Here is a 61,665-nt window from a genome sequence, read left to right as displayed (position 1 = left end):
ATATATATATATATACAGTCACGAAACTAATTGTCTGGACAACCGCCATTTGCCAAATTTCAGCACGTAACAAAAAGAAAAGATTGAAATTTGCAAAGAAATACGTAAACTATCCTCAATCATTTTGGAATCATGTTCTCTGGACAGAGTCAAAGATTAAACTGTTCGAATCTGATGGCAATCTTATGCTGGCAATATATGAAAAAGATAACATCATATGATGAATGAAATACACCAATCTATACAATTTCCAGTAATGACGTGTATACTTGTCCCTATCCTTGGGATCTTTTCCCTATAAAAAAATGTCACTTTTCCCTACAAAAATGAACAACGGAGGAAGAAATGAAACGACGTATTCGTATCGAAGCAATATATAAGCAAGAAATCTGATGTATCCTAATTGGCATTTATAGTACCTGAGGGTACGATGTATCAGCTGATATACGTTATCCACATAATGAGTTACAAGATACCAAGGAGACTTCATTATAGACTAAGGAGATGGTCCTAAACCGTATGTCATAAGATTAGTATACCTCTATATTTTATATGGTTTCTCAATATAATAAATTAAGTTTGTATTATAAACCATTGAAGACCGTTATAAAATAATGTCACTGTATTTATTAATAATCCATCAAATCACAGCATGTAACTTTGATGTAGACGTAAAATTACATAAGTGTCAGGAATGTTACATGTAATATTATTTATACAGAAAGATATATAATGTACTGGCACGTCTATGTTAGTAATTTTGAACTATCATTTCCATATTAGTAACATATCAATAACATAATAAAAATAATAAAAATAAAATAATAAAAATTAATCGGACTCTCGAAATTGGAACAAATAAATATTTAATAAGAGCGAGTGAGAATATAAAATTCTACACAATAATTCTAAAAATTAGATTATAAAATATAAGATTTAATATATTATATAATTCTGGACTCTCGAAATTTAAAACGGAATGCTCAACAAAAAAGCTAACGATAATAGTAGCACGTTAGAGTGCAAATAAAATGTATTTCAATCTAATCCTCGTATTTTTTGGTGGTTGCAATTTGAGTTATCTTCAGCAATACTTCGATAAAACGAACTCTTCTAAACAATTTTATAGCAATATACTTCTAGCGATATAATTCTTAAACAATAAAACCAGAAATCTCATACTTATGCAAGGTCATCATCTCCTTCTCCCTTAAAACCATAAAACTTTTGTCTGAAATATTTTTTGCAAAAATTTCTCCTTTTCGAAATATTTGCGTATATTGATTAAAATGAATGTCAACCCTTCGTATAATATAAGTTTATATGTAAATATTTAAACGTACGTAAATAAATTATTTATATATTTAATTTTTGCGTTGTAAAAAATTATAATGCAGATATTATTTTAGTAATTATAATATATAAATTATATATATATTTATATATCATATGTTACTATATGTATATATATAATAATGTTATTATATTTTTTTTTATTATTATATTATATTTTTATGTTTATTTATTTATTTAAGATATTGTTATTCAAAATAATCTTAAAATATATCAGAGCAACTCCATCGAATAATCAACAATCATAATGCAGAGATATCTAAAGACAGAATGCGTTCTGAATATGTCTCGGTATATTAAGGAATTTGTGACTTCGTGTGTATTGGTGTGTATATACGTACATTCAGCAAAACAATTAAGGCAATTATTGTTTTGCAGTATTTGACACATGAAGCAAATTCGTCGAAACACAAGCTAATAACCAAACACATTAGACTGCTGCTTGCATCAGCAATTGCAGTATATACCATTATTATGTTTGCTGGATACTGCAAATAATTCTCCTCACACATTTACAAATTTCTATAAAGAAAACATTTTTACAAACTTTAGAAAATAATTGCTCGAATTCACGTAATGGAAATTGAAGATATTGATGACTTACGAGATTTTGTGACGATTTACAAGAAAGATTATCTTGGAAAGACAAGTAAAAGAACGACAAAGCGCAAATTATTAGCAAAATATTTGCCATCCTTGAACATCTTGAATAGACCGTACAAACAATATTTGCACACACGACTGGAAAATCGGTTACTATCTGAGAACGAACGAAGCGAAGATCCAGTCGACAATTTAAACAGAGTAAAAATGCAAATATTTTTATAGTCGTGATTGTATGCTATCATAATTGTACATCATTGAAAATAGATACGAGACAAATTTCCCCACTTAAGAAATGCTTTACCGGAAATCGTGCCAAATGAGATCGTGATAAAAAACAACAAGGAGAAATCAATGAAGACTATATATCAACAGGATTATTCAAAGGAATTTCGTAAAGGTATATTGCAAATAATCATTATATCTGTATACGTGTAAACGTATATGACACACGCACACATGCATATTACAAACAGATAAAAGGATCATTAAGTCGGAAACGGTGGCAGATAAGATGCCACAAATATGCTGCAAAATATCACAACTATTTTGTTTTCTCTTGATAAAACCTACAAATAGTTTGGAAGCGTTTGATTGATTAGTTGGAAAAAAGAATTTTACTGACCAAAAATATTTCGAAGCGTTTGTAACATCGAGTAGACCATAGGCCCGTATCTTATTGGAAAAACAAACTCAACATCTACATCCGTGCATAAATCCTTTTGTCAAAGTGTGTGTGTATGTGTGCGCGCGCGGCCGCACGCGTATGATACAGTTGATCATAAATCTTATGAACATGAATACGCCTTGTGACTGTAATCAGGGGATCGATTGAAATGAGATAAAAATTACAAAAGTGAGCAAATTCACTAATTAGTACTTATAAGTGTTGACCAATTAAATTATGGACGGTATTCGTAGGCCATTCTTATCAATCTGTTCAAGACTGTCTTAAGTAATATCTTAAGACACTAATACGGCCCTCTGGCTAATATTCATAGTCGAATCTTATATTTAAGATCGTCTTAAGTCTTAAGATGTCATGAATCAATCAGAGGGCCGCATTAGCGACTTAAAACATTATTTAAGACGGTCTTAAAATAAGAATAAACTATGAATACTGGCCCTGATTGGTTCGTGACTTCTTAAGATTGTACTTAAGACGGTCTTGAATATAAGATTCGATTATGAATATCAGCCTATAAATATTCTAGTAATTTGTTCACTTTTATTAACAAATATGGATGGGGTCCCAGGGACCCGAGGGTACATATCAAGGGTAGAAAAAAGTGTGTATAGCTAGGGTTAATATTTGTATCTTTGGAAAAAAGCGGACATTACATGAGCAATACTGTTTAGTTTTACTTATTTATTATTTATCATATCAATACAAATGAATATTTCATCACAATCAGATCATCGTCGCAGGGAAATAACATTGCCGCAAAACTGGATTATACCCGAAACAATTCAAAAACGTGCATATCGAAATCCATGGATAATCGCAACGAAAGAATTAATAAAACCATCAAAAATTTTTAAATCCCGAAATAATTTGGATCCTAATCCGAAAGAAAGAGAAATTCTTCGAGTGACGTATGTAAATTACGCAATATCTATATTAATTCGAGATACAATTTTAAAATAGTTTCCCCTGTTTCCTTTCCCGGCAGAACCGGAAATTCCGAATATACGGGCACAATCGGGATTGCAGGAGAAAACATCATGTTACGAAGCCGGCCATCAAATACGAGAAATCACGCATCTGGGTTGTAAAATTCAAACATGAAATCTTGAATATCTGAATTGGAATGTTCACTGATACTGAAACAAAATTTAACTCTTTTTGAAAAAATATTCTGAATCATTTTTAAATTACGATTTTACAAGTGAGCTCAGGATTTACATGGCAAGGGAGGTTACATGTAAAATAATGAAAGTACAAATAAAACAAAATCACATATGCAAATTGTTGGAAAACAGAATTCATATTATATATTCATAATTACATTTTCAATTTCAATTTCATGTGATTTTGGGATAAATCAATTACTTCGTACATCATTTATATAACTATATACATATACATATATATATAATCTATATATATATATATATGTGTATATGTACACGCACGTATGCACGCACGCACGCAGGCACATTCATATCAATACACAAGAATGCTAGATCGTAATATTACTTGTATAATTCACAAAACTCGTTTCTCTCTCTCACATAGTTATTTACATATTCAAATCTAATATCATTTTACAAAATATTTTCCAACAAATATGAATACTTGATATTTCATATGTAACAGATTCGCTGAACACTTTCACATGTGTAACTTATATTCCACAATTATATCAAAATTGTTTCAGCAAACTAATTAGCAAGCAATTAATCATCAAATTACTCAAACAATCAATTAATGATCAATTAATGTTCACTTACCATAATTTAATTTGAGATTAATTTAAAGCTCAAAATTTTAAGATAAATAAAATTATACAAGTAACAAACATTACAGATACTTAAATGTCTTAAATTTTAGTACTATAATTAATATGGAAAATCGAGTTAAATGATTATGCTTGCGATAAAAAATTGTATGTAAAGAACATAGTATAGAAAAGGCCCGTTTTTTGCCCACTAATGGAAAAGTGTAAAACATAGTGAATCTTAGATTTTGACCTACTAAACACGATGGTGCTATTAGTTTTCATTGAAAATGCGGGGAACATCATCATTTTTCGGATGCCATTTGGCCATTTTTTTTGCTGTCACCAACTGCTTTCTATAAACCGCTCTCAGCCGGGCCCAGGAACAACGAGCGTGGAGACGTGGCGGTTTTCTGTTCCCTCTTTTATGTGTTTTATGTATTTTTTGTTTTTTTTATGATTTGTATTTTTTTATATGTTTCAGTATTTTTTCTAGGGCTCAGACGAAAGATTCAAACATGTCGAATATTCGATCTATTCGAATAGTTCAAAGGGGAAAAAAACGAGCATCTAATTCGAACAGTTCGAACAGTTCGAGCTTAAGCAGTGATCAGTATGAAATGTCAATTCGTTATTCTAAAATTCGGACGGTTCGGACAGTAAACAAATATATTTAGTATGTCTTGGAAACAAAAGAGCTGTTTTTCACGAGACTTGAATATACAAATATTATAAAAATGTCAAAAAAAACCGATTAAATGGACACATAAAAAATACTAAAACATAAAAAAATACAAATCACAAAAAAAATATAGAACACAAAAAAGAGGGGACAGAAAACCGCTACGTCCACGCTCGTTGTCCCTGGACCCGGCTGGCAACGGTTTATAGAAAACAGTTGGCGACAGCAAAAAAAAATGGCCAAATGGCATCCGCCATTTTGGATCCTTTATTTCGAATTTATCTTATTTATTAGATTTCCGTTTAACAATATTAGGAACCTCCGCATACTAAGTTTCACATAAAATAATCCACTCGTATTGAAAATCATGTATTACAGAGAGGGTAAAATATAGGACTTTAACTCGAAAAATGACGATGTTCCCCGCATTTTCAATAAAAACTAATAGCACCATCGTGTTCAGCAGGTCAAAATCTGTAAGATTTAATATTTTACACTTTTCCGTTAGTAGGTAAAAAACGGCCTTTTCTGTACTATGTTTTTTTATAGCACGGAACTTATCTTTTTTATATCCTTTAGTCATAGCACAAATTAGATATATATATTTGTATGTAAGATATACATATGTTTTATAACTCGCGGATTATCTCTCATGAGTATGTAGCAGGAATTAAATTGAAAAATTCTGTAAATTGTTATTTTGCAATTTTTACAATGAAAAATTAATATCAGCAAATCATCATATATGATTCCGCGACAATAGATAGCTCAGCATTTCTAATTTCTAGGAACACGAAAATAGAATGCTCTATAAACAGATTATTTTTTTACAAAGCCCTCTTTTGTTGATTTACGGATTTTCAATAAATTTCTTATCTATAGCAAAAATCGCAATATTCGAATTTTTCGATTCAATTCGTTCTACCTGTTTACAAGAGATGATTCACGAATTATGAGACACTTTGTATATATATGCATGCGCGCACGTATGCAGGCATGTAAAAAAGAAATGCCTTAATCAAATCTAAAAAAATACCCAGCACATAATATATACAATTTATGATTTCAGTCCCTCACTTCACAATATCGATAACTATATTAAGACTTCATGAAATTTGATGAAGTTATTAACTTTAAAATAATGCATTCTCATTCTAATAGAATTACATTACCAACTTATAGTTTATTGTGCCTACAAATTAACTTCCTATACATAAAATTCATTCATATTACAAACAAAAACTCATATCTATTTCGATACAATAAAATTATTATAAAAATGAAAATACTGCCTAATTATGTATGTACGTATATATAGAATTAAAAATTATGTGTGCGTGTGTGTATGCGTATACATATATATACATATGTATACATACTCAAAGTGCTCCAGAACGTTAGAAAACAAATTTTTTTGCTAATTTAGAAATTAATTAATTTTCTTTAACAAAATTGAATGTCAAAATTATTTATTTTCACTTTCTTTAACGCTATATATTTTTGTAATATGTTATATATTAGAGATCATTAAATATTCGATTGTTTTTCGTATTCTGCAACTGATTTCAAATAAATCTCCTTAATTTTTAATTATTGAAATATAATAAAAAATGTAGGCATTTTTTAATGAAATTGTAATATAATATTGATATTTAATGTGATAAGAATATTCTTGTTTTCTATTTTTATTTTTATAAATACGAATAGAATTTATTAGAATAAATTGTTTTCGATCATTAATTATTAAAAAATATTTAAATCCGTTGCGAAATTTAAAGTAAAAAGTTATCTGGAATACTTTATGTACAGTTTCATATCGAAAAATTACATTCTTTGTATGAATTACACTTATATTATACATCGCACCAAGAATATTTACACATACAAAAAATGTAGATGTTCAATATAATCACTGACACATGATTCTTGTTCCTTTTTTCAATCCAACTATTATCCAAATATTATCTACATCAAGCGATTGTTTGTAGTAATAATGTCGTCATCAGAGATCATATCTTGCAGAGGAATATTTGGCTTCTGCAACAAACAATTAGAAACGACAAATGTAATTCGCATTCTGCGAAATCACAAGCGACTCTGAGAGAATAGAAACTATTATCTTACTTCAAGTACAATCGTGGATACCATATTGTCTGTGTCGTGATATTGTACACCTACATTTGCAGCTGCTATTGCTACAGTATGAACGTTATCGGTGCTGGTTGAGGTTGTGATGTGCTGGGTAATCGTGGAGCGATTTGCATTTTGTCTACTGGAACCATTATACTCTTATATGCGTAAAATTACCAAGATGAGACACTGTTTCTTATTCTTTTACAAGAAAAACGCGTATTAAAAAATATATATGTATGTACAAAGTAATCACTTACTTTCGTTTCTTCACTTGACCTGAATGGAAACGGCCACCTTCACCACGAATTCTATTCATCGCATGTCGATGACGAGATTCGTGGAGATATTTCTGAAATTAATTTTTTCGTTATTTTTATCTCTTTCAAATATATATGTTACAAATAAATATGACGGCATGTAACATAAAAAATAAATGCATTTATATTAATTTGCAACATATAAATATAATTTTATATTTCATACAAATTAGTATTCAAAATAAACTAAAATGTATTCAAATAAATATGAAAATCTCAGTTTTAAATATATATTTAAAAAAGTTCATTTTTTGAAGTCCAAAAATTGAAGGATACTTACTGGCCTTTCCTTGGGTATCTTCCCTTCAGCTTCCAATTTAGCACGAGCTTGACGACGTTTCAATATCCGTCTGTACTGTTTTGCATTGACATACAGTGGTTCTTCTTCGAGAAGTTCAGCATTAGGTAATGCCACTCTTTGGAACTGTGTTTGTCCGCTATTACCTGGTACCATCTAATTACAAAATATAACATGGTGAATTAATGATTATAGCGATGATATTAATTGTTCCTAATTCTCGGAAAGTTCATATGTCAATAGAAATCTAATACAAGGTTCTCACAAATTCTTCATCTTAAAATTCTATCTCTGATTTTCAGATTTTCAAATTTTCATGATTTTTCCTGACTTTCAATAATATTTTGAAATGTTTTGTGTTTTCGTCCTAATTTGGAAACCGTTAAATATTTTGTTGAGAAATTAATTTAACGTAACAATATAAATTATTACTAATATCGTTGACACTGCTCGCAATTTTAATTGTTAAGTTAGTAGTATTTCAAAACTGCGTAGGTATAACATACGTTATACAGGGTGTCTGGAAATTACCGCCAAATGTTTCGTGCGTGGGTAGAACAAACTATACTGAGTCGAAAAGTCCTGTACCATTTTGCGGTGTCAGCAATAGTTAACGAGATATTAATTACTAAAAATTGCAAAATAATAGTCTTGAACAATTTTTTACTCAAATACTATCAACTTTACAGAAAAAGTGCAAGAAACAAAAATCATTAATTTTCTTCTCATATAGTTCCGAAAATTTTTTCAGAATTTTTTATTAACTTTTTAGTACTGCATTTTTTATTAACTTTTTAGTACTGCATTTTCTTATTTTTACCAACATGAGAAAATACGGTATTAAAAAATTCTAAAAAAATTCTCAGAACTTTATGAGAAGAAAATAAATGATTTTTGTCTCTCGCAGTTTTTCTGTAAAGTTGATAGTATTTGAGTAAAAAATTATTCAAGACCAATATTTTGCAATTTTTAGTAATTAATATCTCGGTAAATATTGCTGACACTGCAAAATGGTACAGGACTTTCCGACTCAGTATAGTCTATTCTACCCACGCACAAAACATTTGGCGGTAATTTCCAGACACCCTGTATATTAGACCAATATTACATGCGTCCGTTTTTTGTCAGACGACAAATTTTTCAAGCCTGTCGATTGGCTGTGGGACAAAGAGATCAGAGATCCTCTCTATCTTGCAGCCAATTAACACGCTTGAAAAATTCGTCGTCCGACAAAAAACGGACGCATGTAATATTGGCTTTAGGATAATATTTTATTTGTGCGTTTTTGTCATACGATAAATTTTTCAAGCCTGTTGATTAGCTATAGAATAAAGAGATCCGACCTCTTTGTTCTGTACACATTTGTCGTACGATAAAAATACACAAATGAAATAGCACTCTAAGGGGAACGAGTCCATCGTAATTGATTGAAATAGAACTGGGCAACCGTTAATCGTAATCGTCAATCTGTAATCTGATGCGGGCATTAGGCTAATATTACATCGTACAACAAAACATTTTGAGCCTATTGATTGGCTGCAGGAAAGAGAAGTTGTCGGATCTCTCTATCCTATAGTCAATTAATCAACTTAAAATCTTTTGATACGGTCCACGTGATGCTACAAATGCTTCGAGCATTTTTTGATTGGTCAGTTAGTATAATTCTTTCTTCCGAGTGGTCAATCAAAAATTTCGAAGCGTTTGTAGCATCAAATGGACCATATCCTTTGTCGTACAATAAATGTAATACTAGCTTTAAACACTTCTTTAAAGTCAAGAATTTTAATTTCCCAGAAAATTTTATAAAATTCTCTAACTTTTTCCTGATTTCTTCAACTGTCTTTTAATTTCCCACAATTTTCTGATCTCCAGTTTTGTGGCAACCTTGTAATGACGATCCAAGAATTTTCGAAACAAAAAAAATACAATAACAAAAACAAAATAAACGATAGGTTGAGGAGAAAAAAACAATAACATATGTTTAAGCATTGATTTAAGCCTTCAGTAAAGACTTAGAGCCGAAACGTACATTAGTATTCTTTATCTTTCCGACTTTATGCAGCTGCCGTTAATATTAAATTTATTTATTAAGGTAAATACGTATCGTCTTCTGTGTAGATTCCTATCACCTATTTTGTTTTTGTTATAATATAAAACATATAATATATTATTCAATGGTTATTACAGGAATCAATATGACATTTATAAACATTAATGTAAACTACATACATAAATAAAAATTTTCTAAATTATTACCATAACAACGTTCCCTCCTTGTGACACTGTTGACGTAGGACTACCTAAAGGTTGTACTGGGGTTGTACTAGCAGCAGTAGTTGCAGTCTGTGATGTTGTACCAGCAATTTGCATGAGATTACCATTAAGATTTATAACTGTAAACAAAAGATGTTGAGAATTATTTATACAAAGATGTTAAGATGCATGAAATAGATATGTTTTTAACTTACCTGTTGGTTGGGCTTGTTGTACTTGACCTTCTAATTGCACAGGTTGATAGATATAGGTCTGTCCATCAGGAGTTTGAATAATTTGTGGCGTTTGTGGTTGCTGAATAACTATCTGTTGACCGGTACTGGTCAGGCTAGAAACTGGAACAACTTGGATCTGTCCATTAGGCGCTACTTGTGTCGCTGCTACTTGTATCGCTTGCGGAAGCATCATTGTTTGGCCACCTTGGCCCATTTGAACAACTTGTACAGCTCCACCGGTGCTACCGACCACAACCGCCTGTCCTTCGCTGAGTTGCTCCATAATAAATCTTTGCTACAATAAAGTAAAAAAAAAAACTAACGAAATACTTTAGAAATATATACATATCGCAAATAGGGCTAAAATAGGGCTAAAATAGATACCAAGAGATATTATTGATACAATCGTGTATCATCATTCAATTTGCATCATCGCTATTAGGTTAACGGTGCGTGGAGTTTACGAGGCAATTATAGAAATGCAACGCAGCCCGCCGACGTGGCGGCCGCGCCAAGCGGGTTTGGAGTGTTTGGAGCAGGCCATCTCGCTTAACGTGAACCACGTGTGTGTGATTTCGCGCGCGCGGGACGTGCGACCTCCAAGCCATGTTTCGCAAATCGCGAGCGGATGAGACGAATAGTGTGAGTGCCTAGAAGAGAGCGTTGCCCGACGAGTGAATGCACCAGAATGCACACGCATGTACATGAAAGAAGGGATGCGCGTCGTCTCGTGGGATTCGCGCCGTTTTGTGGCAACGTTCCGAGACGTCTCAGAGGCGATTCGCGTGAGCGACGCCGAGCGACGCCGAACGACGCCAGGCGACGCAGCCGCCGATGCCGCGGTCCGCGAACATATCGTTCGCGAGGATACGCGACGTTCAACCGCGACGAGGAAACCTGGGTCGATCGCCATCGTACGTCCGTGGAAAGAGAGCAAGATATCGCCTCGGCAAACATGGCCGTGTGGCAATGGCTTTTTTGGCGTCGCGAAGGCGCTGGCTCGCGCGGAGAAACACACGACGCGGCCGCGAAATCGACGTTAAATCGCGAACGTGGGCGCACGACCATGCCGCGTATCGGGCTGATGTTTGATAATTTGTGAACTTACATTGGATATTTTCGTGGGCACTTTCCCAATTGGTCGACGAATTGAGGACCAATGGTCGGCGAAAGACCGTTCTCAGCTCTTGTGTATTGGTGGCACTGAAAGATGTGAACTGCCAGTCCGATGGCAGTCCGATCCAAGACCGGTCGATGCCCCTCCGCGCCTCTATGCGGACCGCCAATCGAGTTACGCGTCTCATCCCTCTCCCTTCAGGCGCGCGATTTAAACTACATTATACATTGTATCACTTTTCGATAATTCTTCTTATTAATTTGTCTTAAAGGATAAATTCTCTCCTGTTTCTTTCTGATAACTCATTATTTACAAATTTGTTTATACCATAGTATTACAGAACTAATATTGTACAATTTTTCATAGTTTGTTAATATTACTTAGAATATTTAAAACAATTTTAAGTTCAAATCTTACATTCGGATTTGGAGATATAGCAGGATACTTTGACTTAAATTTAGGAAAATAATTCAGTGAAAGAAAAACAATAAACAAAGAACTGTTTACAATAAATACAATACGGTGTTTTTATTCGACTTTCTTTTCTTCCTATTTGGACTATTATAACGATTGAATATTTCTCATAAGATTAACAATAAAATCGAGACCAATGTAAAACCAACACACAATTTCATAGTTTTTATTGCTCAAATTTTCAATCGAACAATTTTAAATTCAAATTTTTAAAAAATTCGGATCTGATGAGAAAGATGTGTAACAAAATATTTTAATTCTGAATTTAAAGGAATAGTAAAGAAAAATTAAACTACGTACCTATTGTGAAAGTAATTAAAGAATTTTCTGTTTACAATTAATTACAGTACTGTTTCCCTACAGCACGAAGTTGCACAAAAGTTGTAGCAATATTACAAAGATTTTGTATCGATATTGCAGTAAATTTTGTGCTGTTGGATTTTTTATTTTCTTTTCTATTTAAACAATAAATCGAACAAAAAAAATATATATATATATCTATATTTGAATTTTCCTTAATAAAAACAATACAATTTTATCTGTTTAAAAATACATACACTCACACAAACACCTGCGTGCGTGCATATACAAAGTAAAAATGTTTTCTAGCAGTAACTTATCGTCTTGGACTACAATTAGAGTTAAAAGTTCTAAAGAGGCTTGAAAAAGTACAAAAGAATTTCAGAGGCTTGAAAAAATACAAAAGAATAATATATCGAAAGAAATGTTTCTCATTCTTCTTAATTTTGTATTAATTATACATCTATTTCTATATAAATATTTATATTAATACTAATTACAAGTTAGTTGATATTTGTCACACTTATATTTATCACTGCAAAATAGAAAAATTTTTATTATTTATAAATAATTATAAGTTACATTATGAAATACCTTACATAATTTAATATTGTCATTCAAAATCCTTTATAAATTCCTTGCAATTTTTGAAGGCAATAAATTTGTATTAAATCTTTCTTTACAATAGTAAAAGAATTATAATAATAATTACAAAATCATAGTTATATAAGATTCGATTGAATTTATTGAACAATGATAAAATAGTATTCTTTTTCTTACTTTTATCTGAAGATATGTATATACGAAGCGTCCTGCTATTATTGCATAAATTAGCACATTCTTTGGTCACTTTGAAATCGATTTTTCTTTTGAAAAATGTTCAGATAGTGATAGTCGAAAAATTATAATTAACAGCTAATAATTAACAATTTAAAAGCAAAAATCTCATTTTATAAATTAAATTTCAAGGGTGCAAATAAATAGCAAAATTATATTTATCAATTCATTTTGAATAAACTTTATTTTCATAAAATTTGTATTTAATATCATATTTTATTAAAGATATAATGTGGAAGAGAGGCAAGTTGAAAAATCTCACTCGATATTTTTCCTAGAAAAACAACAGATTCACAATTGGCCAAAAAATATGCTATTAAGGCCCAGTTTTACAACTCACGATTAACTCTTAACCGAGGTTCAACTTATTTCTCATCTTTCTCCAATTCTAGAATTGAAAAGAGATAATGAATAAATTGAACCCCTCGCGCGGTTAAGAGTTAACCATCAGTTGTGTGAAACTGGGCCTAAGTGTTTGCGTGGGATAGTGACAGGATACTCTGTGTGTGTGTGCGCGTGCGCGCGCGCGTGTGTGTGTACTTATCGATAAATATTACAATAACAAATTAATTTTTTACATAAAAATTTCACATAGATAAAAGATAATGGCGCACATCTTAATAATACTAAACTTTAAAATAAAAGAGAGAACTGTATATCTATTTAACAATCGTGAAACTATTAGTACATAGCAAGCATAAACAGCAGTAATAATTCAACATTCTGTATAATACATTACAATTGATCTTTTGTTTCAACATAAGCTAGAATTGTAACTCGGACTTAGGTCGATATATTTCCGACGTATCCTTTTTTACAATGTTAAAATTCCAGTCAAATGAGATGAAATTATAAATTAATTTGACGAATATTCAACGATCACGATAGAAACGGAACCACCAAATCCTCCTTGTGTTCGACTTTTACATCGCCTAATGCTGTCACAGCCTTGTTGAGCATTTCTGTAATCTGTACGTTTAATATATGTATTACTTTCATTGTCGACAAACTTAGTGCTCTCATAATGAAGAAAATACGAGAAAGATGAAGCAAAGTATTTACCAATTCTTGGTCTTCAGCAGCAAGTGGATCAGCAGCTAATGTTCGTTCTGGAGCAGGTATATCCTTAAGTAGGCAAGATGCATCCTCAGGAAATTTAATTCGACCCGATTCTATTCTCTTTGAGTACGCACGAGATCTGTCCATATATTCATGTTGTTCTAGATTATGAGTGTCTAACGCACCCACGTCAATAACATTGCTGAAAAAAAAAAAACCTTAATATTAACTTACAATTTTTAGAGTAATTTATTTTATAATATTTTCTACTGGGAAAACTAATAAAATTGTATTATACCATGAAGGTTATTTATAATGGAGTCAAAACTACTTTTTTCTCACTAACTGCAGTTTAACTTCTTTCCTTCTGAATATTGTATATTCACTTTTATGTGATATTTTTTTTTAATATTCAGTGTAAATTTATGACGAAATATAAAAACAGCGTTAAAAGATTAAAAACGAAATTTTTATAGACAAAATTATATCTTCAAAGCACAAATTAATATGTAATACGAATCATATAAAAGAAATCAAAGTACAAGAAAAAATTTACTCACGCTGCAGTTTCATGTAAAATTCTGTTCAACGCACTCTGTTCATCTGTCTTCTTAGGCACGGAACTTGCATATTGGTTAACGTAATCGTCACTGAAAAGAAGAAGACAAAAGATATATTATCATCTTACTTAAGAGAGCTCGAAATATTATGTCGAACACAAAAATGTCTGTGCTTGATAAACACATAAAATAACTCACCTATGAACTCTCGGTACGTTTGTATTATTACTGACAGGATCTACCAGCAAATGTGTTCTTTCATTCGCTTCTCCACCCTGCAAATAACAAGCATTGTAATAGATATTTAAAATATACAAAAATTTTTAAATTTTTGTTACTCTCTTTCTATTATTATAACTTCTTTATCATTACAACACAAATATATGTGATGTGTTCATCAAGCGTTATCACTATCGTCGAGTAGGCGTATTAACTGCGACAATTGTCACGTATCGGTGATAAGGAAGAAAATGTTGAAAGTGCAGTAAAACCGTTTTCGCAGTCATTTTACCTGCGGCCCGCTGTCCTCTTTACAAAAGCTGTAGCAGCATCCCATGTTTAAACGGAATCCCACCAATGTGACCTTTCTCTACGAGCAAAGTATATCCGTTATTGCAAACGATCGTTCATTTTTCCGTTCCGGTAAACAATCAGGTGAATCAGCTGTGTCGCCGCAAAATTCTACGTATATACATACACAAACATAACTTTATAAATAAACGCTGTTTCAGCAAGGCGCATGCAATTAACTGACACGAAAACGACGAAAACTCGGGAACGAGATGAAACCGGGTACATGCAACGTCTCTAGTGGAACTCGCCCTGTACTATTTGAAAACATAACCTTGTTCCTGTTGACATCATAGCACTCGCGACTCATTGCAACGATATACAAGAATCGATATTAAATTTCCTTCAGCGGAATTAACTGAGAAAGCTGATATTTATGTCGGTATCAATTTTTTTAATTTCGCTACTTTGATAGATACACATATTACAGTCGCTATCATGTCAGGTACAAAGGTAAGTTCAAGATCGATAATAATATATTTACGTATAATCATGTCTACATGATAAATAAAGTTTACCAGTTTACTGTAGATGTTTTCTTTTTGTTTTAGGAAGTAACAGAGCTGCAAGCGTTTAAAACAGTCTTTTTTCACAGTGTGGTGATACTCGCGCTACCTGTGGTCGCTTTCTTTACAAGCAAAATTTTTCTCTTTGATGGTACGAAACATATATATATATATATATATATATATATAAGAAAATTGCAATGAACGCCGTAGCAAGTTTACAAAGAAATAACTATCAAAAAGAATCATTTTTCCATATATTTCTTTTTTGTGGAATCTGGATTATATTTTAGAATATTTTGTTTTCTTCAATGGCTTAACTAATGAAAATTTTGTTTTATTTATGTTATAGGTATATTAGGTCTCAACACAGTATCAAGTAATGTGTATTCGGCTGGCATTGCAGTAATAGTGTTACACATTGCCTTAGGAATTTTTATATATAGAGCATACTTTGATGATCGATCAAGAACACCAGCAGTTAAGAGAGATTAGTTTTTTATTATTAAGTACACCTTGGTGATCATACACTTATGACATAATCACAATCAACACATTTGTCTCGGATAATATTAAGTGGCATTGTAAAGTAAAACTTTTATGTGTTGTCACAAGAGTCAACGATACTTTTTTCTTTAATTTTACTCTAGTCAGTAATCGGTTGAAAGCCATTTGCAATTTGCCAAAATTAACAATTAATGCTATCTGTGCAATGTAATTTATATAAAAATGAAATTTTACAAAGCAACTTACATTCCACAACTTCAAACGTTACATATATGCATTACATATTCCCAGTATACTGTTTGATGTCCGTACAAACGTTAAAATATTTTGAATTTTCACGTACAAATAAATGTACGGTGAATTAGAATGAATTTATAGTGTATAAAATTTTTTAGTAAAACAGATTTTTTCTTGAAACAGATATTTTTATCTATACAATTTTCTTTTATAAAACGTAAGTAACAATGGCAACATAAAATTTTAGTGATTTTTATTTGTTTATTGAAGATAGACGCCCATATTCCCTTCTTTATATGTAAAGGTTTTTAAATTTATGATGATTGCATACTATTTATTTTAAATTTTATTCAAAGGTATTCCAAAACTCAACTGTCAACTCCCTTTATCCTTGTTCAACATTCAGTGAACAACAAAAGAATAAAATTATACTTGAGTTAACAGAGTCAAGTTTTGGAACGCATCCCATATTTATAAAAAGAGAGAAACATTTTTCGAAACCTTTTAGCTTACCACAAATAGACTAAACAAACACGTAATTATTAATATAGAACAAATATTAATTCATACAACTCAACTAATTGCATTGTGGCAAAAAAAAAACGTTATTTGATTCTTTTATTTGGAACAACAAAATTTGGAATAGCAAACAATTTTTTTTCAAACATGAATTGTCGAATAAAAATGTGACAATATACGTTTCTACAGAAAGTTGAATGAAGCTTGTTAAATGATATCTGATTCATATCTCAATAAGACAATATTCAACATCAACTAATTGCAGATATATAGACGAAAAATAAATGTGACGATTCATCTGTTATAAACATAAAAGTGTATATAAATATAATGTGACGGTGTGAAATGTATAAATAAAAGAAAAGAAAACGCATTACATACATGGTGAAAATTTTTATCATTCAAAAAAAGGAAAATATTTTTAACACTCATTTTTTACATCTTGCTAATAGTAACTATTATATATATATATATATGTAATAATTTGCGATTCTTAAGTGCTAGCGATGTGGGAACGACGTTAGGCATAAGAATGAAATATGGACCACCTATCTTGCTTATTCTAGGAACAACTTAATAATTTTTGTGAATCTTCTGTCCTGCAAATATAGCAATATAAATATCGTGAGAGATAAACATATTATGTCATTGTGTAGATGCCTACAAGTTATGTACAATGATATATCTAGTTGAATTAGAATTCTTTAGGAAATGAAATTTTTGCACCAAAAACGATTCAAGTCCAATTAAAAAAGAAATTGCAATAAATTCTTGTAACATCTTTGTAGATGTGTTAATCCAAAAATTAAAGCAAACTTAGCACAATTTCAATTAGCGAAATATTAATTTATTTAAATATCATAAATGCAGCAAAAAATGTGACAGAGTATTTACTGTCGACTATGCTGGAATGAACAATTGTATTATCAAATACGCAAGATCGCCAGCGAAATTATCTAGTTCATAATTTAATTTAGTCAATTATATCTAACTTAATTTTGTGCAAATTAATGTGAACAAGAAGTAATTGTTAGGTTCAGAAACATTTATTACATAAAAATAATTTACAGTATTTATTACAATATTTTTTTATAAATACTAAAATATTACAATAAATACTGTAAATCCTTTTTATGTAATAGATGTTACGTAATAAATTTAAAAATTACCTGTTGTTCACATTAATTTATACAAAATTGCAACACTCGCTCTATACATTAAAAGTCACAATTTTTTCTACTGGCAATAGTTTTCAAAATCCTTTTGAAATATTTATTCTGTATAGTTCAATTATGTGCACTTAGAAACATATTAAAAACTTAAAAAGGAAAAACAATTTTCTTCTTTATAAAAAAGCTTCAATAATTCGCGATTATGTTTCTCCAAAATTTATTCAGATTATAATTATTTTTATAATAATATATATTACGAATGCCAACGAGCTGCTTTTAAGCAAAAGAATATTTTTTTCACATGTTACATGAATTCACAAATTTACATCATCTCTTTAGTTTCTGCGTAACACGCTTATGCTGATGATAGTATGTATATATGTCATTAAATAGCTTAATTTGAGATTAATAAATGTTACGAAGAAAAAAGATAAACAATGAAACAGAAAAAAATTGTATGTGCAAGACTACAACATGTCAAGCGTTTTCGAGACATGATTTATCCAAATGAAATACTTCCTATTTCAATTATAGTAGATTTAACATTAATAAAAACACATAAGTTGCGGCGACCGTTACTCAACATCCATTTTTTCTTCTTCTGTTCGTTGCTGCTGCTGTTGATTAGACTGACTGTGATTATTACCTTGGGCATTTTGATTTTGATTATTTTTCTGTTCATCAGCAGATTTATCTTTTGGTTTTTCTTCCTTTGGCGGTTCTACTTTAGGTTTAGGCTTATTGAGAATAGGTAGTACCACACTATCCATTGCCTAAATAACGAAAAAATAAATACAATAAAAGAAAATTGTTTATGATTACAGCTGATTTTTTTTCAATACTTACTTGTTTCTCGGCCCGAATCTGTGCTACAGTAACTGGTGGCTGTTGCGTGCGAAGTGTACTCGCAAGTAGAATACGTTTCTCCTCTAACCATGTCCATTTCTCTTGCACAGTTTTCTCAACTGTTTTCACTTCTTCCTCCGTTAAATGAGAATACTTGTCATCCTTTCCATTCAACATTTTTATTTGATCCAGACTTTTCTTAGCCAGTTGTAATGCCACTCCCAATTCTTCTAATGCGTACGACCTCCCTTCAAATTCGAATCTCCTTTCCTTTATTGGTTCTCCCTGAGACTAATAAAATGAAAACGGGGGCGTTTAGAAATTCTATTTCATAAAGGCAAGAATTATTAAAAAATAAAAAACTTGGAAAACTTGTATAAGATATTATTATGACCGAGCGAAGATCCTCTCGTTATTGTCCGTATATGAAGTATGAAGTAAAAACCGATTCCTAATGACGCGCTGTTCTTTGAGTAACAGCGATTCCATGACAAAATTCGTGCGAGTCATTTCAGGCATTAAACTCGCGCCTGTGTATCTCTTTTAATTATTGTATAATAAATCTAAGCGTTGCGTTTTCTAAACGGAGTTATTTATTGCACGTAAATCTCCCGTCAGCGCGAGTGTCCGCAAGAGCTCACAAAACGTACGAGCGGATCCAATGGACATAAGATTATAAATTGATGATTAATATTTTATCAAATAATACCTTCAAACGCGTCAATCGCTCTGAATAAATTTGTCGTTGACAATCTTCTCCTTCTTCATAAAGCCAATTTTCAGTATCGTCTAATGTACGACACAATGTTTCTTTATCTATTTCTGTAATGAATGTAGCTAATTGATCCTCTTCGGACAATTTAGCACGCAGATCATAAACATATTCTTCCAAGGCATTACGCGCGTCAACTCGTTCTTTTTCCTGTTTATCTTCAGCAATCATTTTGCCCTGTTCATGAACAAAATGCATGTAATTATATAATGATTCGATGTTACACCGACAAATTTTTTTCGCTATAATTGTAGATAAAATTATGCAACGTTCATAAAAGTTACGTAATGCTTGAGATATATCTTGAACGATACATACTTCTTTTTCTACTGCAGCATCAAGATCTCGAAGGGATAATCCGCAAACATTAGCTTCAATAGGTAAATCAATTGTACGAATGGGAATCTTTTTTTTACCTTTATCGTCGTTTTTATCGTCTCCCTAAAACAAAAAAAATTTGCTAAATATTTATCAATATATTTTGTTCGGTACTGTATTTTTTGCATGAACCCATAAAAAAATCGTTTACAAGAAAGTTTATTACTTGATATTTTTCACAATTTCTTATTTAATAAGATTTAAAAAATAGACGCACAATGTGAAAACAGATATGCTTACATAAATTGAGAAATTTCATCTGCATAAACACTTACCTTATTTTACAATACTTTCTTGAAACGCTTTTTTGTTTTTAATGTGATTTTACATCTTTGTGTGTATGTGTTTCTAATGTAAGAATGCGAAATCAAGTAAATTAAAAATTTTAGAAAAACTAAAATGGAATTCAGGTGATGATAAAGATGAGACAAGGATAATGGGGTATACACTTTCGTGTGTAGTTTAGAATCCGTATAGTATCGTTTCACATAACAAAAATATAGTATAAAGTAAGTTTATATAATCTATACATTTCGTACCCATATAATGTATTAAATTGCTTTTTTTTTCTTTCTATACGAATTGAAAACTAATCAGTGTTGCCTGCCTTTATACTTTACAAATATTTGTATGCTTTTATTAGATATCACTGTCTCTTCCTTCTGCGACCCAGTGTATAGAATAGCAGAGTAAAGACAGACAGCACAGCTGTAACACAGCTGTTCTTGGACCCATATGCATTACAAAAAAAAATGAATTGTTAAAGGCTATTATATACTGTGATTAATAAAAGAGCAAGCTCAATTTTTTTCTAGATTTTTATAGTGCCGTTGAATAGTCGAGTTTGCAGAAGAAATCGACACAGGATCTAAAACATGAGCTTAAGCCAAACGCGTCATGCATTTAATATCAATCTACAGGTTTAGCTTATAAAATACAATACATAAAACTGTTTGTTATCTATGCATATACTAATAGAAAAAGTTAAGATGCATAAAAAACAATACAAAAATAACAAACATTTCTAAATCCTAAGATATAAATGCATTATAAATTAAAGATATCAAGGATATTTTGATAAATTTCTCTCAAAATTATTTTATAGAAAAAATAAGGAATTACTCAATCAAAGCAATTGATCAAAAAATAAAATGTGCGAGAATGCGTTTAATGTTGTCAAATTAATGACAAGTATATCGCTTGCATTATATAAGGCGATTATTGCAATTGTTGTGCATTCATTGTTATGGTGACGGGGTTAGTCTAATTTCTGTTTCAAAATAAGCGATAAAGCTAGCATGATGGAAAGAATACTCAAGTTAATTGGCCCTAAATACAAAAAAATGCTCGTAAAAACTCACAACAAAGCAACGATTAAGAGATTAGAGAATTTATCGCACACATGTCTCAATATAGATGTATGCGTATGGGTCCAAGTAAGAGATAGTATGCCCCGTACCGAGCCGAACCAAGAGAGAATCCTGGAGGAGTAGGAAGGGGCAGAACCCCCAGCACCTTTTCCACCATCATCAGCATCTGAGTTCCGTCGTGTCTTATCCATGCTCACCTAAACCACAATAAACTCACATAGTCATGCACCTGAAAGCTGGCAACGCACAAGATCGCACACCAGCATAGAATGATTCCAAACTTTACATAGTCCATATACCGTAACATATTTATTGACAAATCAAAATCACGATATTCTATTCTAAGACCGCTATCCCTTTTCATAAGCTTTAAAATATTACGACGAAATTACAAACCTCTGGAGCTGGTGGTTCGTTAGCCTGTGCATCTTGATCAGATTTATCTTTTTTATCTGTCGCTTGTGAGTCGACATCCATGTTATTTTGTCGTTGTTGCTGTTGCTGTTGAGCTTCCTCTTCTTCCTTCTCTTGTTGAGTTGGCTCACGTTTTTCGATAAGCGAAGCCGACGCAATGGTTAAAATACCGTTCAAATTCACTCTTACCTTTACCTTGACCTTTGCCGATTCACCCTCTGGCGTAGCCTTTATGTTCCTTATTGTAAACGTTCCTGTGTAAAATGTAAGATATAAGATAAGTGTGAATAAAGTACATATGCCCTTCTATTTTAAAGATTTCTTTAAGAAATAAAATCATCTTAAGAGGTAAATAAAATTAAATTCATACCAATATATGATTGGGGATAACATGAAGGTGTTACACTGTAACTAGCTGATAGCGTAAATGGACTCAAACGATAAAACGTCAACATTTTTGAGAATGGCACGGGATGATTATGCCCGAATACTTCCATTTCGCTAAAAAAATAAAGTTAGAAAAAATTATTTAATTCAATTTAATTTTTATTAGTGAGATAGCAAGATAACAGGTAATTATAATTGTACGTACCCTTCTTCACCTTGATTAGCATCCCACGTCAATTTCAAAGGATATGGCTGTAAATCCGTAACAGAAAATTCACGGACACGCACGGCAGGGCTCAGCATAGCACATTGTAACGCGCAACCACGAGCAACTGCTTCGTCTTGATTCAATGTTGTCGATATCGGTCGACCGAAAATTTCCTCTACTAAACGTTTAATAGCAGGAACGCGGCTCGATCCTCCTGCCAACTCGACTGCATGAATTTCCTCTAGCTTCAATTCTGCCAAATTATACATTCTTAATAGTACAAAACGGAATACTGAATATACATGGACCATTTTTATATTCCTACGTCAATATTTTTGCTCTTATGTTTCACAAAAAAATATTTTAAACAAAAGTTGTACGAAGGGAGATGAATAATGATTAAATCAATTTTTGGAAAAAAGTTTTTTGAGGTTGCATAAGTCAGTATTATTTTTCAAAATAAAATTACATTTACTTTCTTCATAAAAATTGCAAGTGTAACGAATAATCTAGAGGTTTTGGTCCATCTAGGACAGATGAATTTACACCAATGGAACGAATATTAATACAAGAGCAATGTGATTAGGTTTGTAGAAAATATTAACTATTTGCGAACTTACTCGAATCTGACAAACATTGCTTAAGAGTTTTTTCAACACGGTCAAACAGATGAGCACATAGTGCTTCCATATCATTACGCTTCATCTCAGCGTGTACATCCTTCTCGTCCATAAAACATTCAATATTTACGGGAAGGGTAGTTGAATTAGCTGACATTTGTTTCTTCAGTTTCTCCGCTTCTGCTAATAGTCTTAAGTACGCTCGCGGATTGGTGTGTGCGTCAATGTTATATCGTGTTTTGAATTCATTACAGAAATGTTCCGTCAAAATAACATCGATATCTCTTCCACCCAATTGATTATCGGCGGTACTTGCTAACATCTTTAACATAATGAAATAAAAATAATGTAATCTCTCTCAAGCGTTTTTGAATGGCATAATTTTAATCTTGTAACGTTCGTGTTGATTTTATAGTACTAACCTTAAGTTTGCCTTTATGAAAGGCACAAACGCTCACTTGCAAACTGGCATTACCACAATCCACAAAAACAATGTTTCTAGGAGACGCTTCTGCCGCTGGCAAATCTTGCTTATAAATACCATAACAAAGAGCAGTAGCAGTGGTCTCATTAAATAACCTCAGAACATTAAGGCCTGCAATCTTAGCAGCGTCAAGTAGAGCTTGACGTTCAGCTTGAGTAAAATATGAAGGAACTGATATGACACAATCATTAACAGCAGTTTGTAGCGCTGTTTCAGAAATATCTTTCAATTTTGTGAAGAGCATAGCAGTAATTTGCTCTGGTGAAAAAACATGCTCTTCTCCCAAATATTGTACCTAAAATATACAATAAAGAAAATATAATAAAAATAATTTTTAACAATTATAAAACATGTAATTTTGGATAATGTGTATATTTATATTCATGAAATCTATATAAGCAACATAATGCAATTCAATGAATCATCATAGTATCCTTAAAAGATATAAATAAAATATGAGTCTCTCGAGAGAATCTTGGCAAAATGCCTAAATTACTTTCGATTCGTAGTCACAGAATTATATGAAAAGAAAGTAAGACCATTGAAATTTGTTGCTCTCATTCTTCTTTTTTTCCTTCTCGTTTACATAAGTATATTTTATTTATAAAAGTACAAATGAAAACTTTATGGTTATTTTAAATAATCTTATTTTTGTTTTTATAATTACAATTTATGTTGTTCTCAAACAGCAGTTAAATAATAGAAATTAACTAAATTATTCTTTTCTGTACTGATGCAATACTTACGTGTATATTGATACTTCCATCAGCTTGCGGGGTTATTTTATATGGAAGAAATCGTAACTCGCATTGAACTTGAGGATCATTATATTTTCTACCTAATAATCTTTTAAAACCATGAATAGTATTCTTCACATTGGTCACCATTTGGTTCTTAGCTGCAACTCCAAGTATTCGGTTTTTCCCACTAAACGCCACACATGACCTAGAAACCAGTATCATTTTTTTGTCTGTTACTGACATCATATACCAGTCATACATAATTGTATATAAATAAATATAAAATCGAATAAATTTACATTTTACTCTTGATATTTCATATGTACAAAACCATATATTAGAGATGAATTTTTTATATTTTTATTATCAATACAAAGTGTTGTATAAACAAAGAAAAAAAGCGATATTCGTAAAGCGATAAATTAAAAAAAATAATTTTTTGCAGATACACGAGGTGTAGAACATTAATCGCATCGGCCGCATCCAGATTTATAGATGATTTATGGAGGATAAATATAAACGTAGTGACAACTCCAAAAGGAAAGCAAGGAAAGCTCCTACGCAGGCGAAGCAGGACTTTTTGGGATACACCAAAACACATGAACGTGTGACGCTATGCCTGTAAATGGTATTATGGTAACGCGATGTTCCGGAGAGTGCGATAATCCACACGCGCGTAAAACTTCGGCCTGCAATTTTTTTTTATCCTAATTTTTTTTATCGGTAATTTATCTGGCACGAAATTTAGAAAAAAAAAAGGAAAGCAATTTTCGTGTCTCGACACGTAAAAAAAGCTTTGGGTTTCTGTCCAATTTTGGAAACAATCGAAATTCGATAAATTCCAAATTTTAGGTTTACTGAGCGCAAAAAACCGGGAAACTGCTCCTGTTGAAGTCGCAACGGTATCGGATGGAAGTGAGGTTGCGGGACCAGCAATATATTTCCAAATGGTATTTAGGGACAAAAAATCCGAGAAAAGGGGGGAATAAATGAAATTCAGACTGGAGGAAAGAGATACCGAGTGTCAGGATTGTGTGCGGCGCGGCGCGGCGCGGCGACGTGACAACAAGGCCGGTATCCCTCCCAATCCTAAAAGTGACTTACGGAGTACTGCGAAGACTGTAGTCATTCGCTATGGTTTCAATGCCGCCGGCGCGGGCGACAGCTACGTAACAGCTCTCATTACCAAAGTCGATCCCGATCACGGACATCGCGGCCATGGCTGATTCGGCGGAATCGACAATTTCTTCTGTGACACGAGATACGTGAGGAACGTTCGGCGACGTTCAGCACTCCGTTGGTACTCGTGTGTCCTCACCTCCGTGAGAATCGGGACTCGACGAGATTCACGGTGATTCACCGATCACGGCGTTCACCACTAGACGCGCACGATGTTCCGTAGGAAACGCTTTCCAACGCACGGCACAAGCGGTCACAGGCGGTATGATACGGCACGGCACGGCACACCACAGCCACTGCCTTCTGCTAAGTTCACTTCAAAATTGGCCAATCATGGCAGCGCTGTGGCGTGCACCGATTGGCGCGCCATCCGCTCTGGCGCTTCTGGAATATTCTGGAAGCCCTGCGAGATTGGACGGCTTTGAACATCGTCGCGAATGCGACATTTCTTCGAAAATTCTCGAAAAAGGTCAAACGCGCCGGTTCGCCGCTACGTTCATAGAGCGGCCGGCGCAGCGAGTGTCACCGAATACAGCGGATGGCTGAATGGCGCATCAAGTGACAAATGGTAAATCTAACAAACGGTACCGAGTAACCGTCACGCGATCACTTGCGCGAAAAATATACTTGGTCGATAATTCGCAAAAATTATTATATCTCATATTTTCTCGAATTCTTTTAATTTATAAAGGTTTGTCAAAAATACTTTAAATTTTTTTCAAAATTTTCAAATTTTATTAATTTAATTTTCTTTGCAAATTGTAAGAAATTGTAGGAATTATAAAATGAAAATATTTCTTTCAGTTTATAATTTTAAGAGAAAAATAAAATTAATTAATTAAGTATGTGTATGATTTTGTGATTTACCTGATATAGTAATTAATTAAAAATAATATAAAACAAAAAAACAAATTCATACTTACCTATCCTTATCCTTTTGCCCCATGAGCTCGAAAGGTTATTACGTTATAATATTTCAGAAATATTGCAGATATATCTTTTTCATAATATATTCTGTCTAGAACTAAATTAATATAGCGACTATTTGTTGTTATAAAAGCTCTTTTAGGAAAATATCTTTTATAAAATATTTTAATCCCGCAAAATAATATTCTGCAATATTATAATATTTTGTGCTATAAAAATTATACTTTTAATTATCTTTTCTTAATCCTAATTAAGAATTAGTAGAAATAAGATATACAACAAGTAAACGTGTAATAAATTGAAATTAATAGATATTGATATCTCTTTATAAAGAAATGAGGAAGGGGAGGGGAAGGCATTTAAAAAGAAAATCGTCCCTGAAATATAATATAAAATAAGTATAACGATTATTTATATATATATATGTGTGTGTTATTTATCATATATTTAACAATTTAAATAACATCCAAGAATTAAGAATTTATTGAAGTTATGTCGCTTTTAAATCTCCTATGTGAATATTAATTGTATTTCAATAAACAATTAGCAATATCTCGCTATAGATAAAATTATATTGGTAGACTCAGTTGCGTTGATACAAACCACAAAGATAAACAATCGTGTCACTTTGTTGCACAATCGTCTGGAGTAATAATAATAGTAACAACCGTCTATAGGAAACGGAAATCGATTCATGGTACATACAGACACACATATTATGCATTATAGGCTTATTCTTTTTAACTGAACTTTTGCATCAGTTCATCTTTCTTCCTTTTCTTTTCAAGAGGAAAAAAGAAGAAGAAAAATGAACTGGTGCAAAAGTTCAGCTAAAAAGACAGGCCTTATATGTATGTATATATATATATATATATATATATGTGTGTGTGTGTGTACATATAACGCTTGTGGCGACTCCAGACTCCATCTGTAATTTTTGGTCTGTTTTCTGTTCCTGCACTATACTGTTCTAGAACTCTTCTTTCTCGTTTTATACAAATATATCTATCTCACTTTAAGTTCCAAAAGTGTACACTAGTTCAGTCACAGAAAACAGACCTCTTGAGATTCTTGAGCGGCGTTTTTAAATGAGCTTTATTCTGTTTTTGTCTGCCGACGTGATCGGACGTGTTATTGCGTTATCATTTTTGGAAAGTGTAACCGGCTTCAAACTTTCAAACGCGCAATTGAGTTCGTTACTCTTTTAGACTTTTGTTACTCACCGCATAAGCGGCATTTTCGATACTGACCGTATCGATGCTGTACGTGATCGAGGCCATTCACTTCAAGAATTAGAATTAGAATTTAAATAAGCTTCGATTGTTCCGAGCATACGTGACACATGTTTGTAAATCCAATGAAAAATTGACGAATCACTATGTTACGATTGTGTATCTTAAAATTATGTCACGCGATGAAAGGTACCGGAAGGTCGGAAAGATTTTTGAGTCAAATATATTTTAAAAACGACAATCGTTTTAACGTACGCTGGTGCTATCGAAGAGGTTATGCTCAACGTTCCTCATCGCTAGCACCTCCCATTTATACACTGAATGAATTACTGGATAGAATTTCTTTTGATTTTCCTGCAACACTTACGAAAGGAAAATATGATGAATATGGCAACAAACGTGGCAGGAGGCGATACAAGTACTTAGGAATGCTCTTTGGTAGTCTTGGATTTGTAACGGCTTTTTGTGACACTTCACATTTTAAAGGTATACACTGTGATTAGATAGAGATGCAAAATATATCTTACATAAAATTGAGTCGCATACGAATAAATAGATAATTCTTAATATTCTTTACAGAAAAAAGATTCTTTCGCGCTGTCCAATACAGTAATATTTCAGAATTGAAAAGGGTAAGAGTTTTCTTGTATTAAGATTTTGTCTGATATTGTACTATAAATAAAAAATAATTCTCAATTGTAATTTCCATTGACATTAAATGTTTTATACATTGTATTACAAAACTGTATATATATCATAGTATGAAAAGGAGAAGAATAAAAAATATTGTATATATGATAATAATAGAAATTACTATGTATATATAATATTTTTTTTAGTCTATAGCAGATGGCATTGATGTAAATATCAGACATCCATTGGGTTGGACAGCATTGCAAACTGCTGCTATAAATCAAAGGGAAGATATTATAAAAATTTTATTGGACAGTGGTGCTGATGTAAATGCGGGAGATAACTTTGTCAATGTTTATAGAACTGCTATGGAAAAGGGTTTACATTCTTTAGATGGTATTTTTTTATTTTTGTTTTATATATAAATATTATTAATGTTAAAAGAGCTAACAAACAAGAATACAATCTCTTGTAAATATTAAAATTTAAGAATCTTTCGATATTAATGATTAAATAATAATAGTATTGACTTGACACACACGCACACAATATTTGGATATTTTAGTTCTTACCAAAAGAGAAGAGGAATTTTCTGATCGATTAAATAATCAAGCTACTTTCCAAGGCTTTACTGCATTACACTATGCTGTGTTAGCTGATTCAGAAACTTGTGTGAAAGCATTATTAGACAGAGGAGCAAATCCAACAATAGAAAATGAAGCAGGGCACAGAGCAGTTGAATATGCTAAAGAAGGAGAAATAAAAGAGATGCTCATTAAACATGCTATTAAATATGATGAAATAGTAAAAGAAAAGGTATGTATTAAAACTATCTTATATTTTACTTAAACTGCCTTTTCTATTTTTTTTTTACACAAAAGTTGCATGTATAACATTATGTAAAAACAAAATTTTATTCCTGAATGTCCTGATGCGTCATAGCAACATCATGTTTAGATTGAAGTTGTATGATCTGAAAGAGAATAAATAATGTAAAATAAATTCTTGCGTTTTTAAATGTATTTTTATCTTTATTATTTACTAAGTTATGATCATTTGAAATTTCGTTAATTTTTCTCAAATTTTTAATGTAACGCTTTTTTTTAGGAATGGATGTATAAATATTTAAAGTTAGACTAATCATAAGCGTTGGTTTAAAAGTCATCTGTCCATGTGATGTGCGTGCAATAGTATTAGATACTGAACTAAACATTGTCGCTGTAGCCATACTGGACAAATGACTTTTTAATCAACGTTTACAATTGACTTCAAAATTTTAACGTTCATATTTAAAAACTATATAATAAGAAAAAAGTGGCTTATACTTTTATTATTTAAATTTCACGTTGCAATAATGTTACCCTCGAATTTCCGGAGAGAGAGAGAGAGAGAGAGAGAGAGAGAGAGAGAGAGAGAGAGACCCTAATATATATATAAATAAACGAAAATTTTCTACTTAGGAAGCAGAGGAACGTCGCAAATTTCCATTAGAACAACGTTTGAAACAACATATTGTAGGACAAGAGGGTTCAATTTCCATTGTTGCTTCCAGTAAGAATTCTATAAATTTATCAATTTATTAGAAAATTTTATCATATTAGTTCATTAACATTATCTAATATATTAGCTATCAGAAGGAAAGAAAATGGTTGGATGGATGAAGAACATCCACTAGTATTTCTCTTTTTGGGTTCATCGGGCATTGGCAAAACAGAATTAGCCAAGCAATTAGCTGCTTATATTCACAGAAACAAAGCAGATAGTTTCATTCGATTGGATATGTCTGAATATCAGGGAAAACACGAAGTTGCAAAATTAATTGGAGCCCCACCAGGGTATAGTTATTTTTATTTTAACTTAACTATTTTTAATGGTTTATGTTTTAAATTATATTTATTGTTTAATATAACAGCAATGAATGTTAAACTTATTGTTTAGATACGTGGGACATGATGATGGTGGACAACTGACGAAACTTTTAAAAAAATATCCATCTGCTGTTGTATTATTTGATGAGGTTGATAAAGCGCACCCTGATGTTTTAACTGTATTGCTGCAGCTTTTCGATGAGGTAGTTATTGTTACTATTTAAATTATTTTTATCAGTCTATTTAGGATTCTTCAATGCAATAATATTTACTTTTAAGGGAAGACTAACTGATGGTAAAGGTAAAACAATCGAATGTAAAAATGCCATTTTCATAATGACATCAAATTTAGGAAGCGAAGAAATTGCAGAACATGCAATACAGCTCAGAGCAGAAGCTGAAAGATTATTAAACCATAGATTAGCTAACATTACTGATGAAAATCAAGAGCCAGAACGTATCGAGATATCCCGTAATTTTAAAGATCAAGTGGTATGTAAAATAAAAAAGTATAAGAGATATATATATTTTAAAACATGTAGAAAATTATATAATGAAATCATTTTACAGGTACGTCCAATACTTAAAAATCATTTTCGGAGAGACGAGTTTTTAGGAAGAATAAATGAAATTGTGTATTTTTTACCATTTTCTCGGGCAGAATTAATAGAATTAGTCGCCAGAGAATTAAAAACATGGGCTAAACGCGCAAAAGGAAGACATATGATTGAATTAAAATGGGATAGAGAGGTTCTATCAGTATTAGCAGACGGGTACGATGTCCATTATGGTGCTCGTTCTATTAAATATGAAGTGGAAAGACGTGTTGTTAACCAATTAGCAGCAGCTCACGAACGAGGAGAACTTGGTATTTACTTTTTTTCTCTTGCTTAAATATTATGATTTTCTAATGAAATTAAAATTCTTTACAGATAAAGGATGCTGTGTATTATTAAAAGCAAAGTGGCATGAAAATGGAGCAAGCATAACCCTTTCTGTTCAGAAGAAGGGCTCAGAAAAGTTTGTTGATATCGTAGAAACAGATAAGTTAACAAAAAATATTAGTTCAAAATTTTTGTAATCATAGAATGTAGTTTTACTTTAATAACTTATACAAAACACATTGTCATTTGAGAAGGAAGTTTATATGTAAAAATCTGCTACTATTTGCTATGATACAATGTACAAATGTATAAATGATAAAAAAATCTATCAGATGTATGTATATGTTGTATAGTAAATACAGTGTCATGAAAATTTATTTCGTTAAATTTAATATACATTTTGATATTGTTCTGTTACATTTATGCTAAAGAAACAATTTTTTTTACTGAAACTCAATATACGGTTATTTCATTGCACACATACATTATAAGAGAAAGTATAAAATGAAGGCATACGTACATATATATGTAAAATTCGTATATTTTCCATCAAATCGCTATTATTGATCTCCATTTTTTCGATTGCACTAAATTAATTTATTATATGTGTGTATATATATATATATATATATGTGTGTATATATATATAAAAGAAAAAATACAAAAACTTTAAAAAGTATAAAAAGTTTCGAAAAAAAATGAAAAATAGTTCTTCATTACGTCCTTGATTCCGGGATAGGTTGAGAACGAAGAATATATTTTTATCTCTGAGAGGAGCTGGAAGGCAAAGAAGACTACTTCTGATTTTGCTATCAACTGTTATGCTACTATATTTTGGTGTGCTGGTAACGAATATGACCATGAAAATTGGTGACAAAATCATTTCTAATGTCAAATGTAAAAAAATGTCTGAAACGTACGTTTTTCTAATATTTGACGTTGAAAATGACCTTGTCAGCAATTCTCATGATTATATTCGTAGTCAGTTTACCAAATATACGGTCTATCCAGTCGACACCAAAATCGAAAAGTTCAGGCATTCGGAACTTTATCTTTGTAGATACATATTTGCGTAATTGTGGAAAAGATGTATCATAAGCATTCAAAAAAATGTTTAGTGTTCCGCTCATTTGTTATAATGACGAGACAACTTGGGTAACTAGAAGTATACTTTTAAAGATAATAAACCGAAACATCTCTTTGAATGCCAGCAATATCGAAATATCCAATCTGATCCACGGCATCCAATAAAAACTAAAATAACGATGAAAGTTACGGCTACATCATTATCGTTACAGACAGAAAAAATGAAATGTTATACGTATTTTATAAAACATTCCATTTTTTATTTAAAACATTGCCGTACTGAATGTGTTTTATTTTATGTTGTAATATTTCTATATTAATTTAGGAATAATTATATATTTTTGTAAGTGTATATACGAATTAATTTGATTCCTTCATACACAATTATATATTTTTTTAAACATAATGTATTTGAAACATTTTTCTTTTTTTAATTATTAAACAATTTCTTCCAAATTTAATTTTGCAAATTTATTACTAAGATAATTTATCATATTGTTACGATTCTGCCAAAATATTTTGAAATTACAATTGCACTTAAATCAATATGTTACAAAATATTAATATTTCTACACCTAGTGTTTTGTTAATATACCTGCATATAATTATAGATCACAAATTCTATGAGTTCGTCTTTTCTGTTAAATACTAAAACTGCTTGATAATGATAATAAATTTATTTAGTTAGATCGGCATTAACTGTTAATAAATAAAATGTTTAATGAACATAATTAAAAGTTACAGAGATTCAACTAAAAAGTACTAACTAAATCCCTGTAATTAAGTCTAACAAATGTTTTAGTTATAAAATATCAAGTCAATTTCAACCAGAAATTTTGTTTGCTCAAAATCAATTCTACCATATATGTTTCGTTGATATAATTATAATATTTTTCACAGTATACATATAATATAGAATATATTAGTAGTATATGTCAAGAATAGAAATATCGTAAATATTTAGGTAAATAATTCACTTTATGGGATACTTCTACACACAATGACCTGGACCTTGACATTGTTGTCAAAATCATGACTCATGAGTGACCTCCAACAGGTCATCACTCGTATTTAAACATTATTCGCTAAAAAGTTATTAACAAAAAATATTGAAAAAATAATATTATTATAATGTCTTATTTCTGCCACATTTAGTATTCAGGATTATCCCACATCTCTGCTTACGTAATGACTTTCTACGCGAAGCAAGATCGATCGGTCCACCTGCATAAAAAGTCGTTATGCCCTTGGTGAGGTAAACTTCATTTCACATGCAAAGTTAGATGTTCTAAGCAGAGGCGGGGGAGGTCATTCAGAGTCATGATCTTTACAACATGTGTCAAGGTCAAAGTTGTCCGTTATCGTAAATAATTACCAAATTTATTACTAAAATTACACTTTATAACTTTAATATCTAAGAAATTATATAACAGACCGTTTTTACGGCAGATTATCCAGTTATTAAGGCAAACTTAGTTGGATCGTGACCTTAACAACATATATAGGTCAAGGTCATCTGCGCGATATCCGTTAATGCAAATAATTATCGATCTTACTTCACATGGAAAGTCGAACGCCGCTAAACAAAGGGGAGATGAGGTGGATCTCGTTTTGCATGGAAAGTCATTACTTGCATAAGCAAGTGAAGGATGCCCTGAATATTGTATGTGACAGAGAAATAAGACATTTAAAAAATTTTTTCGTTAATAACTTTTTAACGATTAACGAGCGACAGCTAAAACCTATTGAAAGTCACTCAGGATCATGATCCTGACAACATATGTCAAGGTCAAGGTCAACGGAGAAACATTACATAAAGTGAACATTTACCAATATATATTTATATGTATATAAGTTTTAAGCGTACAATTTGAACTGCGCTTCCACATGTCATGGAAACGTTTCTTCACATTTAAATCTTTAGAGGTTTTTTCTTTACATATGTGTGTATACATATATACTTATTTATTATAATATTTACTTTAGATATACTTAGTATTCATTAACATTTAATTCTTTTTTTTCCAACAATTGGTCATTACAGTGCAATTCGATTGACAAATTGTAGACATTTAAACGTAACGATATACAACGTACACATATATGATTAAACCCTCTGGTAATCGGCAGGCTTATTGTTTTTCAATATTTAAAATCAAAAGAAATAGATTTGATAAATAAAAACACAAATTCCTAATATGATAGATATAATAGTGAGTGTTGGTCGGATATTTTTCCTATTTGTAATTTGATTCGTGTGAAAATCAGACTTAAATATTTCTGTGGTTTAGTAGAAGAATAACTGTGTGCATATATTTGTAGATACACTCACCAAACAAGTTGACATTATTTGTTGTCAAAATGATGTCCTTAACGTTATTTGACATCAAAATGACGACAAATAACATTAGTTTGTTTGCTAAGCATTGCTACGAATGATTTATGTGGATGACAAATTAATGTTTGTCTTTATTGAGTTAATCATGTTTGATATTAAACGAAAGACGTTTTGTGTTTTCTTCTTTTACACACATTATGTTCCAATTTGTTTAGTTTAGCATATATGAATTATACATTCGACAAAATACACATTAATAACGACAATCAATACGCTATCACAATTAGCATGCTTTGTTCGCAGGAATATTAGGTTTTATTGATCAATCAATAAGCTATAGACACGGCCGGAATACTTTAAATATTTTTTTAGACCATATGTGTCATACAATGACAGAATTTAGGTTTTCAATGTAATCCTTTTTTTTTTAGAAGAGAAGGAAAGAGTAGAAGTATAATAATGAGAAAAATATGAGACATACCTGAGAGAAAGATAGCTTCTTAATAAAGACAGAGATTCACAGATTTAATTAGAGCGTACTTAGACCTGATAACTGTCTTCTCAAGTTGTATCTTATTTTATAATTATTAGTTTGTACATTTAATTATTGATCTGTTAAGCGAAACGTGAAATCTGTCTCTGTTTTTGCTTCACAGCTTGAATCACGTTTTCTTCATTGTCATTTCGCGAAGAATCTTTATTAATGCATGAATATTTCAAAAATACATCTCTAAATCGTTTAGGTATCCAAAATTAAGAAATGCGCAGTTGGACTACGCGTATAGCTCAAATTGTTGTGCAATGAATGAAAATAGAAGTATAGTGCTTGTTAGTGTCTCTGTTATGGATATACGAAGAATATTTATATGAAGATTATTTTCTTTTCTTCTTGAGCATCGACATTCAATGCGACGAAATATATGTTATGGATCTTTAACGATCAATATATCTATAAAAACGCAGAAGAACGATTTCTTGACGCGTCACGAGATTCTCTGTTTTCTTTTTTTTTGTTAAGACGAGAAGTACATATTATTTTTTGCCATTTTACATATAATCGCTACATTTTTAGTATGTTATATGTTCATTCGATCTTCGTTATGCGACGCTACACAACGATAGATTGAAGTTCCTTCGATCAAAGACGTGAATTATTCGGGCAATCAAACGGTTAGATCGTAACGATGATCAAACTAGTGTAGCGTGTGCCACTCAGCAATTTGCTTCCTCGGAGACTGCGTCATTTGAAGCCAGTGCTCCCGTCCTTGACTGTTACCGCTGTCCGCACTTGTAGCCGGTCCAATGATGCAGGATCCGACAATGGCATTTCCACCGATGAGTTCACTGCTCGAGTCCAACACGCATATCTTACATAGACATAATTATGTATAAATTAATTTTTTTTATTTCATTTGACTTAGGTGTTTTTCATCTGCTTTATTTGGGCACTTAAAAAACATATCGACTGTTATATATACCTCTATAGCCGACGATGCAAGTAATGAGGCAGGTATATTAAACGACATCGCTTCATTCCAAACGGGATTTGTCGTAGCCTTCCTAACGGCTGTTTTCTTCTTCTTCTTTACTTTTCTTTCTCCACAGAGAAGACTAACTTTCGCGAACGGATCCAATGTTTCCTTATCCTGTATCACATATTTAGAACGCTCATTGTTTTAAGATAATTACTAAATAATTAGACGATATACAGGATGTCTCACCTAACTTGAACATCTAAAATATCTCGTTTGGTTTTTATGATGGGAAAAAATGTTTCAGATAAAAGTGGAACGGTTTCAAGAGGGATGTACTTTGGTCATGTTGTTTTTCTTTTAAGTGTAGGCGTCAAAAAGATATAAAGGTCACATCTATTTTTTAAACGGAATTATTCTCTAATTATTCTGCATATAAAAGTATTAAGACAGAGATATAAAAAATTCAATAATTTACAAGATCTTTTATACTTAATTCTGACACATATTGACATTATTTTGACTATTATTTTGATATATATCGATGTAATATAATCTAATTATTATATATATTCTACCTCTTGGAGAAACAGATTTCTAGCTTTCATCATGAGAACCGTGAGTCTCTCAGCACTCGGTAAGTAAGATAATGAAACCAAAACCTCTTGAATTTCTTCTGGTGGTTTTCGTTCCCTCGTTATCTCACCCCAAACTTCTATCGAGGAAGTAGAAGAAACCAATTCGAGGCTATCCATGGCCACTCTCACCGAACCCACCATATCGTTTCTTGAAAAACGATCATAGTCAAATACCTAATTACAACATTATATGTTATTTCAGATCTTGATTAAATTGGGGAATGTGTTCTATTATATAAATCGATCGTTTTATACAATATTCAATGATATGTAATTGCCTGCAAAACTAGAGTCTTCTCCTGCAGTTCTTCGTAGCTAACGGGAAATTTGAAACGCTGATCAAAAAATGGATTTGGATCATTTCGATGGATCTGTGTTTGTCTTTTCCTGCTGTCCACTTCCGGGCTAAGAGTCAACTTAACATAGGGATCGTTAAAACCACCTTGGTCGCTGCCTGCGAGATTGTGTGCCTCGATTAAATGCACATCCAAATCTGATTTATCAAAATCGTATCTCAAGCGCAGGTGAAGCCTGCCCAAATGCTTTCCCGTCCTGCGATTGCATAAAAATTGTTTTTTTTTAACATAGCGGGAGATACCAGTTTAATATCATCAGCAATATTTTATAAGCAAAGTTCTATTATGTACCTGCGAGCACTAAGAAAGACAGGACCGTCACGTCTTTGATAAAGATCCGGTTGTAAAGAACCAAGAGGAGAAGCAGGTGGAACAGGACCACTATCGCTACTACAGCAATAAGTTTTATGACATTTTTCTGTGTTATTAATATTAATAAAAGCTCAATAAAACTTTAATATAACTATTGATAACACAAGTCTCTTTCTAGCCAATGCCTCATAACAGAAAGAAATGAAAACTAATATTATTATCAGAATATTTATTTAAAGATTTATTTATAGAAAAAAGAATAATCTCAATCCATATTTATTAAAATTTTAGAATTAATTGTTCTATAAAAATAATATTATACTGATACATATTATAATATATTAGACATATGTATATAAAAATGGATATCTCTTGACACTTTCGTCGTGTATTTATCTGAATATTATTATATCTCCTTTATGTAGAAATAACGTTTTCAATATATTTATGAGAATTTTATAATTATTTACCTTATAGAAGCATGCGGCGATGGGATGAGAAGGGGTGATAAGCAACGACTGGTCTGTCTGGAAGTACTTTGAACGGCATTTATCGGCGAACACCCGCAAGTGGAACTTATACCCGTTGCTACGGACGATAAAGAGGTCTGTGAAGGTGACGCATTTCCACCATGCAGGCTGCCCGTGTAATTGGCAGGACTTGCACAACGTGCATCCAAAGATGCTGCACGAGCTGGCGAAGGAGATCTGTGAAAAATTTCCAAACTATTATACATCCACGTATCGTATTTTGCGTAAAACGTTGCATTTTAATTTTACTTCCTTTTTTAATGTTATTTTTATTTTTTTATTATATGTTTTAGAATACATTTACAAAATGATTTTACGTAAAGATAGGTATTGCAAAATATACTTGAAGCCTTTTTTGTATTTTTAATGTCTTTTCCGAAATGGATCATATCTTTTTCTATTGACCTCGAGCTTCTACTGCCAGGTGGATACGAAGAGGCGGCGTGTAAAGGTTGATGTTGAACATGATGCCGTCCGTTCGGATCGAATGCTCTGATTTGAGGTGATGATCCCCGATAATTTGAAGAGCAAGATGCACCCTTCGGCAAACTCTGTGAGCTGATAGATGAGTCTCTCGCCAATGTTCGACCGCTACTTCCACTATCACTTGGATAACTGCGACTTTGATGGGGTAAGCCTCCAAGGAAAACGTATTACATAAAATTAAGCGGATTGAAAAATTATCATATTAATAGCTGAAGGAAATAACTTTCCAAAGTCTTGCAATTATGCGCGATGATGGTTTATTTAGTTTATTATAAATTTCTTCGTTCTATCCGTGAGAATGAATAATGATGTGCCGAACGCATCGATATTGAGAAAAAATCTCTAAATGCATAATAAAATATGCGCGAAATAGTTGCATTAGAAATTATTGGAGAAAATCTTAAGTGTGTTTTTTTATATTGGTAATTTTTCAGAGACAAAAATACCTATGAATCATTTTCATAATTTTAAGGAGGCAAGTTACTTTTTCATATTAAAAAATGGCTATATTTGGGAATTTATTTAAAGAAATTAAAACTACTAAATGAATATGTTTGAATTTTATTACGGAAGGAACGATTCTGCTCAAGTATTTAAAAGTTTAGCTAAATACAGATCTGAAAATAATTTGGTTAGACCGTTAAAATAATTATGTAGGAATTTCAAACACGAAGAGTAATACTGCAAAAAGTTTTGATATTCTAACGAGTTTGAGCGTTCTACATAATTATTTTAATAGTCCAACAAAATTACTTTCAGATTTGAATCTAGCTAAATTTTTAGATACTTCAGCAAAATCGACCTCTCTTTCTGTATGTATACAATATAATTGCATAACAGATACGTTTAATTAAAAAAAATTTATATTATTTTTTGTGCGAAAATGATGTTATAACATCTATAGATATTTAATTCTGCTTGCAATTCGTGCATACACTGATGATTCGCTAACAATATTCTGCATTGTGGCTGTTTGCTCTTTATTTGTACTGTTTATATTTTAAGCCACCTTTATAAGTTTTAATTTATAAAAAAAAATAATTATATTTTTTAAATCATTTTATAAAATAAATCGATCTACGAACTTTCGGCAGTTAACGAGACAACAATTAATATATTTACAAAAAAATTATAGGATCCCTCTAAAAGCATTCATATATAATTACCCAATTCGGTTGTCGATGATTGTACCGTGTGCTGTTCCTTCGCGACATTAAATTCCTGAAATGAAAAGTTAGAACCATTAGAATTTTCTTTAATATGCCAACAATAAATCAATAGGAAGCTCGCTGAGTAGATTCTTAATTAAATATATATAAAAACGCATGCGGACATGTAACTCTCAATCCAATTTTGCTCCAATTGGAGAACTTTACAATCCCAATACTTTAACACCAGTATCTGGTTTACTATGGACATAGAAGAAAATGGACAGCTCCCCTTCCTGGATGTTCTTGTCACAAAAAAGGCTGACAATATATCCTGAGGCTATCAAATATACAGGAAGCCAACACACACTGATAGATATCTACATATCGAATCACACCACCATCCAGCACAAAAACAAGCACTTATTTGTGCATAAAACATTAAATATCTCTGAGAAAGAACACCTGCAAACAGAACTCAGCCACTTAAAATAAATCTTGTAATGAAATGGATACATTAAGGAAGATATAAACACAATCAGCAAACACAAGATCTCAGAACAAAAAGAATAGGGTTAAATAAGAAACTTTTCTCCCATATGTAAAAGGAACAACAGACTAAATCAGCAGGATTTTGAACAAACACAATATCTAAATCATTTTTAAGTCTCCAAGGGAGATTGGGCGAATCTTGAAAAATCCTAAAGACCGAAAGTCTCCAACTCAATTTTGTAAGATTATATAAAATACCTTGCTCCTGCGGGAAAGTATACATCGGTGAAACCGGGAGAACGATCAATGCGCGCATGAAGGAAAATCAACGGAATGTTATACTAAAATCTGTCACACAGTCAGCATTGGTAGAACACAGAATTGAGAGTCAGGACACCATCAAATACTATTTGATAAAACGACTATTATAGCTACAACGGCATCATATTTTCCAAGGAAGTACGGGGAAGCTTTAGAAACTTCTAGATAATTTAAACAGAGATATGGGCTATAACATAAGTAAGATACGGAAGACCGCTCTTCCTCCTCTTCCCTTCCCCCAAACACTCCCCTTTAACAAAGTTTATATAAAGGGAATTTTCCGAAGGAGCAGCTCAGTACTAGTATCTTCTCGCCCTGATGAAACGAACGGCAAGGTTCACGAAACGTTGGCGTTAAGAATAAATTATGACACGACGATAACCCATAAATCAGCACATCTAAACTCCGCTAAAAATATAAATATTTAAATATACAGTGTAATAATAAAATTAAGAAGCAACAGAATTTCTCGAGCTAATGATAACGTCATTATAATGGAGATCAAGGAAATCTGATCAGTTTGTAAATTTAATCCATTAGTCAGTTTCTTGGTAAAAATCGCTTCAGAATTCAAATTTATTTGTTTATTATAATGGAGTATTATAATTCCTCATCCAAGATTATCAAATTATTCCAATGAAAATTATGTGAACAACCTATGGTCTGTAATCACTGAACATTCGTTAGTATTACTGTTTTTATGTTTAGAAACTCTAATTTTTAATAATTTGCAAGTTTGTCCTACACATATGAGGCATTGCGTTCCTTACAATTAATTTTGTATACTACTCTTGAACGGTTCGAAGACGGAAGTCTTTTTGTGGTTTAATGTATCTGTTTAGTTTATTTATATCGAAGTATGCAAGTTTTAAATTAAAAAAATTATTGAGAAATCTAGTTAATTTATCTAAGATACATAAGGAAGAATGAAAAAAATTTTGATGATATGAATGCAATATTGATTTTTGCTAGAATCATTATACCGTTGAATATTAATAAAAATTCTTTTCTCAATTGTTTTAAAAATAAAATATATGGGGTGATTCGTCAGAAAAAAGGCAATTAATAAATTAATATTTTTATTATGGAATTCAGGATGGGATAAAAACATAACATTGTCTACCAACTCCACGATAATGGCCCTCTTCTGAGAAACAGTGTAATTAGAAAAAAAATTTACATATCTTCCGAAAAATGTAGATTTATGATATCAATCATATGTTAATGTATTATTAATCGATATAATAAATGTGTCTAAAAAGTTTAATCGTTCACCATCGAATTTCAATATAAATTTAAGTCTAGAATGGCAATTGTTGAACTCATCCAATAATAGATCTTGAGGCTCTAACGGAGTAATGAGTATAATTATACTTCTTAAAGAAATGCGATTTTTATTCGATATCTTAAGGGTCTTAAGGGTAGTTCTTCAAATGGCGAAGATAGTCAAATGATTCCTCTTTGAAGCTTCAAAGTATCTTCCATAAGCCCTTGATAAGAATAAACTTTTGAATTATGAAGTCAGAGGGAGAGGAAAAGAAAGACTCAAAGATACCAACTTCGTGTTTCATCGTAACGAGAGGGTAGGTATAGTTACGTGAGGTCGCTAGAAGCTGCCTTTGACGGGTCGATATTTGGAACAGAGCATGAACGGAATCCACGGTTCCGCCCAACAAACCAAAACATAAAAATTGTCATCATTTTGCTATCGGCGATATTATTTCATCGATTAAGATCTATATTTGTTGCATACAAAAATTAACATAAGAATCTAAGTGTGATATGTAAATATATACTAATTAACGAATCCTCTCATATAATAAATTTGAGTAGAACAATACTATTGCTTACATTATTTGATGCCTTACGAATTTAATATGTGCTTCAATTTATTTTTAAAAGACCTGTAAATGTGTATGATAAAAAAAAAGATTTGCATTGCATACCTGTAGCTTTCCATAATTCATCGGGCTACGACGCACATTTCATCGTCAAAGAAATTGCTACCGCGTACGAAGGACATGTAAAATTATCGAGAACAATGAAAAAAAACTTTTCTCAGACGTTGAACGTATAACTATCTAGTTTTTATTTATTTATTTAACTGTATCATGATGCAGAATTTTATTTGTCTTCACGAATTTACGGTTAAAGTCGCGAAAAATTGCGTTTACATTTTAATATTTTCCTCATTCTTTATGTATTTCCTCATGTATTTAAGATTATTCACAAACCAAAGATTTTTTTCTCGCTTTGGGTTTGAAAATCCAGAAGTGACTGACCTGAAGTGTAGATAGCTAACCAAAAAGATTAATATTGGCAGATGAAGACTTCAAAGTGAGTTAAAACGAGTTTAAACAATTTAAATAAAAAAATTCTTGTACGTATTATATTTAAATCATGTCTATAATTTTTTGCGTCTGTTAACTGCGTTTACTTTCATTATTTTAAATTTAGTGTCAATGAATAAAGATATATGAAATCGATACTATCAACATTGAGATTATACAGAAACGGTGCTATTTATCTTAATTTAAAATTAATTGTTAATTTTCCTTTTTATTTAAAATAATATTTTTATTTCTCTTCAGAGAATAAAATTTTTAATTTTTTATGTTAAACGTTTATAATAGTAATATACAAACATTAGCTACACGCATGGATGTACGTGGAATTTCGATCGGGGAGAGGATGAAATTTACCTTCACATAAACTTATTAAAATACACCTATATATTAAAACTTGTTTTTAAGGATTTTAGTGAACTTTCTTAATATTTCTTCAGCTTTCTTTTTCTTCGCAAGCACTGTTTTTTGTGCATACTTAGTTTATTGATGTGATTTTCCGACATTGTTGATTGCAGGTTTTCATTTTTTGCAATGTATTAAAAGACCTTTCAATGATGCTCGTTGTGCACGGTTAAACTAAGGAAATATACAAGGCATGTTTCGTTGCTGGAAAGAAAGTTTCAGCTTCTTTTAACACTTCTGCTAATTCCAATTCTTTAAGTTCCTTTTTTTAAAATTTTGTATCCCCCTAAAAAATGTACGATAGTTCATTGTGAAAATTATTCTAATTATAATAATTAGAAAAAACTGTGTGCTTTTTTTTTGAAATCTTTCTTTTTGAAATTTGAATTAAAGTTGTCTCAATAATACATACGGAGAAACGTGAAACTGTGAAATGACGATATTAAAAATTCATACGCACACACGATACAAAAATTCTTTCTTTTTCTTCCCATAAAACTTTTTTGTTACGACGTTCGCTTTAATTTTTACCTCATGGCAGAAAAATGAACTCCTTTTATCACGCAAATTTTGCCCGACATAGTGATGACGGCTACGCAGCATACTGGAACAAAGTTCCTTGTAGTAGATAAAACATTCCATTTCTGAAATGAAGCCTCATATAAGAGGCGAACAGAATAGTCGAGGACGAACGATGAGCTCGCACGGAGTGAGGGAGTAAAATATGTTCACTTGGAAAATGTACCATCATCAACCATGTGTAATGAATACTAAAGGCAGAATTTAGTATAAACATAATTAAAATAAGTGACCCAGGTGAATTCTTAGAATAAAAGCGATATGAAACGAGGATATGAAACGTGCAAGAATTAAATTTAAATCTACATATAATTAATAAAGCGTCTATTATTATTAAATCTGTTAATTTTATATATATTCAAATTTAATTAGAAATAATTGAAGTTATATACTACTGAGTATTTCAGAATGTAATAATGCAAATTAAAATAGACGCTTCTCCAAAAAATAAATTTTTTAGTATTAAATTTGCTTGTTAAGTATTTCATTTAAAATTATATTGGTTACATATATATATGAAACTAAAATTGTTTTTTAACATCGAAATTTAATTAAATTTTTATGATCGAATTGAACGTAGAAACGAAAAATTACTTTGTGCGTTTGATCAATTACGTATTATACCACTGTAAAAGTTGTTCCTATAAAAAGATTTACTTTGAATTTTTTTACACGCATATATGTGTATATTTCTTTTAAATTATTACTTCTGTATAATTTTTTTGTCGTTTCTGGAAACATGTAATTTTTTTGACTAATTTGCTTTTATGATTAAAAATTGTTTTTATAAAAGTGGTTTCTATATCTTTAATGTGTTTTTTTTTATTAAAATTGTAATGTATTATATTTGTTAAATTATAAAAATATAAATTATATTATATTTGTTAAATTTAAAAAATAGCATGCGCTTGGTGTAATTATGAAAACAAATTAATAAAAAGTTTACTGTTTGCAAAAACGGAAAAAGAATTTAGGAGATAACTCCGGTATTTATGCCACGCGGGGATTTACGCAGAAATGAAAACAAAGGAGTAAGAGTAATTTGTACGCAACCACTCAATGTTATATTAGTATTGTGTTATAATTTTAGTTTTTTTACCGTTAATATTAATAAATCGTTAGTTGAATCGATTTGTCAATGTAGTAAGTAGCGCAATAACATAATCCACATAGAATAATTATTATAGGGATTGTAAAAGATTTAATAGTTATTTGATGATACATAAGTGTGTAAAGAGATAGTAAAAAATAAAGTATAGCAAAATAAAAGTGTTTAGCTCTTGTATTCTTTGTTCAGTTTGATATCTTGTATAAGCGTTTACTCAAATGATACAAAGACTAAAATCATAAGACATCTTTTATGTGTTTTTCAGACAGTTTTTACAAAAGCGTCTTTAAAACGTCTTTTAGATGTTGTATAAGAATTCCGAATTTAAACTTTTTATTCAAATTGTCTTTTGGGTGGGCCAATGCCAGTATCGATAGATAACAATAAATTTTTTCTGTAACGAGCTCTCTAAAACTCAATTTACTTATAGTGATTCGATTACATGAACAACATCTCGATAAACTTATATAAGTTTTATTTCAGAATTTTATTTTTTTACGATTTTTTATCAATTTCAATTCCAATATTTTTATAAGTTTCAATTTTTCTTTAAATATTGTCAAAGTCAAATGTTCTGGAAAATAAATTATCATAAAATTGCATACTAAAGAAGTAGCATTACTTGAAAGATAAAGAGCAATTATGATTAAATCCATGCGAGATTAGTTGCACATGCGACGTAAAATCGTCGCGATATGCAGGGAAACAGTAAGTAAAGTGACGCACGTAATAAAGAGAGACGCCCATAATATAGGACGCAACAAGTGCATTCAGATTTCCGAAGTGTTGAAGGAACAAAGCACTATCGCGTGCGTCTAAAGTTTTCGTGAATAATCCGAGATGATATTTTTGCGATTTTTGTCTTGAACAAAATTTAAAAGAATCTTAAAGAAGATCTCAATTCTTTATAGATATCTTACTGAATCTTAAGTTTAGCTTGTTCGAAATTGGTTAAAGTGTCTTTCGATTTAATTTTCAGCTCTTGAATTAGAAGTAATTGAATTAAAAGTAACAAAGATTTCATATATTCGAATATAAATTAATTGAGCACGGTATAATAAAAATGTATTTTGCATATGGAATAGAAAATATAAAATGTAGATATATGTAAATACCCCAGAAAAATTGATTAAAGAAACATAAAATAATATTTTGTATTATAAGAATTATTTTGGAGAAAATAAAATTAGAACGTAAATTGAATACAAACAAATATTTAAATACAAAAAACAAAATAGTATTTAATAAATACTTTTCCAAATACAAAATATTATTTTCCAATTTTATTTAAAATTATCTAACGCAGGGGTGGACAAAAAACGTTAAAAATTATATCATGTACTGTGAAATACAGTTTCTGATAGATTGAAATTCTTATTCACTGTTCTCTATATTCCTATATAATTATGCGGAGCATTAATTCTCTTACTCTTACTATCAGTATCTTATCATCTATGCCATTTGATATTTAATGTAAAATAAATGCTGAGACATAAGGCTATATATAGATTGAGTCAACAATGATGTGGTTTTCATAAAAAAAAATTTTAATGTTAATAATAATTTAAATGTATTTACAAATAAAATACAAAATACTGTTAAAAAAGCATTTAAACGCAAAATGCAAAGTACAATACTATAAAAAATGTTTGAAAATACAAAATACAAAATATATTCAAATACTGCCCACCCCCGCATCGACATACGTTTCGATCTTTATTTTCGCCAGGATAAGTCATTAGTAAATATTCAACATTTTGTACAATTCTAAAATATACAGCTGTACCTCCGAACTGGTCGAAGTTGTACTGTCGGCACTATCGGTATTAGCAATGGAAGAGAGCTGCGAACGTGTGCTTCTTGGGGCCCATCTACCCTTGATTATCGCTACTCCTGTCATAGCGCCGATCTTAGTAGCCGCGCTTCCGCTCGATGTGTTCCTTGACGTGTTTTTATCGCCAGTTGCAGCACCACTTCCGCCTCCGCCTCCGCCTCCGCCGCATAATTCCAGGACATCGCCCAGAACCTCTGACAATTTGTCCGGCACTTTGACGAATGTGTGTAAAACTGTCTGAGTTCAAGGAAGTCGCGAGACGAGTCTGCTGGCTTGATTCTCGATTTACTGTACGTCCACTATTGTTTCCTCGGCAATACGCGCAACTTTTAATTTAACACGGCGAGAACTTCTCCGAGATAATTAACAAAAAGATGTCGATGATTCGGATCTGGCACAACCTATTTACCGCTTTTGTATGTACCTGTAATCGTGAAACCACTTTGTGGTCATTCGCGCTAAACACTTGCGATTCCACTACTTCAGTAATCAATTCTGGAGTACCTTACACGATTCTCTCGAGCAAACACAAAAGTTTACATTCGCGTCCGGAGTATTTGGAAAGTGACGTAGTTTTCCGAATGATTAGGAAACAATTTGAATTTGTCTCGACGTGGAATAACAATTTCACAGAAAGTCGCACGTGAATCTCTATGTCTTTTTTTGATAAAAATCAATATTTATTTACTCGCTTGACTATTAACGCAAGTAAATTTTCACATAAATTAATAGTATAAAAGCTTTTAGTAGAAGTGCTATTAATATCCTCCGCCCACCCCTCTAAAGCTTTTATTATAATATTATAAATGTTACATAGCGTACTGAAAGAAGAATCTACCAATCCAGATAACATACATGTTGCATAAGATATCTAAAAGACGTCTTTAGATATCTTATGCAACATAAATGTTATGTGGGAAGTAGGTTGATTGAAAGCGAAGGTAAGTCGTTAAAAATTGAAAACAATTAAATGCATATCTAATCCGCTATATCTGTTATTGATTCAATTAATGTATACTTAAATAATCTTGCATCGACAAATAGTATTTTCAATATTTCGCGTAGTTTGTTATTTTGTTCACTGTCAATAAAATCAGACACATTAATTAACCATTTGAAGTATAATAAAGATACATTTGCCTACAGCATAATTTATTTTCGTTAAATCAATTAGTCATGCTACGATATTGTCGTACATTTGCAGCCAATTTCGAATTTTTCTTAACTTGCGAAAAATTAAAACGTTAGAGACATCTACTTTGTTAAAAAAAAATACTAATTCATACTTTTAATACAATATATTAGATTTTTGTCACAAAAGTATTAGATGGTTCACAATAATTTATTTAGCTTATAAATTTGAAAATGTGAATGATTAACATACGCTAACAAAATTGTATAAACTACTGCTTTGATATTGAATAAAAATCAATAAACTGCTGAAACAATGTATAGATAATAATACAAACCGAAATAAATTTTGACTCAGAAATGGCAGTATATAAAATCCTAAAATTTTTGGCATGCTAAAAACAAATCCATAGTCCAAATTACTCCATCACGTTAAATTTTCGAGATGTTCTAACTTTATAGTTCCAAAAAAACCTATTTCGAGCATTTTTGGAATAAATAAATTCAAATATCTCGTAAATCAGATGTGAAGGAAAAATATAAGTTGCGAATTTGACTTCAGCAAAAATCTGTGAAAATCACCTGTGAACCGAACTCGGAGACACAAATGGGAACGTAATGGTTACCAATTCATATTTTTTTTTACCTAACTTTTTCAATCATTTTTTATCTAATATATAACTGAAGAAGGACGGGTGGTCCCGTAACGTATTTTAAATTTGTTATGTTCGATTAAATATTAATTCAAATTGTCAACCACATCTTTGGCTCGATCATTAACCTTGTTTAATATTTTTTTCATATTTTTTTATTTTAAAATATATTTTTTTTAGTTTTAATTTTTTATCTGAGTTTGACTAAATGCATTGAGCATACTTGCAATACTTAATTTTTTTTATTCCATTATGGCTACGTTCCATTATTCATTGCAGGTACTGAAAATTTATAGTTCACGTTACGATACTATAAATTTTTTATATTTGCAGGAATAACGAAACACAGCCTATGACTTACTTATAAAACCTAACAGCTGATTTTCTTAGATTTTTTTATGCTGAAGTCAAACCCGCAACCCATATTTCTCCATCACATCAGATTTACGATATAGACCTTTTTGGAATCTTAAGATTAAAATATTTCGGAAATTTGATGTAATGGAACAATTTGGGATACGGATTTTATCATGTTAGAAACCTTCAGAATTATATACCGTCGTTCCTAAGTAAAAAAACAAAATATTTTTTGTATGCTTGTGTAATGGTATTCTGTAATATAATATTGAACACAGCTTTATGTTCTGAAAGATCGAATATTAATTTTACATAACTCGCATTTACATTTTATTGAATTTAATTTAAAAAAGCACGTAAAACTTTTCCATGTAGAAAATTATTCCTAAAGTTTAAGTTATTAACACATATAATCAAGTACTCGAAATTTATTTTTTCTTTCTTATCTTCACACTTATATATAACATATATAACATAATAACATTATTATGAAGAAATAATTAATATTATTAAAACTCTTATACTATCTTAATTTTTTTTTCAAATGTTACATCAATTATTGGATTTGCACGTCATGAGAATCATTGTAATACAAATCATTTAGTCAAAAAAGAATTCTAGATTGATTTTCAATAAATACTATGAAAAACAAATAGGCGATATTCTCACATGCCACTTGATAATTATTCTAATCGACCAAAATCGATTTTATTATATGATTGACGTACCTACTTAGGTTCCTCGAAAATTATATTATCGTTATCTGGAGATAGAATTATATTAAAGAACTTAAATCCAAGCCAGATAACGATAAAATTATATTATCATTATCTGGCTTGAATTTAAGTTTCTTAAAGATTATAATTATTTTTTTTTTGTATTTGTCTATTTTTGTCCTAATCTACAAATTTATCTTGTTCAACAAGACATCAACAGAATTCATACTCATCACAATCGCTCATCACATTTTCTGTTAATCGCGTATAAAACTGAATAAAGGGATATCTGATTTCATTATGGTTCAGCGGTCGTGCACGGCCACAGCTCGTTACTCTACTCGTAGCCCGATCCAATTAATTTTACGTCACAGCTGCCAATTTTCTCTCTCTCTCTCTCTCTCTATATATATATATATATCTCTCTCTCTCTTTCTCTCTCTCCACTAAGAACGAAATAAATGTCTGAACTGAATAACGAATTACAATTAGTTAGACGCTACGCTGACATGATTCATTGTCAGTCGCCCGAGTAGTAACAAGCGAACAGCTTCGGTTTCGTGACACGCAATAATGATTAATTGTATTTTTACCCTCGTTAGGATCTCGATACACTATTGATTGTATAACGATCGCGTTATAATCGGTTACAATTACCACCCAATCACAATTTAGATTCATTTAAGCACCCTCGCATACGAAAATACGAAATATCTTTTATCGATTTTTGATCCCGTTCTCGGTATGTCTATCACGACCTGACATGGATGTGTGTTACTAGGTATCACTGTACCACGATACTGGGCTAGCCCGACTGACTTTATACGCGCCCGACCATTGCCAGGGCTCGTTGTGCACCACCAGAAAACGATTCGCTGTTGAGCATAGCTGGTAGCTGGGGGTAGTGCTGGAGGTTGGGGGTGGTGGGCGGCCGGTTTCACCACTGAGGGATGCAGAGAGAGAAAGCGAGAGAGGGCGAGAGAGAGAGAGAGAGAGAGAGAAAGAGAAAGAGAGGGGATGGGAGAGAGAAATCCTTAGGGACGAAAGATGGAAGAGACGATGGATATCGAGCATGAAGATGAGACAGGAAAGGGTGCGTGCGTCGCAACAGGTTACATCTCAGGGACGACAACAATTCTGGGGAGAAAGATCAGGGCCGTTTAAACCGGGGTTCAAAGGGTGCAGTGCATCCGGGTGGTTGTCTTGCAAAAACGGCCGACGACCATCTTTAAAAACAACCGATTTTCATATTGATTGCAACCGTGGTGTAGGGAGGGGGGATTCATTTAGATTTAATGAAGATTGGTATGGATCGTTTGATAAAAAAGGGCGGGACGCTCTGCATCCGTAACATAAAATATAATTTTACAATTTTATAAATTGATTGAATTTAAACAGAAATTAGACAATATACGTTTATCATGTTTTATAAAAACAAATCAAAAGAATTTATAATGTAATGGTCTCACCGATTTTTTTAAAAACTGAAAAAATTAAACTAAAATTATATTCTTTACTCATCGTTAAAATTTAATACTCTTCAAATAAATAGAGATTTAAAAAATATATAAGAGATTATTCAATATTTGAAAAGAGATACCAAATATATCAAGCATAAGTTGAATTTCTATCTAATTACAGCGGGCGAGAAAGAGAGAGAGAGAGAGAGAGAGAGAGAGAGAGAAAATTAAGCAGAATAATCTACTTTTTAAATACTATAATATTTACCATGTAATCAAAGAATGTAAGTATATAATATGTGTATAAAATTTGGCTCCCATGCCAAATTAGACTTGCTATACGTCAGTTGTTAGACCTCCATGAATGAAACATTTTCATCAAGTTTTAACTCCCTATCCTCACCATTGCGAGAATGGCGATTAAAAATATATTTATTTTATAATTTTTTTCTCTTTTCTAAATTCATGAAAAATTATGCAAAATATCGGTGATGTTCTATTCATCAAAAAACATTCCTGGAAATTTTTAGAGATTTTTAGAATACAAATTCGAATTTTTTAAAATCCAAGAAATTAATTAAATTGCCAATATATTTAAGTGAAATTATCGAGTGATTAAATACTGAAAACTTATTATAATTTACGTTATGTATATTATAGATTTTCAGTACTCGCAGCGAATAACGGAACACAAATGTAAACAACTCCCCATCGGCCTCGCATCGCGCGACGCGCGCTGGCGACCTCGAGCGCTGGATGGTCGCATTTCGCCGCGCACTTGTGTGGGCTGGACGGATATGCATTTATTCTGTGATTTTTAATAATTAATGTTTTGGTTAGTAATTTTTGCAAAACTGCCAAATAATACAGGACTTTTCGATTTAATTTAGTCCGCTCTACCTATCTCTACCTATCTACAGTGTTACACCTAATATCAAATATACTCTATATGTATTATAAATTTTATATAAGAAGGTTTTATCTTGGAAGCTTATTAAAAGAATTCACTCTAAACGTTTAGTAGCAAAATTTTTACTACAATGAGCTGAGATTTCACTCCAAACATTAGTAGTAATTAAATCATTAAATCTGCTGCTGCAGTGAATTTTACTGCAAGAGTTGAAAAGTTCACTCAACTGAGAAGTTATTGCTAATTCGTTATATTGTTAAAAAGGAATAAATTTGGAGATTTTAATAGACCGAAAAATTTCGCTCCAAGGGAAGAATGAATGATTTTTGCTTAATTGTGAAAAATTATTTTTTTCTAAAAAAATGGACATATAATTACGTACTAACTTCGTTGTAAGCAGTTTCACACGTTAGTTTTAATTTTTTGGAGTAAAGTGTTATTTTAAAAAAGCTAAAATACCGTCACTGCATTAAAGATATCACTATTAAAGATATTACTATTAAAGATATTCTTAATTTAGAATTGAAGAGTTTGTATTATCGACATCGTTAGAGTTCGATTTATAAAAATATATTCTTTCACATCGTTTTTCATTCAAAAATCATTGAATTCACTAAATTACATAATTGAAAAATTGTGGACAATATAGGAAATAGTTGCACCTAACCTTCGAAGTAAGAAATAAATATGAATTTTATCAGATAGATAAAAGAAAAGCGTGCGATAATGCTATATATTTTATAATGAATCCATACCATTGTTTAAGATTAATTAGAATAACTAATTTTGCAATTAAAAATCGATAGAAAAATAACATTTTAATAAAGCATTATTGAAGTTTCGATCTATGTAAAAAGTATAAAATGATGCGAAAGGGTGTAATATTAAGGTTAGACAAAAATGGGAATGCATGCAGTTGGAAGTGTCTATTTTGAAGGAGTTAAACAGGTGGTTGCTCCATAAAAAAAGATACGAGAAAAGGAATCACAGACATGTCGCCATGAAATATAAAAAAGATTATACGTAGGCCAGTATTCATAGTCGATTCTTATATTTAAAACTATCTTAAGTACAGTCTTAAAGATGTCATAAATCGATCAGAGAACTATATTAGCAGCTTAAGACATTACTTAACACAGTCTTAAAATAAGAACTGACTATGAATACCGACCGTAGTTAAGAAAATTCGCAGTAAAATAAGCACATTTCGTTCGCTTAACGTACAAATATTATAAATTAATTGAAATCAAATAGGATAATATACGCAAAAACAAATATATAACTTAAATATTCATGTAATATATGGTAAAATAAAAATAAAACTTGAAGAGGTTTCTATTGCAATGGTAGTGATAATTAATTTTGCAATCAAAAGATATTGTTTCAAATAATATATACATCAGTAATAATATACATTAAATATATAAAAAGATAAATGCGTTATATAATTTTAATTAAATAATATTTAATTTTCTATTAAATTTACAGCTAAATATATATTATAATTAAAAATCTGTTTGTCTCTCCTTTTCTCCTTTTAATTGCATTTTTTAATAGCGTTTTCGACGTCAACCAATAGAACGTAATCCAACCCAAATCGATGTAAACCCAACCGGGTTTACATCGATTTGAGTTGGATTACGTTCTATTGGTTGTCGTCACATGTTCTACCAATAAGAGAGCGTACAATGTCATTAATCCAATCCAGATTGATGCAAACCCGCTCAGACCGAATATGTTATTAAAAAATGAAGTCAAAAGTAAGAGGAAAAGAAGCAAACAAACTTTAACTTAAATAAAATCATTACTTTTTATGTATAAAAATTATTTTGTCTACGCAATTTCACCTCATTCGCCTTAATAACTAATTATTTATTTTTTAAGGCATGTTCACTTCTGACATTTATTAATAACTTTCTTTAATAGTGGTATAAATATAATAGTAATATAAATATACTTAAGCGTAAAGAGAAATATCTTTCAAACATTAGGAAAGAAATACAGACGCTATCGACATAAGAAAACACTTGACAAAAGTGTTAGATGGAAGAGAAAATGTCAGGCACTAAATGTAAGTTTAGTCTCCATAAAAAATTCACATTATTCTTGTTAGTACCGTGTAAGGCGTGAAAGAATCTCGCAATGGATTAAGAATGCGCGTGCGCCCGCGCAATTGAACGAGTCTCTAGCTGGAGAACTTTACGCTCTGCGCCACCGGATATATCTCTAGCGTGGCGCAATCCGCCCCTAGTGGATCCGAATCCAAGGGGTAGTTTCTCCGTGGGTAGCGCTCGTGACGCCGCTCTTCAATGTTCATGGTAGAGGTAAGAGTGGCAGGCAAGCCCTGATTCCAGGCCTCGATTAGTCGTGCGAGATACGAGGGCCGCGCCAGCTTATTGCTGTCACGCTCGTACTCATGCTCGTTGTCACCGCCTCAACGAGCAGCTGGCAGCGATTTATAAAGAATAACCGATTTATAATATCTGAATCGTCCCAGTCCCTCGTCCATCTAATTACTATTTAATCGACCTAAAGCGAGGAGTGATTCAAAACGAGAAGACGAAACGTTGGAAGATGATGATGCTAGAAAATGAATAGAACACATAACCGGAGTTTCGATATGCAAGATAATGGAGGATGTCCAACGGATAATAGTGGCGATAGTGACCAGTGATTTCGGCACGATTAGCAGCTTAATTGATCAGGTGCGGTATCCTGCTGATTCACTGACTACGCCGCGCGTGTCCGCCCACGAATAGCCTCTTCTCACCTCAGCAAACGGTGCTGCTTTCTCTATTCCACTTTCCTTGCCACCGTCCTGTTGTCCCGCTGCATGCTCCTACACTTATGCCGCAGTGTCGGTTGATTAATGACATAGACGGCTGATTAAGAAATACAACACGTAGCGAAGGATTACGCGACCTCGACGCGTATTATATCGGGAATGCTTTTGGTTGATTATTCTTCATGTATGTCATTTACTTAGCACTTAACCGAGCAATCGAGCTATAGAATATGAAGATATAAATAGATGTTCCAGAAGTGAATCGGTCGAATCTTGATAGAAAGGTGAGATGAAAATCAGTTCGTGCCTTATTTATTTATGGAGCTCTTTTAAGTAAACGTTAACTTTCAGATTTATTTTATATACATCAAATTAAATATAATAATAAATCATTTATAAGTATGAGAAACACCACTTTCGGTAAAAAAATTCAGTTTCTAATCTTGTTATTTGTTATTACTTAAGTATAATATTTGATAGGCTATAATTAAATATTTTATGACGAACATACTGTAAACTGTAACACGGTTTATCATTTTTTTGCTAGCATTTAAGATCAACCTACTTTGTGATATTTCTCTCTCTCTCTCTCTCTCTCTCTCTCTCTCTTTCTTTCTTTGTCCTTTCCTCCTTTTACTTTTTATACATAGTTTTTATCATCTCTACTTCGGAGCCATTCGAAATACCTGTCATACGATCAATGAATTTGGAAGCTGAAAGGTAAGCACGCGTCTCACGGAATAACCGAGTTTATGGTTCGTCAAATGTGGATTAAATCGATATTTAAAGAAAAAAAAGTACATAAAAATCTTCACTCGCGGTAATCAGAGCGTATCTGTACGACGCAATCAGTTTTTCATGTTTTTTCTTCTTTTTCTCTTTTAAATTCCGATATATAACCTTTTATTATTATATCTTTTTGCGATATATTGCATAACTTCAGTAAATTACATTACATATGCCGACATTTCGATTCACTAGCTGAGAACTTTATCTTATCTGTCGTAATGCGAATAACATTATTTTTTGTATTCTCTCAATTACTCCATGCGGCCGTATCTATAATTCTGAATAATTATACGTACACTCTTTTGTGATAAATGACCGTGCAATTCCCTGTATGTTCCAATCATCCTCCGTATTCCAAATGAATACGTAATATAGTTCATTTGAACTGAATAGTTTTAACTACATATTGCATTTACGTGTAAATATACGTAGGATGTATAAAAAGTGTCAAAGGTCCTAAATATCTTTAGATAAAAATATAAATTTTATGAAAAAATTTTTCATAATTTTGACATCGTATGTTGAGATCAAGGCGTTTGGACACTAAAATGAAGAGAAACAATCTCAAAAAGATTTAATTTTTTAACAAATATTATCAAAATCATAACCCTAAACAATATTTAAAAGGTTTTAATCATCAGTTGAATACCTTAAATAATAATCCTAATGCCGACGGCACTGTAACACTCAAGTCTTATAATTCAAAAAGTATTTAATGAAAAAATATTTTGTCATAATGTTTAGAAAAACTCATGAAATAAGTTACAACAATATGCAATGAAAAATGGAAGTTTTTATTTTAAAAAATCATGATTTTAATTTGTTGACGATGCCACTCAAAATCAAATTATGTGTGTAATAAAATCAGTAAATAGATCTTTTATACTCTATAACTTTTGTTTGAAATGTCTTTTTATAAAATTTATATTTTTCGAGACATTTAGGAGATCAGTTACTTGTTATACACCCTGTATAATACATTTACGTAGATTTCTATTCATCTGAATAAATTCTCATCTGCTTATAAGCCACAAGTATATATAGCCAATTCATATAGATAGTTGTAATTAAAATGAGAATGAATATATTAAAAGGAGAATTAATCCTCAGTTTAAGTTCCTTAATTTAGTTTCTTAATTGAGAATTCATTCTCCTTTTAAATACAGCTTGTCAAATCTCGAAGTTACCTTTATTTTATAGATAATATGATAGAAAGAGAAAAATTGGCAAATGATACATAGTGATACCTCACAAAATATTATATTTAAAGACAATAGTATAACTTCTTAAAATTACATAAATAAAAACAAAGAAAAGCACAAATATAAAAAATAAATTATTTACTTAAGTACTTGTACTTTGCTGTCTGATCAAAAAGTTGTCTCTCTATAAAAAAGTAATACGAAATAAATACTTACATTTCGGTCAGATCAATAATGTGTATATAATCCTAAATATAATGTATGTAATCCTAATAATATATGCAACATAAATAAACAAAGTTTTTAATGTAGCATAATTAAAATTTAAATATTATTAATATAAGCGGCGTTAAAAATTAAATTAATAATCATGAAACTCACATAATTTTCAATCCGTATTTGAAATAGAAATTCATTATTATGATATTTTGTTTGTTAATATAAAACTTAAATATGAGTGCATAAATATGTATATATAGTCGTATCACGTATATAGTATCTTAAGTTTCGTCACAATATCCAATTTCAATGTAGAGCGTGTTTTGATGTAGAGCGATATATCCGTTAGATCTGTCGTTAAATTTATTGCAAAGTTAATTTCAATTTATTTTAAAACCAAGTTTTTTTTCACGCATCTGCCTCGAACATGCATGTCGAGATCAATGGATGTTCGAGAACTGTTTGTGCTCTACAATCTATACTCCATCATTGTAAGTGCTTCAGCTTCGTTGTCAAGAGACGTGACCTAAATTATTTTAAAAATGAGAAAAAAAATTATGATCGACGCGTAAAATTCTCTTACACATATAGCGTGCATACAATATAATGCTCTCGTATTCGGCTTCTCCGGTATACAACAAAATTGTAAAAAGTAAAATAAGTATTAACTCCGCATAATAAAAATTTTTATTTTTAAAAGAAATATTTTAAAACAACTAAAAATATAAAGTAAACAAAGAACTTGAAGATATATATTTAAAAACTGTGTTTATAGTTTTATTTATTTATAAATCATTGCGATCAATATAGTTTACGAGATATTTATACATCAACTGGTATAAAAAAAAACATAATTACTTATTTTAAAAATTATCTATTTTGCTTATATATATGTATATGTATATTAATGTATATTTTTAACTAAATATTTTTTTTACACCAATTAATTCATCTCATTTTTCAATTTATAAAAATATGAAGGTACGATTATTAAAAAATTAACATTATAATATATTATATTTATTATAATTGTTAAATATATTTATATCACTTACCCGATAAAATATGAGAAATCTTGAGTTTCTATCGCGACAAAAATAAAATATAGAATTGTGATTGATAACGGACAAATATAGATAAAACAACGTGAAATATGCGCGCATTTGGCATAAGCATAGGCTACAGTTGAGCTTACTGCATATATTAATCCATCTGTACGGTCGTACATGTCCATCGGTTTGTGCACATCCATCGATTTGGAAGTAAAGTCAACGGAAATGTGTAGCGATATCAAATCGGTCACAATTCGACGTTCTGTCGTTAATATAATACGACATAAAACTGAATATTGAGGACTCTTCAAAGACGGATACAGCCCATCTAAATCGACATTAGGACATCTGACAATGAGACGTATATGACAAACACGAATTAAATTCGCACTATCTGTGTTATAAAAATGATACCAAATTGAACGACTTCGCATTACACTTGACCGTGTAGGTCATCAACAAAATTACACGACATAAAATATCGTCTTACACTATAAAAAGAAAATTATAGGAAACATAACGCTCTCTTTAGGGAGAGCAGGTGTTCGCGCATTCATATTTCTCTCACAGGCGTAGTTACTCACGCTGCACGTAATCGCTCTCGTTGGAAATATAACTTAAACCCCATATTGTTCTCTCATGTACGAGGGTAATTTGAAAAATTTTCGCTCTAATAAAAAAAACATGATTTTTTGGCAAATTTTTTTTTTATTTTTCAATATAGTACCCTTTCTGCTCAATATACTTATTCCAACGATATTCAAATAACTTTTTTATATATAATACAAGTTTTCTAAACCTTCGAAGCGTTCATCGATTATTTCAATATTTGAGCCGCAGATATTTTCGCAAGCCATTTCCTCGTATTTGGAAAGAGAAAAAAGTGTGAACTAATTATGGCGAATACAATGCTTGCGGTATTTATAATTTGCTAATTTGAAGCGCAATTTACATGATATTCTTATTTTAAATTTTAAAAGATTAAACAACCAAAATTTTAAAAGATTAAGATTTACATAATGTTGTAACTGTAATTGAAAAAGTGTGAACGGGTGCATTGTAGTAACGGAACTAAAAATTGATTACCTTACACGACCGAAATAAAGACAGTAGGGAGATATTCATCCTCGATCTCACATAGAGCATAATTTCAACTTTATCCAACGTTTTCTGTCGACATATCTATTATAATGTTACACGAATTGGCTAAAGATGGTTTGAAGTAAACCGAAACGTTCTAATGATGGATTGGAAGTCATTGTTTTTAATATGTTATGTGAACATTTTATGATTGTTTTATAAATTGCGCACCAACTCCCGCGCTGTGTAAAGCTTTCATTGTCCTTACATTATTTTATTATGTCGAAATAAAGAAACTAATGAACGCATTTATCTAAAATTTGACCTTATGCACAGGATAAAACTTGTCTAAAATTATAGCAATTTGATATTTGTAGCGTCGTTTTTGTGTCAGGCCGAAAATTTTTCGAACTATTCTTGTTTTAGTTTCAGACTGGTTTGCTCCACTTTTCGATAAACTTCAGCTTACTCTCTAACTCTCTTAGATCAGTATTCATAGTCGTAGCTCGATCCACGATTGAACACCTCATTTCAGGCGAGCTAAGTTTGAAAATTCAAAATTCGAGAACTTCGGATTTATTAAATCGTAGTTTAAGAAACGTTTTTCAAATGAAAACCTGATTTAATTCTAATTTAAATTAGATCTCAGGTTGAATCACGACTATGAATATGACTCTTATGTTCTTACTCCTTTATTCTTTTGTTTATTCATTAGATAAATTACACATGATTTTTTCGAAGATGGAATAACCGGCCCTTAATCTTTTAAAATTTAAAATAAATTAAAAAAAGAGAGTTAAAAAATGCAGATCTTGTATTCAAAATAAGCAGAATAAATTAAATAATTAATAAAACATCTCCAATAGGTAAAACCATATAATTAAAAATGTAATAGAGAGCTGTGAGCTAAAGCTGGATATTCAACATCGATTTTTAATACATAATATATTTCAAATAAAATAGTAAAAAAAACGAACGCTTCAACCTATATTAGATCATTCTCGATGTTATTAATAGATAAATAATAATATAATAATAATAACTTCATTTAGTGCAGCGATTAACATTGATAATAGAATCAAATAATAAACAACATTTAATAACAATATATAATAGTACTTAACATATTTTTTATAACAAATATTTCACTTTTCCTTAGGTGCACCACATTCCCTTGATATCGTAAATTTATATATTTCAGATTTCACAATCTCGTAGGATTTTTTGAATTTGAAATTCAAAAAATGAGTTGGGTTTTTACCGGACTTGGAGTAGCTTTAATTATTGTCATTTCTGCTAGCGTCACACTTGTCCTTTGCAAAAGGTAACATTAATAATTTCAATATAATAAAATATATTTTAATGTAATAAAAAATAAGACACAAAAAATAACATCGGTCCAATCAACAGAGTAAAAATTTTTAATAAAAATTGAGAATCATATTTGTGTTCTATGTAAATGAATTGTGTAACAGTTTTATGGGTTTTGTTTTTTTAATAATTTGAATGCCTTTGCCTTTTACTTTAACAATCCGATATATATATATTTCCGCATTACAATTTCAAATTTCAAACAAGCTATCTCATGATTGATGATCAATAACATAGATAATTAGCAATTAGCTTCTATATTTAGTCTCGTCTCTCTTGTAGATATTGCACAGGATGGCAATTTAGCACCAGGAATTTCTGGAGCGTTTGCGAGGAATGGAGGCAAAGGCTTTCCTGGCTTTGGGCACCACGGGAAGAAAAGGTAATGTAATTCAAAACACAAATTAAATTATATTTGGATTTCCCCTAGTAAAAATATATAAATTCTAATAACTTAAAATATAAAAATATTTTTTATATTTTAAATTTAAAAAATTTCTGAAAAATATCTTATCCAGGCAGCACGTACATATATGTTTAAAATCGAACATAAGGTACTTTTCAGATATCTTATATTTGATTTTGAACGTACATATTTAAGGACAAACGTTTGTTTCAAATCACCTTGCATATGTTAAAGCAAAAATACCAAATGCAGAATTAAAATTTTCTTTTGTAGTCTAATATTATTATAGACTATTATTATATTATTTTAAATGATGTCTAATTATAGTAGATATTATTTAAAGGTAGGGTTGGTAAAGGCTCAGCATCCAACTGCTCAGACAATACCAGGTCTATATTGCCAGACTGGAAATGCCTCTCAACATCTGTTGCACAGCGATAGCGACATCCGGCTTGATGCACAAGGTGCTTTTACCAGGTAGATTACAAATAATTAAAATTGTATAATGTCGTATTTTATAAATATCGTACAATTAATCAAATGAGTTAAATCACATTATAACTATTTTTTTCAATTATAAATATCCTTTACATATTATCAATACAATTAAGACTGAAAGCATTTACTTATAATTTAAATAATATTAAAATTTTGTTTACCCAAAGAAGAAGTTTACTTCTATTTACAGAATCTATTTGTACAATACGTACATATAATTAATAAATACGGTAATGTTGACAAAAACGGACTTAGCTCCGATGATCGTGATCTTGACATATATTCAAGATCTTCAATAACCTTTAAGAGATTTTATCTCGCGCTCGTTCTTTGCTAAAAAGAGTAAAAAGTTACCAACAAAAAAGTATAATAAATATTTTGTAATTATGTGACATCATATATAGGCTGCATGTACTTCTATTACCATATTACCTGTTCAAAATAAATTGTGTGTATCTTTCTTACTAACA

General features: G+C 31.1%; 8 protein-coding genes and 1 pseudogene across 17 annotated transcripts in view; 4 read left to right on the top strand and 5 right to left on the bottom strand.

Annotated features, from left to right (window-relative positions):
* Positions 1 to 1,648: 1,648 nt before the first annotated feature.
* Positions 1,649 to 3,748, top strand: LOC108760774 (uncharacterized). The gene is made up of 5 exons (XM_018506935.1): positions 1,649 to 1,812; positions 1,906 to 2,157; positions 2,224 to 2,356; positions 3,372 to 3,552; positions 3,630 to 3,748. Exons 2-5 carry the CDS (start codon positions 1,930 to 1,932, stop codon positions 3,730 to 3,732), a joined length of 645 nt encoding a protein of 214 aa, XP_018362437.1. The 5' UTR covers positions 1,649 to 1,812; positions 1,906 to 1,929; the 3' UTR covers positions 3,733 to 3,748.
* On the bottom strand, positions 3,696 to 11,634 carry Nf-YA (nuclear factor Y-box A). 6 transcript variants are annotated; one of them, XM_018506932.1, is made up of 8 exons: positions 11,425 to 11,634; positions 10,296 to 10,611; positions 10,084 to 10,220; positions 7,810 to 7,983; positions 7,470 to 7,561; positions 7,204 to 7,348; positions 6,965 to 7,116; positions 3,764 to 3,780 (listed from the first exon to the last, which is right to left on the bottom strand). In XM_018506932.1, exons 2-7 carry the CDS (start codon positions 10,597 to 10,599, stop codon positions 7,045 to 7,047), a joined length of 924 nt encoding a protein of 307 aa, XP_018362434.1. In that variant the 5' UTR covers positions 10,600 to 10,611; positions 11,425 to 11,634; the 3' UTR covers positions 3,764 to 3,780; positions 6,965 to 7,044. The 6 variants fall into 6 exon arrangements, with proteins under 6 accessions (XP_018362436.1, XP_018362434.1, XP_018362433.1 ...); XM_018506931.1 differs by lacking the exon at positions 11,425 to 11,634 and adding an exon at positions 11,021 to 11,075 and having other exon boundaries at positions 3,765 to 3,780; positions 7,204 to 7,351; XM_018506930.1 differs by lacking the exon at positions 11,425 to 11,634 and adding an exon at positions 10,701 to 10,771 and having other exon boundaries at positions 3,765 to 3,780; positions 7,204 to 7,351.
* Positions 6,223 to 25,840, bottom strand: Hsc70Cb (heat shock protein 70Cb). Of its 4 annotated transcripts, none has more exons than XM_018506924.1 (14): positions 25,498 to 25,835; positions 24,400 to 24,598; positions 23,592 to 23,948; positions 23,170 to 23,491; positions 22,547 to 22,802; positions 22,325 to 22,455; positions 21,937 to 22,208; positions 21,630 to 21,737; positions 20,111 to 20,233; positions 19,730 to 19,969; positions 19,021 to 19,311; positions 18,172 to 18,947; positions 14,446 to 14,448; positions 6,223 to 6,233 (listed from the first exon to the last, which is right to left on the bottom strand). In XM_018506924.1, exons 1-12 carry the CDS (start codon positions 25,611 to 25,613, stop codon positions 18,750 to 18,752), a joined length of 2,613 nt encoding a protein of 870 aa, XP_018362426.1. In that variant the 5' UTR covers positions 25,614 to 25,835; the 3' UTR covers positions 6,223 to 6,233; positions 14,446 to 14,448; positions 18,172 to 18,749. The 4 variants fall into 4 exon arrangements, with proteins under 4 accessions (XP_018362426.1, XP_018362429.1, XP_018362427.1 ...); XM_018506925.1 differs by lacking the exon at positions 6,223 to 6,233 and adding an exon at positions 12,926 to 12,982; XM_018506927.1 differs by lacking the exon at positions 21,630 to 21,737 and having other exon boundaries at positions 25,498 to 25,832.
* Positions 10,767 to 11,405, bottom strand: LOC108760775 (uncharacterized; annotated as a pseudogene).
* Positions 13,623 to 15,814, bottom strand: Lamtor1 (Late endosomal/lysosomal adaptor, MAPK and MTOR activator 1). 2 transcript variants are annotated; one of them, XM_018506937.1, is made up of 6 exons: positions 15,752 to 15,814; positions 15,175 to 15,252; positions 14,862 to 14,938; positions 14,664 to 14,753; positions 14,107 to 14,305; positions 13,623 to 14,013 (listed from the first exon to the last, which is right to left on the bottom strand). In XM_018506937.1, exons 2-6 carry the CDS (start codon positions 15,217 to 15,219, stop codon positions 13,924 to 13,926), a joined length of 501 nt encoding a protein of 166 aa, XP_018362439.1. In that variant the 5' UTR covers positions 15,220 to 15,252; positions 15,752 to 15,814; the 3' UTR covers positions 13,623 to 13,923. The 2 variants fall into 2 exon arrangements, with proteins under 2 accessions (XP_018362439.1, XP_018362438.1); XM_018506936.1 differs by lacking the exon at positions 15,752 to 15,814 and adding an exon at positions 15,361 to 15,413.
* Positions 15,613 to 16,613, top strand: LOC108760777 (vacuolar ATPase assembly integral membrane protein VMA21 homolog). The gene is made up of 3 exons (XM_018506938.1): positions 15,613 to 15,686; positions 15,785 to 15,890; positions 16,092 to 16,613. The coding sequence occupies exons 1-3, from the start codon at positions 15,672 to 15,674 to the stop codon at positions 16,232 to 16,234; spliced, it is 264 nt and encodes an 87-aa protein (XP_018362440.1). The 5' UTR covers positions 15,613 to 15,671; the 3' UTR covers positions 16,235 to 16,613.
* A 1,784-nt stretch (positions 25,841 to 27,624) lies between the features above and the next one.
* On the top strand, positions 27,625 to 31,368 carry LOC108760678 (caseinolytic peptidase B protein homolog). The gene is made up of 10 exons (XM_018506757.1): positions 27,625 to 28,217; positions 28,311 to 28,363; positions 28,571 to 28,760; positions 28,930 to 29,180; positions 29,825 to 29,915; positions 29,992 to 30,199; positions 30,303 to 30,435; positions 30,512 to 30,724; positions 30,803 to 31,100; positions 31,165 to 31,368. Exons 1-10 carry the CDS (start codon positions 27,878 to 27,880, stop codon positions 31,311 to 31,313), a joined length of 1,926 nt encoding a protein of 641 aa, XP_018362259.1. The 5' UTR covers positions 27,625 to 27,877; the 3' UTR covers positions 31,314 to 31,368.
* A 3,046-nt stretch (positions 31,369 to 34,414) lies between these two features.
* Positions 34,415 to 49,929, bottom strand: Sytbeta (Synaptotagmin beta). Its single transcript, XM_018506748.1, has 10 exons — positions 49,910 to 49,929; positions 46,519 to 46,990; positions 39,501 to 39,555; positions 38,254 to 38,485; positions 37,789 to 38,025; positions 37,298 to 37,396; positions 36,929 to 37,202; positions 36,591 to 36,824; positions 36,019 to 36,186; positions 34,415 to 35,907 (listed from the first exon to the last, which is right to left on the bottom strand). Exons 2-10 carry the CDS (start codon positions 46,630 to 46,632, stop codon positions 35,734 to 35,736), a joined length of 1,587 nt encoding a protein of 528 aa, XP_018362250.1. The 5' UTR covers positions 46,633 to 46,990; positions 49,910 to 49,929; the 3' UTR covers positions 34,415 to 35,733.
* Positions 49,930 to 60,164: 10,235 nt separating this feature from the next.
* Positions 60,165 to 61,665, top strand: part of LOC108760672 (uncharacterized) — an 11,257-nt gene continuing 9,756 nt past the window's right edge. The window contains exons 1-3 of the mRNA XM_018506749.1: positions 60,165 to 60,244; positions 60,574 to 60,673; positions 61,041 to 61,174. Of these exons, the coding sequence (XP_018362251.1) occupies positions 60,165 to 60,244; positions 60,574 to 60,673; positions 61,041 to 61,174 (314 nt within the window). The remainder of the gene's footprint in view (positions 60,245 to 60,573; positions 60,674 to 61,040; positions 61,175 to 61,665) is intronic.

Source organism: Trachymyrmex cornetzi, unplaced genomic scaffold (assembly GCF_001594075.2).
Source record: "Trachymyrmex cornetzi isolate Tcor2-1 unplaced genomic scaffold, Tcor1.1 scaffold23, whole genome shotgun sequence".
Lineage (NCBI taxonomy): Eukaryota > Metazoa > Arthropoda > Insecta > Hymenoptera > Formicidae > Trachymyrmex > Trachymyrmex cornetzi.
Note: the sequence above shows the minus strand (reverse complement) of the source record. Positions and strands in the feature narration are given on the sequence as shown.

Excerpts from the sequence above, each read along its gene's own strand:
- LOC108760774 (XM_018506935.1), top strand. The coding sequence starts at position 1,930 with ATGGAAATTGAAGATATTGATGACTTACGAGATTTTGTGACGATTTAC. Across the intron at positions 2,158-2,223 it reads CAGTCGACAATTTAAACAGA|ATACGAGACAAATTTCCCCA; the intron begins GTAAAAATGCAA and ends CATTGAAAATAG. Across the intron at positions 2,357-3,371 it reads TTCAAAGGAATTTCGTAAAG|ATCATCGTCGCAGGGAAATA; the intron begins GTATATTGCAAA and ends CATCACAATCAG.
- Nf-YA (XM_018506929.1), bottom strand. The coding sequence starts at position 10,599 with ATGGAGCAACTCAGCGAAGGACAGGCGGTTGTGGTCGGTAGCACCGGT. Across the intron at positions 10,221-10,295 it reads ACAACAAGCCCAACCAACAG|TTATAAATCTTAATGGTAAT; the intron begins GTAAGTTAAAAA and ends TTTTGTTTACAG. Across the intron at positions 7,352-7,469 it reads GGTCAAGTGAAGAAACGAAA|TAGACAAAATGCAAATCGCT; the intron begins GTAAGTGATTAC and ends TAATGGTTCCAG.
- Lamtor1 (XM_018506937.1), bottom strand. The coding sequence starts at position 15,219 with ATGGGATGCTGCTACAGCTTTTGTAAAGAGGACAGCGGGCCGCAG. Across the intron at positions 14,939-15,174 it reads AAGAGGACAGCGGGCCGCAG|GGTGGAGAAGCGAATGAAAG; the intron begins GTAAAATGACTG and ends TGTTATTTGCAG. Across the intron at positions 14,306-14,663 it reads ATTTTACATGAAACTGCAGC|CAATGTTATTGACGTGGGTG; the intron begins GTGAGTAAATTT and ends TTTTTTTTTCAG.
- LOC108760777 (XM_018506938.1), top strand. Across the intron at positions 15,891-16,091 it reads CAAAATTTTTCTCTTTGATG|GTATATTAGGTCTCAACACA; the intron begins GTACGAAACATA and ends TTTATGTTATAG.
- Hsc70Cb (XM_018506924.1), bottom strand. The coding sequence starts at position 25,613 with ATGGCCGCGATGTCCGTGATCGGGATCGACTTTGGTAATGAGAGCTGT. Across the intron at positions 19,312-19,729 it reads AGCGATTGACGCGTTTGAAG|TCTCAGGGAGAACCAATAAA; the intron begins GTATTATTTGAT and ends TCATTTTATTAG. Across the intron at positions 18,948-19,020 it reads AGATTCGGGCCGAGAAACAA|GCAATGGATAGTGTGGTACT; the intron begins GTAAGTATTGAA and ends TTCGTTATTTAG.
- LOC108760678 (XM_018506757.1), top strand. The coding sequence starts at position 27,878 with ATGTTACGATTGTGTATCTTAAAATTATGTCACGCGATGAAAGGTACC. Across the intron at positions 28,218-28,310 it reads TGACACTTCACATTTTAAAG|AAAAAAGATTCTTTCGCGCT; the intron begins GTATACACTGTG and ends TATTCTTTACAG. Across the intron at positions 29,916-29,991 it reads AATTTCCATTGTTGCTTCCA|CTATCAGAAGGAAAGAAAAT; the intron begins GTAAGAATTCTA and ends CTAATATATTAG.
- Sytbeta (XM_018506748.1), bottom strand. The coding sequence starts at position 46,632 with ATGACAGGAGTAGCGATAATCAAGGGTAGATGGGCCCCAAGAAGCACA. Across the intron at positions 39,556-46,518 it reads CAACTTCGACCAGTTCGGAG|GAATTTAATGTCGCGAAGGA; the intron begins GTACAGCTGTAT and ends TTTTCATTTCAG. Across the intron at positions 38,486-39,500 it reads ATCATCGACAACCGAATTGG|GCTTACCCCATCAAAGTCGC; the intron begins GTAATTATATAT and ends TTTTCCTTGGAG.